Source organism: Leucoraja erinacea, chromosome 26 (genome assembly GCF_028641065.1).
Source record: "Leucoraja erinacea ecotype New England chromosome 26, Leri_hhj_1, whole genome shotgun sequence".
Classification (NCBI taxonomy): Eukaryota; Metazoa; Chordata; class Chondrichthyes; order Rajiformes; family Rajidae; genus Leucoraja; species Leucoraja erinaceus.
The window spans coordinates 29,345,531-29,416,353 of record NC_073402.1 but is presented as its reverse complement, the minus strand read 5'-3'; the positions used below and the strand labels follow the sequence as shown (position 1 = coordinate 29,416,353).

General features: G+C 43.9%; 4 protein-coding genes and 3 non-coding genes across 9 annotated transcripts in view; 5 read left to right on the top strand and 2 right to left on the bottom strand.

Moving 5' to 3' along the window:
- The window catches only part of dnajc8 (DnaJ (Hsp40) homolog, subfamily C, member 8), a 30,444-nt gene extending 7,741 nt beyond the window's left edge, over positions 1 to 22,703 (bottom strand). Inside the window, exons 1-6 of the mRNA XM_055656602.1 lie at positions 22,562 to 22,703; positions 15,403 to 15,504; positions 12,774 to 12,830; positions 9,435 to 9,501; positions 8,363 to 8,457; positions 3,276 to 3,347 (exon numbers count right to left, since the gene is read on the bottom strand). Coding sequence (XP_055512577.1) covers positions 3,276 to 3,347; positions 8,363 to 8,457; positions 9,435 to 9,501; positions 12,774 to 12,830; positions 15,403 to 15,504; positions 22,562 to 22,651 — 483 coding nt within the window. The 5' untranslated portion in view covers positions 22,652 to 22,703. The remainder of the gene's footprint in view (positions 1 to 3,275; positions 3,348 to 8,362; positions 8,458 to 9,434; positions 9,502 to 12,773; positions 12,831 to 15,402; positions 15,505 to 22,561) is intronic.
- A 3,339-nt stretch (positions 22,704 to 26,042) lies between these two features.
- LOC129709914 (ATPase inhibitor A, mitochondrial-like) lies at positions 26,043 to 28,989 on the top strand. Its single transcript, XM_055656601.1, has 3 exons — positions 26,043 to 26,202; positions 26,927 to 27,040; positions 28,033 to 28,989. The coding sequence occupies exons 1-3, from the start codon at positions 26,125 to 26,127 to the stop codon at positions 28,183 to 28,185; spliced, it is 345 nt and encodes a 114-aa protein (XP_055512576.1). The 5' UTR covers positions 26,043 to 26,124; the 3' UTR covers positions 28,186 to 28,989.
- Positions 28,990 to 34,708: 5,719 nt separating this feature from the next.
- On the bottom strand, positions 34,709 to 34,780 carry trnaw-cca (transfer RNA tryptophan (anticodon CCA)). Its single transcript has one exon. It is a non-coding gene; the product is annotated as a tRNA-Trp (tRNA).
- Positions 34,781 to 34,992: 212 nt separating this feature from the next.
- Positions 34,993 to 41,160, top strand: rpl13a (ribosomal protein L13a). 3 transcript variants are annotated; one of them, XM_055656598.1, is made up of 8 exons: positions 34,993 to 35,074; positions 38,042 to 38,114; positions 38,287 to 38,352; positions 38,675 to 38,776; positions 39,458 to 39,543; positions 39,726 to 39,785; positions 40,452 to 40,574; positions 41,009 to 41,160. In XM_055656598.1, the coding sequence occupies exons 1-8, from the start codon at positions 35,054 to 35,056 to the stop codon at positions 41,093 to 41,095; spliced, it is 618 nt and encodes a 205-aa protein (XP_055512573.1). In that variant the 5' UTR covers positions 34,993 to 35,053; the 3' UTR covers positions 41,096 to 41,160. The 3 variants fall into 3 exon arrangements, with proteins under 3 accessions (XP_055512573.1, XP_055512575.1, XP_055512574.1); XM_055656600.1 differs by lacking the exon at positions 34,993 to 35,074 and adding an exon at positions 35,185 to 35,252; XM_055656599.1 differs by lacking the exon at positions 34,993 to 35,074 and adding an exon at positions 35,445 to 35,470.
- LOC129709990 (small nucleolar RNA Z195/SNORD33/SNORD32 family) lies at positions 38,440 to 38,514 on the top strand. The gene has a single exon (XR_008725618.1). It is a non-coding gene; the product is annotated as a small nucleolar RNA Z195/SNORD33/SNORD32 family (small nucleolar RNA).
- On the top strand, positions 39,586 to 39,659 carry LOC129709991 (small nucleolar RNA SNORD34). Its single transcript, XR_008725619.1, has one exon. It is a non-coding gene; the product is annotated as a small nucleolar RNA SNORD34 (small nucleolar RNA).
- Positions 41,161 to 45,723: 4,563 nt separating the features above from the next.
- On the top strand, positions 45,724 to 65,984 carry LOC129709911 (heterogeneous nuclear ribonucleoprotein R-like). The gene is given in 12 exon segments (XM_055656597.1): positions 45,724 to 45,880; positions 49,567 to 49,738; positions 54,189 to 54,307; positions 55,370 to 55,477; positions 58,339 to 58,452; positions 58,817 to 58,876; positions 58,878 to 58,994; positions 59,182 to 59,317; positions 61,330 to 61,535; positions 62,609 to 62,758; positions 64,501 to 64,622; positions 64,707 to 65,984. Coding segments are annotated over 11 exon segments (1,902 nt in total). The 5' UTR covers positions 45,724 to 45,880; positions 49,567 to 49,578; the 3' UTR covers positions 65,317 to 65,984.
- Positions 65,985 to 70,823: the final 4,839 nt, after the last annotated feature.

The window sequence follows — 70,823 nt, the reverse complement described above, 5'->3', positions numbered from 1 at the left end:
GTATATTTCAGTCGAGACCCTTCCTGAAACGTCACCCATTCCTTCTCTCCAGAGATACTGCCTGTCCCGCTGAGTTACACCAACATTTCGAGTTCGACGCTGGTCGACGTGGACTGGGTGGGCCGCAGGGACTGTTTCCGCGCTGTGTCTCGAAACTAAACTAAAAACGGAACTCTTTGATGCATGGAGTTTTTTTGCACAAATCTTACAGCTCCATGATAACGTTGACCAGTCTCCCCATGTTCACTTTAGCCTGATGGACATTGAAGGGCCAGGCGTGGTGGAGACACCCCTCAAACGAGGGGAGGATATCACCCCAGGGGACCACGAGTCGCAAAGGTGCCGGGTATATGATAGTACGCTGAACACTACCAAAGACACAGCACAGTGGCGCAGTGATACAGCTACTCCTTCACAGCGCCAGAGACCCAGGTTCGATCCTGACTATGGGTGCTGTCTGTACGGAGTTTGTACGTTCTCCCCGTGACCTGTGTGGGGTTTTGCTGAGATCTGAGGTTTTCCTCCTATACTACAAAGACGTACAGGTTTGTAGTTTCATTTACTTAGGCAAAATTGTAAATTGTCCCTAGTGTGTGGCATAGTGTTAGTGTGCCTAGAACCTGGAGACCAGGGCAATGATCCCCAAAAAAGACACAAAGTGCTGGGGTAACTCAAACAGGTCAGGCAGCATCTCTGGTGAACATGGACAGCTGACGTTTCGGGTCAGGATTCTGCTGTTTGTTCTACCTCTATTGTTGACTCCTCAATTTTTACAAAGAGCTTCACTTTCTTTGAAAGAAAGGACACAAAAAGTTGGAATAACTCAGCGGGTCAGGCAGTTTCAAGAGAGAGTTAGATTTAGCTCTTAGGGCTAAAGGAATTAAGGGATATGGGGGAAAAGCAGGAACAGGGTACTGATTTTAGATGATCAGCCAAGATCATATTGAATGGTGGCGCTGGCTTGAAGGGCCGAATGGCCTACTCCTGCACCTGTTTTTCTATGTTTCTATCACTGGAGAAAATGTAAGCTACCCATTTTCTCCAGAGATGCTGCCTGACCAGCTGAGTTCCTCTAGCATTTTGTGTCTATCTTTGGTATAAAACAGCATCTACTGTTCCTTTTTTTAATTATATTTCATTTTCTTCTACCATACCAACCATTAACAATTATAAAAGCATTACCCACTGTCTGTGTTCTAATGCAAATTGGCTCATTTAATTTCTCTAAAGGGCCTGTCCCATTTAGGCGATTTTTTGGGTACCTGCCGGCGACTGCCTTAGTCGTAGCAGGTCGCCAAAAAAGCGGCGACTGGACCTCCCCCCCCCCACGACAATGTCTAGACAATGTCTACGACAAGCTACAACAACCTACAACCTAGTCGAGGTCAAGCTACGGCAAGCGACCCATTAGGAAGTCCACCTGCGACCACACCTATGACAACCCACGACCACACAGGCAACAACCCACGACAACCAAAATCAACCTACGTCCACCTGCGACAAGCTACGACGAGGAACGACCATGTCGGCGACAACGGAAGACAATTGAACACAATTCAGTTGCCGATTCCAGTCGCCAGTTGACGTAGGTAGTTGCCAATGGGAATTTGCCGAAGTCAACACCGGCAACAACCTACACCTATGTCAGGAGCAGTCAAGCTACGCTCATTGGCATCAAGCCCACTGTTGCCGAAAATCGTTGAACATGCTGAAAATCCAGCGGCGACCAGAAAGACTCTTTGGGCGACTGAGGAGACTACTCACGACCATACAGGCGACACACCGGCAGCCATATGGCGGCAGCCTAGTCGCGTGTAGTCGCCTAAAAAATAGTCTAAGTGGGACAGGCCCTTAACTACCTAGCTCCCCTCCACCAAGTATTCCTGAACAACCCGCTCTGGTAGACCCTCCAATTGTTAATTAAAGCATCGTGCTGAGACTATTATCTAAATGGTGGCCGACTAGGAAAAGGGGAGATGCAGCGAGACCTGGGTGTCATGGTACACCAGTCATTGAAAGTAGGCATGCAGGTGCAGCAGGCAGTGAAGAAAGCGAATGGTATGTTAGCTTTCATAGCAAAAGGATTTGAGTATAGGAGCAGGGAGGTTCTACTGCAGTTGTACAGGGTCTTGGTGAGACCACACCTGGAGTATTACGTACAGTTTTGGTCTCCAAATCTGAGGAAGGACATTATTGCCATAGAGGGAGTGCAGAGAAGGTTCACCACTGATTCCTAGGATGTCAGGACTGTCTTATGAAGAAAGACTGGATAGACTTGGTTTATACTCTCTAGAATTTAGGAGATTGAGAGGGGATCTTATAGAAATTTACAAAATTCTTAAGGGGTTGGACAGGCTAGATGCAGGAAGATTGCTCCCGATGTTGGGGCAGTCCAGGACAAGGGGTCACAGCTTAAGGATAAGGGGGAAATCCTTTAAAACCGAGATGAGAAGAACTTTTTTCACACAGAGAGTGGTGAATCTCTGGAACTCTCTGCCACAGAGGGTAGTTGAGGCCAGTTCATTGGCTATATTTAAGAGGGAGTTAGATGTGGCCCTTGTGGCTAAGGGGATCAGAGGGTATGGAGAGAAGGCAGGTACGGGATACTGAGTTGGATGATCAGCCATGATCATATTGAATGGCGGTGCAGGCTCGAAGGGCCGAATGGCCTACTCCTGCACCTAATTTCTATGTTTCTATGAGAGGTTTTAGTTTATTTTGAGGGGATAAGAGACCAATTTACACTTCTGTTCCCGAATTAAACACCCTCATTTTTAAAATAAACTAAAGAAAAACAATTTCTGGACAAGATGTATGAACATTGTCTTGCAGAAATAATTTGCAATATTTTATCCATGGGTCTTCATAACATTTTACTGCAATGCGTTTGATAGAATCGTATTGCATTTAATGTATTAAAGCTAAAATTAGTTTTAGATAAAGCACCCGATGAACGATTCCACAAAAAATAGATTTCTCACATACGAGGCTAGAAAATGGTTCTGTTTGAAGATAAATGGTTAGAAATAAGCAGTTGTAACCCTGGTATTGCTCACTTTGGCTAGCAGTGAAGCAGGCGATTACAGTGCAGCCTCTGCATACAGCTGCTAAATGTTCAATCTTTTTAAGTACCTAATTTCACACTTTATACGCCAGCAGGGCTAAAAGTATTCACTCCATCACCCAAACCCCCAATTTAAATGCAAGGCGCATAATAACAATCTATAAAACTCAATCCTAATAATACTATTGATTGCCATAATTGATGTTTTTACCATTTCAGCATCATCTTCTTCCACAATAGGTTGCTTGCCTTCTTTCTTTAACGCCTTCCTTTTCTCTTTCATCTAAAATAAAAATAAATGCAAGGTAAAGGAAGATACGACAACAGGTCATTGACTCTGCACGACTTTCAATTCTAATTTCCTGAACGTTTTAGCACATATGCTAATTCGCAATCCAGTCAAAATAAAACTGGATTTGGATCAGGAAGGTCACAAACTATTCCTCAGGTGCTTGGGATAACCGAGAAATGAAGCTGAAGGATTAGTTAATGGTGTTGGACGGAATCACAGATGCTGGTTTCAGACACAAAAACCTTGAGCAGCTCATTCTGTGAGTGCAGGGGAGCTATCTAGTGGCAAAACAAGGAACTGCTGACTCTAAATTTAAAGTGGAAAAGGTACAGAAATAACTGGTCAGAGGTATTGAATTTATTTGTCATTCAGACCTTGTTGCCATGTCATACATATAATAAAAAAAGACAGAAACGCACAATAAACACAAATTTAACATCCACCACAGTGAGTTCACCAGGCACCTCCTCACTGTGATGGAAGGCAAAAGTCCTTAAGTCTTTGTCTCTTCCCTCCTTGTTCTCCCTCTGCGCTGAGGCGATCCAGTTGTTGATCCATCAGATGTTGTGACCCCGCCGGGCGATGGCAAGTAATGTCAGTCCCGCGGCTGAATCCAAGCTCCGCGAACGGGCCTGTTCAAACTCCGAGGCCCGGGGTGGTCGAAGCTGCAGCCCTCCAGTCCAGCGGACGCAGCTGTTGTTGCTGTTTTCATTCGTTCTCTGATCTCACCAATAACTATACTTGCCCCCACCCGGGTTTTATGACCACTAACACCTCGTTAGCAAGCTACGGGAAGTTGGCAGGGTAGATTCTCAATGGTAGGGTCATCTGGCAGGAGAATCTAGAAACTGCGCAATCTCAGGACAAGAGGTCAGCCGTTTTAGGACCACGTTGAGGAGACATTTCGCGAATCGGAAGGGTTGTAGACCTTGTACTACATCGGATCCGAGGGCTGAAGATATTCATTACTGTAGGTAGACAAAAATGCTGGAGAAACTCAGCGGGTGAGGCAGCATCTATGGAGCGAAGGAATAGGTGACGTTTCAGGTCTCGACCCGAAACGTCACCTATTCCTTCGCTCCATAGATGCTGCCTCACCCGCTGAGTTGCTCCAGCATTTTTGTCTACCTTCGATTTTCCAGCATCTGCAGTTCTTTCTTAAACATATTCATTACTGTGATCAGTCGGTATTGGACCCACGCATGGAATTACGGAAATATGGATATCACACAGAAAAAGTGACCTTCAGATTATAACTTGGGTGGGTATATAGAACCAGATTATAACTTACAGGTGTCTATCTTCAAATCATGACTGAGCTGGTATTGCACTGTATTGCTGCATAGGTTCAAGGCAACTTGTGGCTTAATCCTCCTTATAATTTTATGGACAAACCAGACTATGGCTAACTTAGTGTTACATAGAAACATAGAAAATAGGTGCAGGAGTAGACCACTTGGCCCTTCGAGCCAGCGCCGACAGTCAATATGATCATGGCTGATCATCCAAAATCAGTGTTGGTTTATAGTTGGAAGAACCACCACTCTATTAACAGTCTGAACACCAGACTGATTCCTGGGATGTCAGGCCTTTCATATGAAGAAAGACTGGATAGACTTGGCTTGTACTCGCTAGAATTTAGAAGATTGAGGGGGGATCTTATAGAAACTTATTAAATTCTTAAGGGGTTGGACAGGCTAGATGCAGGAAGATTGTTCTCGATGTTGGGGAAGTCCAGAACAAGGGGCCACACACACAGTTTAAGGATAAGGGGGAAATCTTTTAGGGCCGAGATAAGAAAAACATTTTTCACACAGAGAGTGGTGAATCTGTGGAATTCTCTGCAACAGAATGTAGTTGAGGCCAGTTCATTGGCTATATTTAAGAGGGAGTTAGATGTGGCCCTTGTGGCTAAAGGGATCAGGGGGTAGGGAGAGAAGGAAGTTAAGGATACTGAGTTGGATGATCAGCCATGATCATATTGAATGGCGGTGCAGGCTCGAAGGGCCGAATGGCCCACTCCTGCACCTATTTTCTATGTTTCTATGAAGAAGGGTCTCAGCCCAAAACGACACCCATTCCTTCTCACCAGAGATGCTGCCTGTCCCGCTGAGTTACTCCAGCTTTTTATGTCTATCTTCACTCTAACATATCCCATACTCTCCCGATATCCACTTACAGGTCTTACATGAAAAATAGGACTTCTTCTTAACCTTAAATGATACGCCATTTCTCTTATCTGTTGTATTAACCAACTTTGATTAGAAAATGGAGTGCTAGTTTGACCCTGATGAAGTTTGCTGCTTTAGATTATAAAAAAAGATCGAGTCACAAAATTGATTAAATGGGAGGAGATAGTGTTTGTTTTTACTTCTCAAATATAAAGGTATAGAACTGCTACATCATAAAAGTCAACTCCAGTTAAACCTTTAATGAGATTAAACAGCAGAAGAACAAATAGCAGGCATGAAAGTTACATTCAAATAACTTTAAAAATAATATTTGTAGAAAAGCTTCAAGTTGAAATGGTTATACATGACAGTAATAAGTTAATGGTTTGCATAGTCATCACGTTCATTCTAATGTGTAGGAAGGAACTGCAGCTGCTGCTTTAAACCGAAGATAGCCACAAAAAGCTGGAGAAATTCAGCAGGACAGGCAGCATCTCTGGAGAGAAGGAATGGGTGATGTTACGGGTTTGAACAGACAATAATAGACAATAGGTGCAGGAGTAGGCCATTCGGCCCTTCGAGCCAGCGCCGCCATTCACTGATCCTTCTTGATCATCCACATCAAGAAGGATCTCAACCCGAAATGTTACCCATTCCTTCTCTCCAGAGATGCTGCCTGTCCCGCTGAGTTACTCCAGCTTTCTATGTTCATTCTAATTATCCCTGCAGTGTACTCCGATTCTTTAAAAAAAATTGAATTTGCACAAAGGGTGGTGGGTATATAGAACGAGCTGCCACAGGAGGTAGTTGAGGCAGGGACTATCGTAACGTTGAAGAAACCACAGATGATTGTGGTGTCTAGGACAGGAACATTTTCCTATACGATATTAGAATTAAGGCACTATTTTGAAATATCAAACTTAATAAATCCAACAAATGCTTGAAACAGTATTGATCCATCTTACACACAATAGGGACAATTTACATTTATACCAAGCATATCAACCTACAAACCTGTACGTCTTTGGAGTGTGGGAGGAAACCGAAGATCTCGGAGAAAACCCATGTGGGTCACGGGGAGAACGTGCAAACTCCGTACAGACAGCACCCTTCGTGGGGATTGAACCCAGGTCTCCGGCATTGCAAGCAGTGTAAGGCAGCAACTTTACCTCTGCACCACCTACACAATGTCTATACAAGTACTTTACAGTTGCCAGCTTGACCTATATTATGCCACATGGTCTACTAGGGGGGGGGGGGGGGGGGGGGGGGGGGGGGGGGGGGGGGGGGGGGGGGCAAAGAACCATTTTGTCTGTGCTAAATAAGCCCCAATGAGATAATGCCCCAATGAGTGAATGTTCCTGCCTTCACCTTAAAGACTTAAATTGAGCTTAATGTACATTCCAAGCAGTAACATCTAGCTTTTTCTTCCCATATCACAGGGCTTGGGTGTTTTATCAAATGCTACTGACCATACATTTCAAACCTTAGCATGTGCATTATAAACCTGGGGTTTATATCAGCATTATAGTGCTACAACAAAAGCAAATGGGGACACGAGACATTTATGTTTCGGGGGCACAATGGCAAAGAGTGCATAAAGAACAAATCCTTTTATTGGGGGTTCAGTATTGATGTGGATAGAGAACTGGCTGGCAAACAGGAAGCAAAGAGTAGGAGTAAACGGGTCCTTTTCACAATGACAGGAAGTGACTAGTGGGATACATAAGGCTCAGTGCTGGGACCCCAGCTATTTACAATATATATTAATGATCTGGATGAGGGAATTGAAGGCAATATCTCCAAGTTTGCGGATGACACTAAGCTGGGGGGCAGTGTTAGCTGTGAGGAGGATGCTAGGAGACTGCAAGGTGACTTGGATAGGCTGGGTGAGTGGGCAAATGTTTGGCAGATGCAGTATAATGTGGATAAATGTGAGGTCATCCATTTTGGTGGCAAAAACAGGAAAGCAGGCTATTATCTAAATGGTGGCCGACTAGGAAAAGGGGAGATGCAGCGAGACCTGGGTGTCATGGTACACCAGTCATTGAAAGTAGGCATGCAGGTGCAGCAGACAGTGAAGAAAGCGAATGGTATGTTAGCTTTCATAGCAAAAGGATTTGAGTATAGGAGCAGGGAGGTTTTACTGCAGTTGTACAGGGTCTTGGTGAGACCACACCTGGAGTATTGCATACAGTTTTGGTCACCAAATCTGAGGAAGGGCATTATTGCCATAGAGGGAGTGCAGAGAAGGTTCACCAGACTGATTCCTGGGATGTCAGGACTGTCTTTTGAAGAAAGGCTGGATAGACTTGGTTTATACTCTCTAGAATTTAGGAGATTGAGAGGGGATCTTATAGAAACTTACAAAATTCTTAAGGGGTTGGACAGGCTAGATGCAGGAAGATTGCTCCCGATGTTGGAGAAGTCCAGGACAAGGGGTCATAGCTTAAGGATAAGGGGGAAATCCTTTAAAACCGAGATGAGAAGAACATTTTTCACACAGAGAGTGGTGAATCTCTGGAACTCTCTGCCACAGAGGGTAGTCGAGGCCAGTTCATTGGGTATATTTAAGAGGGAGTTAGGTGTGGCCCTTGTGGCTAAGGGGATCAGAGGGTATGGAGAGAAGGCAGGTACGGGATACTGAGTTGGATGATCAGCCATGATCATATTGAATGGCGGTGCAGGCCTACTCCTGCACCTAATTTCTATGTTTCTATGTCTATGTTTATCGTTAAATAAACTTTCAAAATCAAGAGGAACCTGCGACATCAACAAAAGTACCAATGGTATTCTCCATTCAGGGTTAAGCCGGCAGGGTCGATGCAAGCTTACATTGTGTTCTATCGTTTCCCTTGCTGCCTGTATCACATCAATGGCACGTTTCTTCTGTTCTGGCTCCATTAGCATCTTATGAGCTTTGTCCACAGCTATGGAATGACAAAAGAGTCAGGATTTAATTTAAGAGTGTATACACCATGTTTGTGATCTGCACCTTGTGCTCAAAACACAAGACAGTTCTGGGTCTCCTTGAGAAAAGGCAAAATACGTGGATAGGGTGAAAAACAAGGACACAAAGTGCTGGAGTAACTCAGCGGGTCAGGCAGCATCTCTTCAGAACATGGATAGATGGCGTAGACACAAAATGCTGAGACAGACAGCATCTCTGGAGAAAAGGAACGGGTGACGTTTCGGGTCGAGATGCTGCCTGTCCTGGCTGAGTTGCTCCAGCATTTTGTATCTACCTTCAATTTAAACCAGCATGCGCAGTTCGTCAGGCAATCTTCAGGCACCTAGGTTACTTTTTCCAACTTCTAGCTGAGGGGCAAGAAGGACAATTGTGCCCTGACTAGAACAGAGCGTTATCTTTGAAGTCTTGAACAATTGAGTACTGCTCAAATCAAGATCACTCGAATATGCATAAACATGGAATCTTTCTGGTCATTTAACTGCAGGCCATCTTATCCAAGTTAGCTGTGACTCTGGCCTAACACCCGTCTGTGTTGGTTGCATGAGGGTTATTGGACGGTCTGACCTATAAATATTCCGCACTAGAATCCTGAATTTAACCAAAATATTTTGATTCAACTGATCTACAAACCAAAAAGAATCCTTCGTCAAAACACATTAAAAAAAACGTTACATCATCTTAATATGTAACTCCTCAAATAAATGCAATGATATTCCACAAAGAAACTGCACTATTGTTGTCAATCTTCTTCCGTTCGTGAATGGACACAAAAAGCGGGAGTAACTCAGCGGGTCAGACAGCATCTCTGGAGAAAAGGAATAGGTAACTCCTCTGGCCCGCTGAGTAACTCCGGCATTTTGTGTCTATCTTCGGTTTAAAACAGCATCTGCAGTTCCTTCCGACGTATTTCTGCCCATCGTGATTGTGTTTCCTTACCTTCAAAAGCCTTCTGTGCTCGTTCTGGGTCATCTTGATTTTTGTCTGGATGGACCAGGATTGAGAGCTGGAATGATGAAGAAGATTCCTTGTGACATGTGCATTATTAAAAATATTGCAACTATAGAGACACGCAAAAACAAAAATCACCAGAACTGCACACACGGCCAGAGAATACACAATTCAATTTGTGAAATACTTTATTCTTTTTTTTTTAAATAAATGCTTGTACTTTTTTCCCCTTTCTATTCTTCACCTTTCAAGTCTTTCAATTTTCCAATTCCCCAAGCAATTTTGATTTGCTTATCAAAAACTTAAATATGTTAAAAATAAACCTCCTCATGCTTCTTTCTCCCCAAGATGAAAACACAAGATTTGTTTTCCTTTCCCCGCTCCAACCATTGTAAAACTGAGAGGATTCCAAATCACTTCCCGCATCAATTATATGAAGGATGCCAAATAAACCTTGGCTCAGGTCTGCTTAGAAACGTGGCAGAACTGGTTGTAGGAAACATGGACACTGTGAGCCAGGGTTTTGCCAATGACCCGAAGATAAGACACAAAAAGCTGGAGTAACTCCGCGGGCCAGGCAGCATCTCTGGAGAGAAGGAATGGGTGATGTTTCGGGTAGAGACCCTTCTTCTCTCATTCCTTCCCTCCAGAGATGCTGCCTGTCCCCGCTGAGTTACCCCAGGATCTTGTGTCCAACTTTGGTTTAAACCCAGCATCCGCAGTTCCTTCCAACACATCTTGCCATGACCCTATATGCCAAGCTTTATTTAAACAATACACTTATTTGTATGCCAATTATTTCTTGTCATTCAAATAAATGCCAATATTCAGGTATTTGAATACAATGGCATTAAAAAGCAACAATTCCCAATTGATGAAGCCAAAAACAAAAGCAAGAAAGCTAGTGTTAAATACCATCGAGATACCCATTAGACATCAGGAGTACTACAAGCAGGCTGGGAGGCACAACTTGAGAAAGATACATGGATAGCTGGACTTCAAGAATTAAATTATAGAATTACATAAATTTCTGATTGAACTCCCCTAAATTTACATAAGCACGTTGGGATTTGACAGCACTGAGCGAAAAATTGAAGGAAGCTATTAAAGGTAAATGGGCCAATTTTAGGTTGGAACAGATGGGTGTGGGGTCTAAGACAGGAACATTTTAAAGCCTACAACTTTTGGGAATGAAGCCAGGAAACGCTTCCGTGTGAATAAAGTGGTAGACATTTGTTGAAAAGTAGCGAAAACCTAATTAATACTTCTAAATCTACCTGAATTCAAGAGATCTAAAGAAAAATGGGGAAATGGAATCCAGTCACTAATCAATCATGATCTCATTCATTGGCAGATCTAGTTCAAGGGCTAACATTCTTGCACCTGTTCCTAAATATGCAACAATTCTATCTTCACTGTGACAAGAGCCTAAAGCATTGCACATAAATGCTAACCTATAACCTATAACACAGACCAGGAGGTGAATTGTTAACCCACGGACAGATCCTGACAGATAGACAGCATCGAATGGCAAGACCAGAAAGCCCCACACAAGGTGTACGGTTTTGTACCGAAGTCCCTGAATTTTTTAGTATGGTGCTACTCATAAGTGTGTTCAGACTTAGAAGGCTTAAGATATAGATCATCATGGATTATAAGTGATAGGAGCAGAATTAGGCCATTCGGCCCATCAAGACTACTCCGCCATTCAATCATGGCTGATCTATTTCTCCCTCCTATCCCCATTCTACTGCCTTCTCCCTGTAATCTCTGACACCCGTACTAATCAAGTACTGGCTGAGAGGAAAATCAGCCCGAGTGCTTGCTACTGATTGCTGGATATACACATGGATGCTGGGTGAAGGTAGCCTGACGATACTCACTGTCTAGGCTCACAGCTGAAGAATGGCCACTTGGGTCAGATGCCGGAAACAGAGTACAGACAACCATACCCCAGCATGAGTCAGCACCTTGAGGAGGGGAGAAAATTTGGGAGAAAAAGGTGTAGATTTTCATAGGCTGGTAAAGGAAATGCTCTGTCTCGTGCATGATATGGCCCCAGTGAATTAAAATAAAAAGCATTGCCAACTGTTTTAACATGAGTAAAATTAATAAAAATTGTAGAAAATGTCAAAGTAGTATTGTTTCTTACAACTAAGAGCAACAATCAACATTAGTAATGTCAATTCCTGTTAAGTGAATAACTGGTTTTCCCACAGGTGAAACAATAGTAATGCCCTGTCTTGGAACAGAACTTCTGTACATTTTCACTGTTGGATCCTTGTCTGACCAATTTGCTCCTCAAGGTGTTGACTCATACTGGTTCCAGAGGCAGCGGCAGTCCTCATGTACCATACCCATTGAAGCTGGTCTTCATCTGCAAGCCTTGACACCAGTAGAGGTAGACACAGAGTGCTGGAGTAACTCAGCGGGTCGGGCAGCATCACTGAAGATAAAGGATAGGTGACGTTTCAGGCCAGGATGCTTCTTCAGACTGAGGGGGTGAAGAGCTGGAGGCGAGAGAAGACCAGGACTACGCAAGGCTAGCCACAAATGGCCGCAGGCAGGCAGGCAGGGTAGTGCCTTGTGGGCCCATTGTCGGCTTGGGAAGGCCAGCCTCTATACGTCCTGGTCTTCTCTCACCTGCAGGTCTTCACCCCCCCCCCCCCCCCCCCCCGCCCACCCCCCAGGTCTCATCACCCCCTACTTTCAGTCAGAAGAAGGGTCCCAAACCAAAATGTCACCCATCCTTTTTCTCCAGAGATATTGCCTGACCCGCTGAGTTACTCCAGTACTTTGTGTCTATCTTTGGTATAAGCCAGCATCTGCAGTTCTTTGTTTCTACATCCTGGCATCCACAGGCTGTTCTACCTGGTAATCATTCGAGTTAAATCTTGAATACAGTTCATATCCCAAACATGCCCTTTCTGGATGGCGTGCTGAAACCCCAGTTGCCGCCTACACCCATGGGTCTGCTTTTGCCAAAAGGGCCCCAGGGCTCGGAGGTGGTGCAGGGAAAAGCTTTTCATGTAATTTCCTTTAAATTGCCACAACCTGGTTTGGTACGAAATGTTGAAATAAATGTCATGCAACATATTATATCTGGGCTCTAACCATGGTAAAATGCCATCGCATTTCATCAGAAAAAGTATTCACTTAACAAGAATTTTCAACCAAAACAGAATTTAGTTAATAAAACATTATGGATGTAAATAAGAAAATGTTTTGGAATTTTCAGTTTTTTGTTCACTCACTTAAATGGAGTCGACTGTACCTAAGATCAGTTGCTATCTTAGCCTGTAGCATGGCAAACAGAGATGTTTCTACCTGTCTGAACCTCTTTTTCAGCTCTTCATCTGTTGCTTCGGGATCTACCTGCAATACCTGTGGGAACAAAAAATGTGTTAATTAAACTCTATACTGCATTAAACATTCAGAGATTAAACTTTAGAAATACAGCGCAGAAACATGCACTTCGTCCCACCGTGTCCATGCCAACCAGCGATGCTCTCGCTATCCTAAACACGAGGGACAATTTACAATTTTACCAAAGTAAATTAACCTCCAAACCCGCACGTCTTTGGAGTGTGGGAGGAAACCGGAGCACCCGGAGAAAACCCAAGCGGGGAGCACGTACAACTTCTGTACAGACAGCACCCATAGTCAGGATCAAACTCGGGTCTCTGGCGCTGTAGGGCATCTGGTCTACAGCTGCACCACTGTGCCACTCCTATAAACAGTTATAGCTTTAAAGTGACTCACGATGCCTCAGGAAGGCCATCAACATCCATAAAGACTCATCACACCCCTGTAACGGACTGTTTGAACTACTTCCCTCCGGCAGACGTTACAAGGCCTTCTACGCCCGAACCTCCAGACTCAGAAACAGCTTTATTCCAAGAGCTAGAGCGGCTCTGAACCGGCCCTGCTGAGTGCCCCCCCCCCCCCCCCCCCCCCCCCCCCCCCCCCCCCCCCGGACTCTCCCTCGGATGGTCACGACACACACAGCTTATTTATTTATTTTACTTTTCTTTTTCATCGGTTGGAGCTGCATACTAAATCTCGTTGTACTGACGTGCAATGACAATAAAAGATATTATTATTATTAGAGGGGAACATTTTAAGGAGATGTGCGGAGGCCAGGTATTTTTATTTTACATGCACGCAAAGTGTGATGGATGCCTGAATGTTGAAAGGATGCGAGGGGGCTGCAAAGGGACATCAGACAAATAAATAACGGGGCAAGATAGTGAGCGATTTTCATAATACTGGGAAGTTGTACAGAGCCCTAGTGAGACCACACCTGGAGTATTGTGTGCAGTTTTGGTCCCCTAACTTGAGGAAGGACATTCTTGCTATTGAGGGAGTGCAGCATAAGTTTACAAGGTTAATTCCCGGGATGGCGGGACTGTCATATGCTGAGAGAATGGAGCGGCTGGGCTTGTACACTCTGGAGTTTAGAAGGATGAGAGGGTATCTCATTGAAACATATAAGATTGTTAAGGGCTTGGACACGCTAGAGGCAGGAAACATGTTCGCGATGTTGGGAGAGGCCAGAACCAGGGGCCACAGTTTACGAATAAGGAGTAAGCCATTTAGAACAGAGACGAGAAAACACTTTTTCTCAGAGAGTTGTGAGTCTGTGGAATTCTATCTCTCAGAGGGCGGTGGGGGCAGGTTCTCTGGATGTTTTCAAGAGATAGCTAGATAGGGCTCTTAAAAATAGCGGAGTCAGGGGATACGGGGAGAAGACAGGGGTACTGATTGGGGATGATCACCCATGATCACATTGAATGGCGATGCTGGCTCGAAGGGCCGAATGGCCTACTCCAGCACCTATTGTCTATTGTGATACATTATTTAATTTAGAGAAGGCAGGATATTTTTCCAATTATCGCGTGTTTAATATATTAATTATATTAATATAATTGGAAGGACAAATGGAGGATCAGCTTTTACTGCGAGGGGAGAGAGTGCAAGTAGCTTTGTTGCAATTATAAAGGACATTGATGTGCCATGTGTTTTACTGCGCAGCATTTTCATTTCCAACTCTTAACGAAGAATTTGGTTGACTTGGTGTGGGTGCACAACTTTTCATCAGACTGATGAGAAGGGTATTTCTGCGAAAACCATGTCATCTTGAGGGATGATTACAGACATGTCTAAAATTCCTAAAGAACTAGACAGGGTAGATGTTTCTCATCTGAGAAGCTAGAACCTGGGTTAACGTTTACATGTCCCAGATGTGGAAATTCAAAACAAAGATCAATGGGTTTTTGAACATTACATAATCAAGAGATATGATAAATAGAATTGAAGTAAAGGATAAGATATGGTCATGGTTAACAATAGAGCATGCCCAACTGCTTAAATAGCAAGGATCAGATGATACCAAGTATTAAGGGAGAATGCATGTCAGAAATTGCAAAACAAAACTTGGAACAACTTCTATAGAAAACTTTGGAGTAGGTGAATGGTAGTTGATTGGAGATTCTGGTTCAGGTGGGTAGGGCCTGACATGATGGGTCATTGCAAGAAAGTAAACTGGAGGGTGCTGGGGAACGGGGGGCTGTAAAGAGTTATTCAGTCAGAGGATGAGCAGAGGCTGGCTTAACATGAGACAGAGCCCAAAAGGCAGGAAAGGGATCTTAGGCAAATGAGCATAGAACTAAGAGATCGCAGGACCAAAGGTTTGTTTCCCTCTCCCCTGACTCTAGTGTGAAGAAGGGTCTCAACCCAAAATGTCACCCATTCATTCCCTCCAGAGATGCTGCCTGTCCCGCTGAGTTACTCCAACATTTTGCGTCTATCTCCAGTTTAAACCAGCATCTGCAGTTCCTTCCTACACCATAGGCTTGATTGTGGGCAACTTGAGAAGAACGAGGATCGATTTTCCTTTCAGGATGTCAGTACTCAGGTATTTGTCAAATGTCTAAACACATCTACAATGACTTACTTCAAATGGGTTTAGGTTGATGTACGTGGATCCAGGTCTTGTAAGCCTTTCAATTTGTTGTTTTGGTGTGAGAACGGAGTCCCTCTTTTCAATTTGCTTCACCTGCAAAAACAAAACCCTGTTTATACCAAGGCTGTTTCAGTGAATTATTTAATTAAAATGTTTAAAATACAGCATAAAACGAATTGAGAAAAGAAACAACTCAGGCCATTTTGAAAGAAGGAATACATACATACTGAACTGAAGTGATGTCGACAAAATATAAATTTGATTAAAACATTGTGATGTTTGGTAGATGCAGTACATTTTTGCAAGGTAAACTAAAACATATGAAAGTAAGAAGTGTAAAAGATTCTGCATACCACAAAACAAAATAAAGTGTAATTAGCCAGAATATCACAGCACTAAAGCAACAATTTTCTTGTAACAGAGTAACATTCACAGGAGAAAACGATTACATTCATTGTTAGACCTGGCTTCCAGATTTGGGACACCAAGAACCATAAGGTTTAAAAATAAATTGTTTCCTTTCTCATTATTCGGAAAACCAGTTATTAACTAAGGCTTTGAACTATAGACAACCTTCACATTACAACCAATTCGGTAACTGAAATTCACCCTTTTTCCCAAGTTCGCAAATCTGAACACCATGTGCTGAAGTATCTGACTAAACTTACATTAAACCCTGAATTTTTTTTAAACCCTGAATAATAACCATTATTCAGAATAATTAAAATATATAAACAAGACAAGAAACGTGCAAAAACTGAGAATATCATCCTCAGTATTTATATATTCATTATTATATTCAGTCGTGTTCACCACATCTATCCTCATACCAACCACTCATGTGCCCCCCCCCCCGCCCCCCCCTCGGTTGATACCCCTTCTCTTGTTTGAAGTCTCCAACAGACCCTGACCCCCAAAGCCCTGAATGCATCTAGAGTTTGGAAATATACAGGCTAGCCTCTGTAAAGATAGCAAGGAATAATCAACAATAAATCTACTCACCTATGAACCACACATTTCCCCATCACTTGATTCAATTTGCCTTTCCCCTAATGGTTCCCATGAGAGTCTTACTAAATTATCAGAATCCAACAATAACGGCCTTTGTGTCACCATTTACCACCCTCCAACTTCTGTCTCCACTTTCACACCAACTGGCTCCATCTACCATTTCCCCCCCCCCCCCCCTTTCTTTGTCTGCTTGCTTCCACCTATCACCCAGCTGCCCATCTCCCAATTCCAGCCCTGCCCCCCTACCTGGCACCAGCCTCCTGTCACCGCTCACCCTTACCATCACCTACTGCCCACAGTGTGCGGCTCAGTAGCAGAGTTGTTCTCTTATAGTGCCAGATACCTGGGGTCAATCCTGACTACGGGTGCTGTCTCTACGGAGTTTGTACGTTCTCCCTGTGACTGCGTGCTCCGGTTTCCTCCCACACTCCAAAGACGTACAGGTTCTAAAGTTAATTGGCTCCGGTAAAGTTGTAAAACTGTACCTGGGGTGTGGGATAGCGTCAGTGATCGGTGCGGACTCAGCGGGACGAAGGGCCTGTTTCTGTGCTGCAACTCTAAAGTTTAAAGTAAAGTCTCACCCCTCGCCCTCTCCTCAAGAGTCAAGAGAGAGTCATGAGTGTTTTATTGTCATATGTCCCAGAGAGGACAATGAAGTTCTTACTTCTATATGCTGACAATCTTTCCTTTCCATTCTCAGTCCTGATGTAGGGTCTCAACCCAAAATGTTGACAATTCCCCCCCCCCCCACACCAGACAGATGCAGCTCAATCCACTGAATTCCTCCAGTACATCTTTTGTTGCCAGCATCAGCATCATTCCAGCATCAGCAGTCTCTTGTGTCTCCAACCATTAACTACTGATGGATCACATATCAATTTTAGTCGATTCCCATTAATCCGACACAATCTATTATGCCTTGCGCATGTCAGATTATCAAATTTACTGCATAGATCATCAGCAATGTCTAGTGGTACTGTTTTATGGATGCAAAAGTGGGATAGCATAGAACCAGTGTGAACAGGTAACCGATGAACGGCATGAACATGGTGGGCAGAAAGGCCTGTTTGCACACTGGTAGACAAAAGTGCTGGAGAAACTCAGCGGGTGCAGCAGCATCTATGGAGCCAAGGAAATAGGCAATGTTTCGGCCCGAAACATTGCCTATTTCCTTAAGGGGTTCGGCCCGAAATGTTGCCTATTTCCATCGCTCCATGGATGCTGTTGCACCCGCTGAGTTTCTCCAGCACTTTTGTCTACCTTCAATTTTCCAGCATCTGCTGTTCCTTCTTAAACAAACTGTATCTCTAAACTAAACTAGCCCGCACAAATAGCAATCCAGTCTGCTGAGATCAGAGCAGATACTTATTGACAGGTGGAGCTCTCGGATAACCTCTGGAGTCGCCCACGAGTTGAGATCATGATACATTACTTGATTTCATTTGGCAAAACAAAATGCTTGGCATCTTTTGAGGCCAACATTATGGATTCAAATCCAAATTACACAATCTCACAGCAAGGCTGTCAAAGGCCCTTTTCTAAATCAACTTGATAAATAAATTTAATTCAATGGGAAATGCATTAAACAGCGTAATATTTTGTTTTAAGGTAAGCATTCAATATTATCCATCATCCTACTGCGCTGCCAGCTGAAGTCTTCAATAAATCCTTTGCTGCATCGGTTTCATGTTATGCCATTTAACAAGCCTGTACTTTGCTTAAATAATTATCCCCCTGGATGCATGAACAAGATCTGATGCCTTCCCCATATTTCATCAACCATGTCTCCCACACAATGTCAGTAATGGCTTTAATGGACTTTTACACTGCTACACTTAAGTATGGGTTGCAGTTGCTGATATATAAGCTCTTGTTGCATCAATGTAAATCTGAAATAGGATGACTGCGTTACACTCATATAACACACTCCACAACTTTAAGATATCCAAGTGAAATTCTTGGCCAAAGAGGAATGCAATAATCAATGCTAATGAGTTCTGATGTAGAGTCTTTGACCCAAAATGTTAAATGACTATTTTGCTGATGCTGCCTCCCTCACTGAGTGCTTCCAACATTTTGTTTGCTTCTATAATCATTGCTGAAACGTAGGAAAGTAACCTTATCCCACGTAGCAAGCCCTCATAAAAAGCAACGTTATTCAGAGCTAAATAACCTGCGCTGGTGATATTGATAGTGGAACAAATATTAGTCAGACCATGAGTGATGACTCCCCAACATAACTCTATACACTGCTGCAACAAGTCCACACCAGATGGCATCTCTCAGGCCCTACACACATCACTGGAAAGCAAGTATACCTGTGGCAGGGTACTGTTCATTGACTTCATCTCAGTCCCCTACTCAGTACACTCATGAATTGTGGCCTAATTCTGCTCCAACTCTGCTTACAAGTTCCACACCAACAGGTTCGGGGCAGCGACTATCCTTCAACTATCGTGATCTTGAACAAAACCAAACAACCCTAATCCCAACCTTGACACAGGAACAATTTGGAACCCACTGTGCTCTAATGTGGACTTGGTCTTGTTCTAATTGTCTTTTCCACCAATGTCATATTTGCAGTTATTTTTTACCACTAGCAGAATTTTATGCGATTTATATTTAATTTATGTTTTTTTAAAGCTGAGTCTATGAGTCTACGATGCTGCAGCAAAATTTTGATTATATCTGTACCTCAGTGCACTTGTGCATACGGCAATAAACCTGACATGAGGTTTGCATAGGACGCCACTGAAGTAGGCCAGATTTTGAAGAAAGGTGAGATGGAGTGCAGGATAGTGCTTAGTAACACGGTGTCAGGATAATGCCACCTGTCCCTCAATGTCAGCAAAACAAAGAAGCTCGTCATCGACATCAGGAAGCAGGATGAAGTACATGCCCCAGACAGTATCAATGTGGAAGATAAGACACAAAATGCTGGAGTAACTCAGCTGGGTAGGCAGCATCTCTGGAGAGAAGGAACGGGTGACGTTTCGGGTCGAGACCCTTCTTCAGAAGAAGGGTCTCGAATCGAAACATCATCGATTCCTTCCCTCCAGAGATGCTTCCTGTCCAGCTGAGTTACTCCAGCTTTTTGTGTCTATCTTCAGTTTAAACCAGTATCTACAGTTCCTTCCTGCACTGTATACAATGTGGAAATGGTCGGGGGCTTCAGAAGCCTAGGTGTAGGGATCACCTACATTTAGTCTTGGTCCATCCCCGTTGATGCTGTGGCCAAGAAAGCACAACAACGCCTCTCATTCCTCAGAAGACAAAGGAAATTTGGCACATCTCCAATTGCTCTTAGCAATTTCTACAGATGCACCACAGAAACCTAATCAGGATGCATGAGGATAGACACAAAATGCTGGAGTAACTCAGCAGGTGAGGCAGCATCTATGGAGAGGAATGGGCGACGTTTCTGGTCGAGACCCTTCTTCAGACGTTTCGGCCTGAAACATCATCTATTTCTTCTCTCCAGAGATGCTGCCTCACTCGCTGAGTTACTCCAGCATTTTGTGTCTACCTTCAATTTTACCAGCATCTGCAGTCCTTTCTTGTACATAATCAGGATGCATCACAGCTTGGTTTAGCAGCTGCTTTGTCCAAGATTGCAAGAAATTGCAGAGTTGTGTATGAGGCTGACTACCCAATACAAACGAGTCTACTCCCATCATCAACTCTATCTACATTTCACACAGAAAGTAGCCAGCCTAATCAAGGATCACTCACATTAAGGTCATTCCCTTTTCTCCCCTCTCACGCTTAGCAGAAATTACAAAAGCACATACCACCAGGGCATTTTTCCTGCTGTTATCAGACTGTTGAACGGACCTCTAATGATAACATGCATAAGGTATGTCATCACAATTCCCCCAGCTTCCTCTCTCACTCCCCTCCAATTTACCTTGTTGCAGACCTGGAGCTTTTTCTTACTGCACTCTCTCTGTAGCTGTAGCTGTATATACTTCACTCTGTTGTCCCCATGTATGGTTTTCATTGTGCTCATGTATGGATGGGTTTTTTAAGACAATGAACTTCAGATATTGGTTTACAAAAAGAGACAGAAAGTGCTGGAGTAGCTCAGCAGGTCAGGCAGCATCTCTGGAGAATATGGATAGGTGATGTTTCAAGTCAGTCTGAAGCAAGGTCCAACTGGAAATGTCACATATTCATGTTCTCCAGAGATGTTGCCTGACCCGCTGACTTACTCTAGCACTTTGTCTATGAATGTTTTTTATAAAATAATGTTTTATAGAGTACCAATATCATTGCATCGACTCTTTTACATCTACCCTAGAGGTAATTTGTGACTTTACATATCTCCCAAAGTCACTTTTCCCTTCTATAATATTTCATCAGAACTGCACAAAAAAACAAAACCTAAAATACATTTATCCACCATTTATTTTCTCTACGGGTGTATCTGGACAAACATCCAGAGGAGTCATTGAGTTATACAGCATTGAATCAGGCCAAAGATAGACACACTGTGCTGGGGTAACTCAGCATGTCAGTCAGGCAGAAAAAAAGATGTGTGACATTTCGGGTCGGGACCCTTCTTCAGACTTAAGATGCTGGAATTTGTATCCCATTTAGTGGCCAAGTCATCAGATGGCGGGGAGCGGGGTGTTGCTGCTCTAAACTGACCAGACATGGATCGGGGAGGGGGGGTGCCCCCCCCCCCCAACCAATCACAAGTTGGGGTCCACTGCCGCTGACCAATAAAGGATCGGGGAGCTACTTTTACCCACCAACCAAAGGCAGGTTGTTGTCGTATCTGCCCACCAATCAGGTGTTGGGGTGCAGCTCTCACCCACCAATGAGATATCGAGGAGTGCCGCCTTCGCTGACCAACCGGGGATTTGGGGGGGCAGCTCCTTTCCAGCAATGAGACATGGGGGGGGGTCACTTCCCACATCCCTATCAGGTATCAGAGTGTAGCCCCCGGCAACCAATGAAGGATCGGGCTGCCCAATAAGATACGATCAGCCATGATCATATTGAAAGGCGGTGCTGGCTTGAAGGGCCGAATGGCCTCCTCCTGCACCTATCTTCTATGTTTATATGTTTCTAATGTATGGGGGGGGGGGGGGGGGGGGGGGGGGTTCAATGTCTGGTGGGGCAGACTCACACACTGACTAATGAAGGATCGGGGGGGGGGGGGGGGGGCAGCTCCTACCTACCAATCGGGGAGGGGAGGGGAGGGGAGGGGAGGGTGCCCACGGGGACCGGGTATGGGCCGAGCGCTCCCACGCGTCTTCCCACCGCAGGACCTGGCCAAACAAAACCCAACCCAACCCAGGCACGGCACAGCCTACCCGAGCCCAGCCCGGCCCAGCCCGGCTAAACCTAACCAACCCAAACCAAGCCTCTCTAGAATCTCTCTAGAATTTAGAAGATTGAGGGGGGATCTTATAGAAACTTACAAAATTCTTAAGGGGTTGGACAGGCTAGATGCAGGAAGATTGTTCCCGATGTTGGGGAAGTCCAGGACAAGGGGTCACAGCTTAAAGATAAGGGGGAAATCCTTTAAAACCGAGATGAGAAGAACTTTTTTCACACAGAGAGTGGTGAATCTCTGGAACTCTCTGCCACAGCGGGTAGTTGAGGCCACAGTTCATTGGCTATATTTAAGAGGGAGTTAGATGTGGCCCTTGTGGCTAAGGGGATCAGGGGGTATGGAGAGAAGGCAGGTACGGGATACTGAGTTGGATGATCAGCCATGATCATATTGAATGGCGGTGCAGGCTCGAAGGGCTGAATGGCCTACTCCTGCACCTAATTTCTATGTTTCTACCTACCAATCGGGGAGGGGAGGGTGCCCAAGGGGACCGGGTATGGGCCGAGCGTTCCCACGCGTCTTCCCACCGCAGGACCCGGCCAAACAAAACCCAACCCAGCCCAGCCCGGCCCGGCCCGGCTAAACCTAACCAACCCAAACCAAGCCCCCCCCCGCCTGACCCCCAACCCGGCCTATCCGAACCCAACCCCGCCCCGCCCCGCCGGGCCCAGTACTAGCTCAGCCCGGCCCGACCAAACCCGCGCCCAGCAATAGCCCAGCCCAGCTCGGTTCAGCTCAGCCGCTGCCGTCCTGTCCCGTCCTGTCCCGTCCCGTCCCGCCGGGCGCTGCATTCACCTCAGTGAGGAAGACCTTGAAGGCCTCCTCGCCAATGCGGTCCGTGCCGGGCGAGGAGCCGCCCGTCGCCGCGCCGCTTTGCGCCGCCATCTTGCCTCCCTGCACCACGTGACCCGCCGACCCCTGACCCCGCGGCGGCTGACGTAGTGATGCGGGGGGGGAGGGGGTGTGGCTCAGACCCTTCGGCCCACACGGTCGCTGCCAGCTCTCAATTCAAGTCAAGTCAAGTTTATTTGTCACATACACATACGAGATGTGCAGTGAAATGAAAGTGGCAATGCTCGCGGAACAACAAAACAACCAAACAAATTATAAACACAATCATAACACACATATTATATTACATAATATTCAGAATCAGATTCAGATTCAATTTTAATTGTCATTGTCAGTGTACAGTACAGAGACAACGAAATGCATTTAGCATCTCCCTGGAAGAGCGACATAGCAAACGATTTGAATAAATAATAATAAGTGTCCGTGGGGGGGGGGGTGATTGGCAGTCACCGAGGTACGTTGTTGAGTAGAGTGACAGTCGCCGGGAAGAAGCTGTTCCTCGACCTGCTGGTTCGGCAACGGAGAGACCTGTAGCGCCTCCCGGATGGTAAGATGGTAAACAGTCCATGGTTGGGGTGAGAGCAGTCCTTGGCGATGCTGAGCGCCCTCCGCAGACAGCGCTTGCTTTGGACAGACTCAATGGAGGGGAGCGAGGAACCGGTGATGCGTTGGGCAATTTTCACCACCCTCTGCACTCAAGAGTCAAGTCAAGTGTTCTATTGTCATGTGTCCCAGATACAACAGTGACATTCTTACTTGCTGCAACACAACAGGATATGTGATCACAATAAATAATATAACAAAATGTAATCATAATCATTAATATAATAAAATCTCAGAAAGAAAAGAACAAACACTAACAGTGCAATAATAATAATAATAATAATAATAGTCTATTGTAGTTCATAGCTTATGAGATTGTAGTGTTTAATAGCCTGATGGCTGTAGGGAAGAAGCTGTTCCTGAACCTGAACGTTACAGTTCTCAGGCTCCTGTGCCTTCTTCCCGATGGCAATGGTGAAATGAGTGTGTGGCCAGGATGGTGTGGGTCTTTGATGATGTTGGCTGCCTTTTTGAGGTCGCATATCTGGAGAAAATGAATGGGTGACTTTTTGGGTCCAGACTCTTATTCAAACTGGGAGTCAGGGGAGAGGGAGACTGGTATTGCTACATACTGTTTAAGAAGGAACTGCAGATGGTGGAAAATACTGATCTTTCACCTAAGATAGACGCAAAAAGCTGGAGTTACTCAGCGGGTCAGTCAGCATCTCTGGAGAGAAGGAATGGGTGACGTTTCAGGTCAAGACCCTTCTACAGACAAAAATGTAGCAATGAAGAAGGGTCTCACCCGAAACATCACCCATTTCGTCTCTCCACTGATGCTGCCTTTCCCGATGAGTTACTCCAGCATTTTGTGTCTATCTAATGTGTAAACCAGCATCTGCAGTTCCTTCCTACACATTTTGTCTGCAGTTTCTTCATACACACACTACATTTACATATTGTGTTGTGCTGCTTCAAGTAAGAATTTCATTGTTCTATCTATATGTAGGCGAGAAAGCAGGAATGGAGAACTGATTGTAGATGATCAGCCATGATCATATTGAAGGTAGACAAAAGTGCTGGAGAAACTCAGCGGGTGCAGCAGCATCTATGGAGCGAAGGAAATAGGCAACGTTTCGGGCCGAAACCCTTCTTCAGATATGATCATATTAAATGGCGGTGCTGGCTCGAAGGGCAGAATGGCCCTTCTGCACCTATTTTTCCTGCACCTATTTTTCTACGTTTCTATCTGGGACAGATGACAATTTTGTGCCCACCTTCGATTGAAACCAGCATCTGCAGTTCTTACCTGCATGCTTGACTCTGGACAGGTGCAAAGATCCTATAACGGGGCTTTCCTTCGCTCCATAGATGCTGCTGCACCCGCTGAGTTTCTCCAGCATTTTTGTGTACCTTGCTGTAGGATCTTATAGAAACTTACAACATTTTTAAGGTGTTGGACAGGCTAGATGCAGGAAGATTGTTCCCGATGTTGGGGAAGTCCAGGATAAGATACAAGATACATTTAATTGTCAATAAGGGGTCACAGCTTAAGGATAAGGAGGAAATCCTTTAAGACCGAGATGAGAAGAACATTTTTCACACAGAGAGTGGTGAATCTCTGGAACTCTCTGCCACAGAGGATAGTTGAGGCCAGTTCATTGGCTATATTTAAGAGGGAGTTAGATGTGGCCCTTGTGGCTAAAGGGATCAGGGGGTATGGAGAGAAGGCAGGTACGGGATACTGAGTGGGATGATCAGCCATGATCATATTGAATGGCGGTGCAGGCTCGAAGGGCCGAATGGCCTACTCCTGCACCTATTTTCTATATTTCATACACCCTCCACCCTTTGTGTGAAAAAGTTACCCCCCAGATTCCTATTAAATCTTTCCCCTTTCACCTTGAACCTATGTCCTCTGGTCCTCGATTCTCCTAGACTCTGTGCATCTACCCAATCTTTTCCTTTCATGATTTTGTACACCTCTGTAAGATCACCCCTTTATCCTTCCAGCATCTGCAGTTCCTTCTTGAACACCTATTTTCTATGTTTCTATGGGGATCCTGTGGATAAGGTGAACTGTTTTAAATATCTGGGAGTCCACATCTCTGAGGATATGACATGGTCATCACACGCCTCAGCACTGGTGAGTAAGGCAAGGCAGCGCCTTTACCACCTCAGGCAATTGAGGAAATTCAGAGTGTCTCCGAGGATCCTCCAGTGCTTCTACGCAGCGGCGGTGGAAAGCATCTTGTCCGGGAACATTACCATCTGGTTCGGGAATTGCTCTGCCAAGGACAAGAAGGCTCTGCAGAGAGTAGTGCGTTCAGCCGAAAGCACTATGGGAACTTCACTCACCCCCCTGCAGGAACTATACAACAGGAGGTGCAACTCCAGAGCAAACAAAATCATGAGAGACCTCTTCCACCCCTGCAACGGACTGTTCCAGCCACTATGGTCAGGCAAACGCCTCCATTGCCATGCAGTGAGAACGGAGAGGTTGAGAAGGACGATGGGGCGGGGCCTGTGTGGGGCAGGCGAGGCAATTCGGACTGTAAACGCCTTTCTCACCAGGGGGCTAACTGTGTGGGAACGTTTTTGTGGAGGGGGCGGGGCATTATGTAAAATAATATGTGTGTTATGATTGTGTTTATAATTTGTTTGGCTGTTTTGTTCCGCGAGCATTGCCACTTTGTGGATTTCACTGCACATCTGGAGGGGGTGTATGTGACAAATAAACTTGACTTGGCGGGGCACTATGTATCTTTGGACCTGTGGTGGAGGTGGAGGTGGGGGAGGCGGGGCCTGTGGAGGGGGCGGGGCACGATGGGGCGGGGCACGGGGAGGAGCCGGGGCCGAGCTAAGCGCTCCCAGCACCACCCGCGCCCCACCACCACCTCCCCCCCGTCACGTGCCGGGTTGTCGTTATCCGGTCGCGGCAAGGGCACGGAGCGGCCATTGCTATGACCATGGCGCGGGCGGTGCGCTCAGTGCGGGCGGTCCTTGCACCACATATCCGCAGCTACGGAGACAGCAGCCAGGTCACGTCACCCGCGGCCGGCGAGGGGGAGGGGAGGTGGAGGGGGGAGGGGGAGGGGGAGATGGAGGGGAGGGGGTCACATAGGGGGAGGGGGAGGGGAGGAAAGAGGGGGGAGGGTCAGAGTCAGGCCTGCCTGGCAATGGAGGGGGAGTTGGGGGTGGAGGGGGAGGCTGAGGGAGGTGGAGGAGGGAGGGGAGGAAGAGGGAGGTGTGGAGGGAGGGGAGGAGGAGGGGAGGGAGGGAGGGGAGGGAGGGAGGGCAGGGAGGGGGAGGCACGTGAGGGAGGGAAGGGGAGACAGAGACAGAGGCGGGGAGGTGAGTGGGAGAGGATTTGGGATACTTCTTCTTCTTCTTGGTTTCTTGGTCCTCCAAAATATTCCAAATGGAATTTAAACTGGAGGTGGTGGAGGGAGGGCTTAAGCCAGAAAGGGTTATTGGGAAGAAAGAGCTACTTTAAATGTAGTTGCAAAAGATACAGTGGATGGGTGGGGGAGAGGTGAATGGAGGTGAAGGGGGGTTTGGGGGTGAATAGGGGAAGGAGTGGGTTGAATGGGTGAGAATCAGAGTGGAGGGAAGGGGCCTGGAATAAAATAAAATAGGGGAAGGGTTCTGATGGCATGGGATGGTGGGAGACAGTTTGACAGATTAACGAGAACATTTGACAGGGGTGACGGGATCCTTTGCCCATGTTGTGTGCATGTCTCTAATACAGCCATTTTGTTACAGCTGGGAGAGCTGGGAAAGGGAGCTGGGAAGGGCGGCGGTGGTGGTGGATCGATCAGAGAGGCAGGCGGTGCGTTTGGCAAGAGGGAAGCTGCTTTGGAAGAAAGATACTTCAGGTAAGTCTGAATCGTGTCTGAGTGCTGCCATCTATCAATGTCCCCTCTGACCTGCCATTAATAATCTGGGTAGTTGAGTATTTTATATTTAAAGCTTTTAATTCACCCAACTAAATCAGGAATTCTGGAATAGGGAGAGGAAATTCCCTGATACGTATAACTTATTTATAACTACTTAAGAGCTACTGCTCGTGGAGGAAAAAAAAGCTGTTTTTATAGAAACATAGAAAATAGGTGCAGGAGTAGGCCATTCGGCCCTTCGAGCCTGCACCGCCATTCGATATGATCATGGTGGATCATCCAACTCGGTATCCTGTACAGAGACAACAAAATGCAGTTAGCATCTCCCTGGAAGAGCGACATAGAATATGATTTCAATAAATAAATCTATTTACATGCATGCAGTCATAGTGTTTTTCCTGTGTGAGGAGTGTCCGGGGGGTGGGGGGGGGGGTGATTGGCAGTCACCGAGGTACATTGTTGTACATTCCACAGGTGCCATTCGTGTTCTGCCCCAGCCCTGCATATTCATATCCCTAATAGCCTCTTGAATGTCTCTGTTGTATCTGCCTCTATAGCCAATCTATGACACTCTTAGCAGCACCCACCATCCCATTTAAACTTTGCCCCTCTTAACTAAACGCTAGGCCCTCCAGTCTTTGACAATTCCTCGCAAGGAAAAGATGGCAACGCTGTTTTATCCAATCTTCAGGCTTTATTAAATAAGTCCATTATTTAAATATAGCTAGTTCATTGGCTATATTTAAGAGGGAGTTAGATGTGGCCCTTGTTGCTAATGGAATTAGGGGGTATGGAGAGAAGGCAGGTACAGGATACTGAGTTGGATGATCAGCCATGATCATATTGAATGGCGGTGCAGGCTCGAAGAGCCGAATGGCCTACTCCTGCACCTATTTTCTATGTTTCTAAGTGTTGAGGGCATTGGCCAATGAACGAAGCTGACTTTGTGTGATTATAATTTGCAGGGAGAAGGAGAAGGAAAGGGATCAGATTGAAAACCTGCAGAAGCATCACCAGGAGGAGATTCATCACCACGAGAAGGAGATCCAGCGCTTACAGGATGAGGTCAAACGCCACAAGGGCAAGATCAAGAAACTGAGGCGCAGCGATGACTCGGACGACTAGGCTTCTCATTGTGTCATGTGGCAACAGAAACTCAATCATGGCGTCAAGTAATGCACTGTCTATAATCATGTTCGGAGGTACTGTATGCATATCAATAAAGATTCTATGACACCTTTTGCTTTGGGGGCTTGCCAGCTCTACAAACACCCAGGTTTATTGGTTTTGGTGCTATAAACATCAAGAGCAGTAATCACTGCAAATTAGATCATCTACTGGGTTGGACACTAACTGATATCTTGTATTTTTGATTTTTGCTTGACCACGATTTCAACGATAACCAATGTAATTTTCCTGTGATCTAAGGTGTTTGTATATGTGCCTGTACAACAAGTAGACACGAGGAACTGCAGATGCTGGTTTACAAATAAAGACACAAAGTGCTGATGTAACTCTGCGGGTCAGGTAGCATCGCTGGAGAACATGGTTGGGTGATGTTTGGGGTTGGAACCCTTCTTCAGACTGATTGTTGGGGATGGTAGTGTCTGCCTATCACTCACCTGGCTTTCCAGATCTATTCCACATTCTTCCATCCACCTCCCACTACAATCAGTCTGAAGAAGGGTCTCAACCCAAAACGTCATCTGCTTTTCCAGTGATGCTGCCTAGCGTGCTGAGTTACTCCAGCACTTTGTGTCTTTTTTGATGAACCAGCAAATACAGTTCCTGTGTCTCCACTGCACCAAAGGTAAACTAGTGTGTGATCTTCTACATCATGAAACACTGTTGAATGGCTGTATAGCTTGCTCTTTAATGAAATGGGCCTTTGCTTAATTAACATTTAAATAAAGTGGTGTTCTGGAGGAATGTGTATCAGACTGGCTTTCCTGCCCTCTCTGACTGAAAGCACCTGATTTCATGGAAAATGCACAGCTGGTACAGGGAGCGTGTTTAGTTTATTGTTACGTGTACCGAGGTACAGTGAAAAGCTACTGTGTGCTGTCCAGTCAGTGGAATGACTACATGATTACAGTCAAGCCTTCCAGAGTGTACAGATGCATGACAAAAGGAATAACGTATAGTGCAAGTTAAAGCCCAATTAAAGATAGCCTGCGGATGCCACTGCCACCAGTTCAAGGTACACGTGCCATGATTTCAGCAAAGGTCAGCAGTTTTAACCAATGATGGTACATTTCCGAGCTGCAAAGGGTAAAGATTAGATTTGCGAGGATGTTGCCAGGACTAGAGGATCTGAGCTATCGGGAGAGGTTGAGCAGGCTGGGACTTCGAATGCAGAAGGATGATGGTGATCTTACGGAGGTGTATAAAATCATGAGAAGAATAGATCAGGTAGATGCAGAGAGTCTCTTGCTCAGAGTAGGGGATCGGGACCTGAGGACATAGGTTTAAGGTGAAGGGGAAAGGATTTACTAGGAATCTGAGGGGTAACCTTTTCACACAAAAGGTGATAGTGGGTGTATAGAACGTTCAGAAAAATCTAAATAAAGTCTGCTCCAGTATAAATTCCATCATTTCCTAATGGGGAGAAGGCAGGAGAATGGGGTTGAGAGGGAAAGATAGATCAGCCATGATTGAATGGTGGAGTGGATTACCGATGGGCCAAGAGGATATTGGTATGGTATTAGTTGACTACATTGCGTGGAGAGGGTCAACAGCTTCAAGTTCCTGGGCGTTGTTAAATAAAACTTTAAAACACACCACAAGGATCGGGTAAGACGATCAAACTTTATTCAAGATTGCCAAATGCAGTGAATACTGGGAGCAACCTAGGGGATTGCTCAATGAACAAAGATTCATCTGCACCCTATATACAGAAATGCAATTTGATGTGAAGTTCACTGTAGCAAGCACTTTGGGAATTTTCCTCCTTCCCAAATGGTTTTACAACACTCACAGACCATTCACCTCTGGAAAACACAGAAGAGTAAACATAACCACATGGCACCCCATTACAGATAAGCAAGTGTCCTGGTACCCTTTCGGCCTTATTTTATTGTTTCACGATTGTCATTTGTCCTTTGGCAACAGAGGACAGAATCTGACTAAAGTAGCCTGCAGTGAGTGGCAGTTAACAGGCTCAGTTTCAATCTTCTTTAAAGCTCAGAATTATTATACATGAATAGGACGCCAGCAGATTTTGATGCTTGCTGACTACTATGGAGCAGGAGCCCAAGAATGTGGAGACTATTCGCAGCATATGTCCTCCACAACCTGATCCGTATCAGAGGTGCAGCATCAGCAACAGCCAAGGAGGACCTGGTGGACAACCAAACAGGAAACATAGCACCAGGTGCAATGAGGACTGGAGTACAAGCTGCACCTATGCTGTCACTACAGCGATTGCCAGGTAACACTGGGAGAAAGAGTGCCAAAGAGCAGAGAAACCATCTCTTGCTAAAGGTTCAATGGTTCATTTATAGTCACATACCCCAATTGGTGTAGTGAAGTTCGAGTTGCCATTGCAGCACATTAATAAGAATACAACACAACATTATAAAGGAATTTAACATCAAACATAAAAACATCCCCCCACAATGGTTCCCACTGTGAGGGAAGGTACAAAGTCTAGTCCCCATCCCTTTGTTCACCCATAGTTGGGCTTATTGAGGCCTCCGCAGTCGCTGCTCTGGTGGGCCGATGTTTCAGGTCCTTCTCGCCGGGACCAGGTATCCCCTCTCAGCAGCTTGGGATACCTGGAACGGCCACTTCCTTACCGGAGACCGCGGCTTCCGAAGCCAACAGGCCGCGCTGGACGGAGCTCCACCGCTGGCGATCTCGGCGAGAGATCCCAGGCTCCACGATGTCAAAGTCAGCGCCGCCGCCCGCTCCACAGACCCGCAGCTTCGCGATGTTCTATCGGTGGACTCAGCATTCCAGAGATGCAGCGCGGCGACCCGGGCAAGGCATCGCCCGCTCCGCGATGGAGCTCCACCGCTGTGCCGCCGCCGAAGCCGTGGTTCTGGCCGGTCCCCTCAGGAAAAGACGTTCCAGACCCGATGGTAGGCCGCGAGGACGGGTCGAAGATGCTGCTCGGAGGAAAGCCGCCTCTCCAACCAGGTAGGGACTAGGAAAAGCAGTTTCCCCCCCCCACATAAAAAGACTCAACCTCCAAAACAAAACACTAACACACTAAAAATTATAAAAAGATGTGAAAAGACAGACAGCTGCAGGCAGGGCAGCCATACCCAATTGGACGGCTCCCCCTACAACTCAATACTGGGCAGTGTGCCATGGCAGAACTAAATTATTTGAGGAACAGCAGCGAACATCACACAGCACAAAGCAAAGTCCACCACTCCAGGAGGAGAGCCCACTGCAGACAAGAACATGTATTTTTCAGGACAATTGAAATCCTGCAGATTTTGTTTAATTCCAGGTGAAGTGAACTTATTGAATTTCTCTTTGCCTTTAAGTTAAAATGACATTTTTGCAGATGTCTGTTCTAAAAGCAGTGCTTGTCCTGCCTCTGTTTGGTTGATTAATGTAGATAAATCTAAAAAATATATCCTTTTGTAAGCATTACATGGTTTGTTTTATTGTTTTAATCTTTGCTAGCGTTTTATAGCTCAGATTAATCTGAAGTTTTACAGTTCCTTGTGTTTTCTTTGTATTTTTAGATTAATTGAAACGTATGAGAAATCCCATTACAATTCACTGTTTTGCTTGCTGTGTGTAGTGTTCCATTTATCAAGATGTGTTAAAATGTTCTTTTAAATTCAGTGTATTTCTTGTTTCAGTGACATTTGGGGGGGGTGAGAGGGAAACTCGTGGGGGATCCGGGGGAAGAAGAAGCCACCACTGCCGGCCCGCGGCCAACTTCTACCGGCATGGACTTACCATCACCCCTGGAGGGGAGCTTCGACCACCGGCCCTGCGGTGCTTCTGGCGGCGGCGTGGCGGGAACCTTAAATCTTCAACCTACACCAACCTGCGGCCTACACCAGCCTGAAGCCGCAGTCTCCGGTGGGGAAGAGCCGATCCTGGACTTACCTCGCCTTTGACTTTGTCCTTTACCATCTGGACGCCCGCAGCAACGGCTGCGGAGGGTGGAGGTCCCGACCACGGGGGAAAATGGAGGAGGTCTGGCCAAGTTCTGTGCCTTCCACCACAGTGATGAATGCTGTGGTGGGTGTTTGTGTTATATTTTTATTTTGGTTGCGTGTTCCTTATTATTGTACCGCTGCTGACAACCCAAAATTCCACCGGCCCTGGTTGTGTGGCAAATAAATTCTATCAATCAATCAAATTTATCGAGATGTATAAACACTGTTTTACATTCAGTGTGCTGCTTGTTTTATTTTTAGATTTATCGAGAGGTACAATAAATATTCCTTTAAAATGCAGAGCATTTGAAGCGCTTGTGTCTGTTTTCACTCATAAAAATAATTGTGAGAAGTTAAAATGGGAATACATTTCATTCCTTTCCTTATTTGGTGTGCGTTTCAATTATCTAAATATATGATAAATGAAATATGAGCTTTAAGTGATGTCATGTTGGACTAATATAAAAATAATGGTTTTCAGACATCAATTTGAGTTTGAAAAATAAGAACTTCCTTTATTATGCATTAAAGGTAACAAATTGCGATAAGCAAATACATTTTGAAAAAGTCTTTAACAAGAAATTTTAATTTAACTTAAAAAAAAACGTGAGAACTTCAAACAAAACCCAAAGTGCAAACTATTAACTTTAACAAACACTACACATGAACAGAAATGTCTACATCAGAGAGAACATCAGTTATGCCCCAGGTCCCTGCTGTAATAGAAACATAGAAATTAGGTGCAGGAGTAGGCCATTCGGCCCTTCGAGCCTGCACCGCCATTCAATATGATCATGGCTGATCATCCAACTCAGTATCCCGTACCTGCCTTCTCTCCATACCCTCTGATCCCCTTAGCCACAAGGGCCACATCTAACTCCCTCTTAAATATAGCCAATGAACTGGCCTCGATTACCCTCTGTGGCAGAGAGTTCCAGAGATTCACCACTCTCTGTGTGGAAAAAAGTTATTCTCATCTCAGTTTTAAAGGATTTCCCCCTTATCCTTAAGCTGTGACCCCTTGTCCTGGACTTCCCCAACACCAGGAACAATCTTCCTGCATCTAGCCTGTCCAACCCCTTAAGAATTTTGTAAGTTTCTATAAGATCCCATCTCAATCTCCTAAATTCTAGAGAGTAAAAACCAAGTCTATCCAGTCTTTCTTCATAAGACAGTCCTGACATCCCAGGAATCAGTCTGGTGAACCTTCTCTGCACTCTCTCTATGGCAATGTCCTTCCTCTTGCTACAGGTGCCAGTGTGACTCTTGGAGGAAGACTGTAAACAGCATAATCTGAAGCTAATAAACATAACACTGAAGCAGCAGGATTGAGGCCTGTGTAAGTGATTGTTGATGTCATTGACTGTCTCTGAAAAAAACCCCAAGATGGATTTAAATGCAAAAGCAATGCAGACCCTCAAAAGCTGCAATTGACATATTTTCTGATTTAAAACTAAACTGGCTAAATGTTTTATGTCTTTGAGGTCAGATCATGGACTATTTTTGAAACACATAAATATTACGAATGGAAGGAGGATGAATTTCATAATCTTATAAGGGTGTGAATGACAAATAATTAAAGTCAAATCTAAGCTCACAATTTTCTTTTTTTAATTGTACACCCGTCCAGCCTACAGATGTGGCTGTGCCTCCATTCACATCTGCGGTGGAAGTGGCCTCAATGACTGCTTTTGTCTGCAAGAGAATGGAAAAGGTGCTGCAGAATATCATTAACAACTTGATTGCCTGCAACCCTGCTAGAAAGTTATAGATCTGAAGGGTTATTGCAGGAAATACTTTGATTACCTATGATAGCATTACGACTTACGACGACCTACCTCGACTAAACCTACGAGTAAAAAACTATTGATTTTTTCCATGGCGACCTATTTTTACTCGCGGTGTATTTTTTAACATGTTCTAGCCGAGGCCTTGAGTACGTGCGGACCACTCTCGAGCATGAAAGAGAGTTACAAAGACCTCCTAGGACCTCGTGTCGAGTATGCCGCGACTATGAGTGGAGGGCAAACTCGCCAGAACTTGCGGATTAGGTCGCCCAAGTGGGACAGGCCCTTTAAGCAAAAAAGGATTCTTGAAGAAGAAGGGCTTCCTTAAATTTAGTTGGGTCTGGTTGAGTAACTACGGTAGGGTGAAGACTATTCCATGCTTTAATTGTGCGGGGAAGAATGAATTGCTGTACAAATAGAAACATAGAAAATAGATGCAGGAGACCATTTGGCCCTTCGAGCCAGCACCGCCATTCAATGTCCCCAATCAATAACCCGTGCCTGCCTTCTCCCCATACCCCTTGACTCCACTAGCCCCTAGAGCTCTATCTAACTCTCTCTTAAATCCATCCAGTGACTTGGCCTCCACTGCCCACTGTGGCAGGGATTTCCATAAATTCACAACTGTCTTGGTCGCTGGTAGCTCAAATGCAAAATACTCTCTGCTGCTAACAATGCAATGATTATATTTCTAATTTAGGAATGTATTTTAAAAACGTGTTTCAAAAAAAAGTTTGACCCCGACGTGATTTGAACACGCAACCTTCTGATCTGGAGTCAGACGCGCTACCGTTGCGCCACGAGGTCCTGGCGGTGAGCGGCCCGGCCGCGCTAATCAGCCGTGTGGCGCAGTGTTGCAATGGTGGATGTGACTGCGACTGCGGCTGCGCGGGGAATGGAGGGGGAGGAAAGAAGGTCGACAAACGCGATGACGACTGACGCAGGGCCGTACGTCATCCGTCAGTCAGGGGCGGGTGGCCAATGGCGGGGTGGTGACGTCAACGAAGGGGGGCGGGGGCACGATGTCCCTGTGTTTTAGGCGGGCAGACCCCGCGGCCTCTTCCTTTCGGCGCCGCGGCCATGGCGGACGGATTCAATAAGGTGATGGCGCCGCGCCCGGTCCCCCCGGTCCCCCCGCCCCCCGCAACCCCTCACACCCCGGTCCCGTCCCCTCACACCCCGTCCCCCGTCCCCTCACACCCCGGCCCCGTCCCCTCACACCCCGGCCCCGCGGCCTCTTCCTTTCGGCGCCGCGGCCATGGCGGACGGGTTCAATAAGGTGATGGCGCCGCGCCCGGTCCCCCCGGTCCCCCCGGCCCCCCCCGGCCCCCCCGTCCCCCCCCTCACCCCGGCCCGCCCCTCACACCCCGGCCCCGTCCCCTCACACCCCGGCCCCCCCAACCCCTCACACCCCGGGCCCCGTCCCCTCACACCCCGCACCCCTCAGCGCCTCTCCCCTTTCGGCCCGTCCCCTCCATGGCGGACGGCTTCAATAAGGTGATGGCGCCGCCCCCGGTCCCCCCCCCCACCCCGGCCCCCCCCAGACCCCTCACACCCCGGCCCCGTCCCCTCACACCCCGGCCCCGTCCCCTCACACCCCCCCCCCCCCCCAACCCCTCACACCCCCCGCCCCCGTCCCCTCCCCACCCCGGCCCCCGTCCCCGTCCCCTCACACCCCGGCCCCCGTCCCCCTCACACCCCGGCCCCCCCCGTCACCCCCTCACACCCCGGCCCCCCAACCCCTCACACCCCGGCCCCCCCCCTCACACCCCTCCCCACCCCTCAGCCCCCGGCTCCCAGCCCCTCACACCCCGGCCCCGTCCCCTCACACCACCCCCGGCCCGTCCCCGTCACACCCCCGTCCCCTCACCCCCCGTCCCCTCACCTCACACCCCGGCCCCGCCCCGTCCCCTCACACCCCGGCCCCGTCCCCTCACACCCCCGGCCCCGTCCCCTCCCCGCACCCCGTCCCCCAAACCCCTCACACCCCGGCCCCCCCGTCCCCTCACACCCCCCGTCCCGTCCCCTCACACCCCGGACCAGCGCCTCTCCCCTTTCGTCAAGGTGTTGGCGCGCCGGGCCGCTTCTCCATCGGACTCCTCGCCCAGCCGCAGCCTCAGCGCCTCGACCCCGGCCCACCCCGCGCCTCTTCCTTCTCGCGGCTTCAACGAGTTGCTGGCGCCGACCCCGGCCCCCCCCCCCCCCCCCCCCCCCCCCCCCTCACCCCGGCCCCGTAAACCCACACAGTCGGCCCCGCCGCGGCACCCCGTCCCCGTTTCTTGGTCCTCCAAAATATTCCAAGCCTGAGGCCTACTGATGGGCCTCCCTCCCCGCTCGGGGCCCCACGGTCCGTCGAGCCACGTCCTCGTGTAGGGGACCCACCGGCCGTGGGGCAGCAGCAGTGCAAGGGGCTGTGTGTGTGTGTACTGACCAGGCCCCTCCCGCGTGCTCTGCTCCCTAGTGGGCCGGCAACACGCGGGGTGCGGGCGGGCACACACACACACACACACACACACACGTGGCCCCTAGGTGGTACAGACTAGGGAGGAACTGCAGGTGTTGGATTACACCGAGGATAGAAACATAGAAATTAGGTGCAGGAGTAAGCCAATCGGCCCTTCGAGCCTGCACCGCCATTCAATATGATCATGGTTGATCATCCAACTCAGTATCCCGTACCTGCCTTCTCTCCATACCCCCTGATCCCCTTAGCCACAAGGGCCACATCTAACTCCCCCTTAAATATAGCCAATGAACTGGCCTCAACTACCCTCTGTGGCAGAGAGTTCCAGAGATTCACCACTCTCTGTGTGAAAAAAGTTCTTCTCATCTCGGTTTTAAAGGATTTCCTCTTTATCCTTAAGCTGTGACCCCTTGTCCTGGACTTCCCTAACATCGGGAACAATATTCCTGCATCTAGCCTGTCCAACCCCTTAAGAATTTTGTAAGTTTCAAATTCAATAGGCACCAAATGCTGGGGTATCTCAGCGGGTCAGGCAGCATCTTTGCAGAAAATGGAATAGTCGGTGCTTTGGATCTGAACCCTTCTTCTGACTGAAAGAACAAATCGTGGCCCTCCATAAAGGTGGACCTTTTAATGTTCAAGAAGGAACTGCAGATGCTGGAAAATCGAAGGTAGACAAAAAAAAGTCTTCTTCCTGCCCCCACCCTGCATCAGCCTTTAGAAGGGGTTTGGCCCGAAACGTTGCCTATTTCCTTCGCTCCACAGATGCTGCCGCACCTGCTGAGTTTCTCCAGCATCTTTGTCTACCTTGGACCTTTTGATGGCCCATTGTTGGCTGTGGAAGGTGTGATAAGATGGAATATGAGGATGTGAACAGTGGAACTAAGATGCCTTAGGAGTGGGGGGGGGGGGGGAAAACATAGATATACAGTGAGATAGGAAAGATCGAATAGGTACCCGAGGGGCAACAGGGTGGTGAATGAGTTGCCCGAGGAGGTAGTTGAGATACGATAACATTTAAGACATGGACTAGACGTTTAGTGAAAATGCAGGTAAGGATATGTAGTGCTGGGGTAACTTGGTGGGTCTGGGAAGGGAATGGATAGGTGGCATGTGGGGGTCAACGTGCTTCTTTAGACTATACCATGGATAGGCAATGTTATGTCTGAAGAAACAGACCAACCTAAAATGTCGCCTATCCACTATCCATGCTGTCGAGTTTTTCCAGCACCAGTTTATAATAGGGATCATGGAGAGTGGTTCACACACAGAGTGATGGGGATATGGGAGAAACTGCCAGAGGAGGAACTTTTTAAAAGATATTTGGACAGTTATATGGATGTGAAATGTTTAGAGGAATATGGGTCAAACGCAGGCAAATGGGACAAGTTGGGATGGGGATCATCTTGGTTGGCATGGATGTTGGGACAAAGGGCTTGTTCATTGCTCTGTCAACTTTATTTGTCCCATGCGCGTACAAGATGTGCAGTGAAATGTCTGTCCCTCTGAGGCGTTTGTCCTCCAAGTTTCTGGCTTTGCCATGACTCTTGGTGTCACGTTGTTTGGTGTGTTTGTCTAACTGGTCTTCTTTCTGTCACTTGCAGGTCCTGCTCCTGGATGGCCGGGGCCATCTCCTTGGTCGCCTGGCTGCGATCGTGGCCAAACAGGTCTTACTAGGTACTCAAACGTGACAACTTTGCAAGGCATTTCATATTTGTCTGTGAGGAATGATTCTACTTTGAAGGTTTTATTGAGAATATTTTCATGCACTACCATCTGAGATGCTTTTTACGTTGTAATCCTCGTTATTTAATCCAGGAAATGCTTACATGTATTTTTCTCTCAAAAGGCCATAAAGTGGTAGTGGTGAGGTGCGAAGGGATCAACATTTCTGGGAATTTTTACCGGAACAAGCGTAAGTTTACTTGCCTTCCCAAAGGTTGTGGAGCTAATTTGAGAAAAGCTTCTTTATTGTTATGGCTCGATTATTCTTAAAGCTGTTTCTGTCTGTGATGAACAAGTGGATCGAGTTTTCCAACAATGAGAATACTTCACATGCACTACCATCTGAGACATGCAGTCTAAGTTTGAGATGAACAAAGTCTGTGATTAAATTTAATGTGTAAAAATCAGTAACTATATCTACTGAAACACTTGGAACTGTTAAGCTATATAATTTTATGAATAGCATTGGATTTCTTCTGTGCAGTTAATCAGCTAATTCTCTTTTTATGTAGTGAAGTATCTTTCTTTTTTGCGGAAGAGAATGAATACTAATCCTTCTCGTGGCCCATATCACTTCAGAGCACCAAGCCGGATCTTCTGGAGGACAGTAAGAGGTAATAGGCTGTAAAGGGTCATCATTCATTCACAATTCCTAACTGCTATTGATGTTACACCACCATCTTAAACTGCAGCAGTCTTCCGCAGGCCATTTTACACCGAATCATAATGCCCCTGTCCCACTTAGGAAACTTGAACGGAAACCACTGCAGACTTTGCGCCCACCCAAGGTTTCCATGCGGTTCCCGGAGGTTTTTGTCAGTCTCCCTACCTGCTTCCACTACCCGCAACCTCCGGGAACCGCACGGAAACCTTGGGTGGGGCACAAAGTCTCCAGAGGTTTCCATTCAGGGTTCCTAAGTGGGACAGGGGCATAAGCAATCGGAATGGGAGAGTTGTGTTCTGAGGACTTTTAATAATAATAATGTGCATCAGCTTGAGCTTGCATTAATGTAATTAAAGATCCAAATTCTCATTGATAAATGCAACATTCACTGCCAATCCCCACGCAAGAAATGATCAGGGACAGTTGATAGGATCAAGTTAAAACTTAAGGCTGCATTGTTTTAAGGAGCATCTTAATGAGTAAAGGGAGCCTTGGATTGGTGCAATGTTTTACTTATATTGATAACCTAAACCCACTACCCTTCAAACCATTGTGTATCAGTTATTAATCCATAAACATGGAACCTGTGTTGGTATGGAACAATAAAGCAGCATTTTCTCACTGATTTAAGGTATGTTGCCACACAAGACCAAGAGAGGTCAAGCTGCCTTGGACAGACTGAAGGTCTTTGATGGGATTCCTCCTCCCTATGACAAGGTAACTGGAAAACCAATATTGTACAATAATTTGTGTGTATCCTCTGTCACTGATGAATGATTATACCTACATTGTTTGATCTTCGAAATGAGAGAAAACACTAAACTGAGACTCGATGGGTGATCTTCAGATTTGGTTTTGTTTCCTTGCCTGGTGCTAATGTGTGGCGTTTGCATTTCCAGAGGAAACGCATGGTTGTACCAGCAGCCCTGAAGATTGTACGTTTGAAGCCAACTCGCAAGGTGAGAGGGAACATTTACTTTGTGGGGTGGTGGTTCATTTTAAGTGTTTGATGCAAGGCTGAGTCTCAGATTTTGCATTTATTCCCAGATCTCTGCTGAAAGTTGCTGTTGTACTCCAGCTGAAATCTTGCTGTTGGTTTCTGGGTTAAGGGGATGTCACAGCATGTGGTTTTGCTAGTTTGCTGCTATGAAACCATTGCCTCAACTTGCTGAAGTAGATAGCATAGGAACATGTCCCATTAGAGATCTATTTGGGGATTTTCCCAGTTTGAATGGGCTTTCTCTTCATCCTTGCCTTGTCTATGACACTGCCAAGGCTGATACCCAGTGTGTTTAATGGTGATGTGCAGTCTTAACGGATGACTGCTTGTGCAATGTATAGCTTTGATCCTGTGAGATTCAAATTTGCAGTGTTTTGAAATCTGTCATAAACTGAAATTGGGTATATGGGAATATTGGATTCATTGCTCTTGCCTTACTCACCGAGTAATGTTAATTTTGAAAGTTGATTACCATTAACCTCCATAATGTACACTAAAAGTGCTGGCCTCTCAATATTCTTCTGTGGATGGTTTTGGGGCAGTTGACCTGCAGAAGACATTTTAATCGTGTCTAAGATGTATTGTTAACAGTCTGTTTTGTTATTAACTGATTATCTTCTTGCAGTTTGCTCTTCTGGGTCGCCTTGCGCATGAAGTTGGTTGGAAATACCAGGCAATCACAGCCACTCTTGAAGAGAAACGCAAAGAAAAGGCCAAGATTTACTATTCGAAAAAGAAGAAAACTTTAGTAAGTGGTTATCTAATATTCCACATAATCCCATTTTGAAGTGGTTTGCCAACTTCTATCCATCCAGCTGGCCTTGATTTCCCCCTCCTGCCTGTGCACAAACAGGAAATCTGAATTGATACCTTGTGTATGGGTTTATACTTTTACGACTTTCAAAGGGAAACTCGGGTATAGCTGTTGGAGCTGCTTTCAAATTCTTCATACATTCATAAATGATGGGAGCTGAATAAGGCCATTTGACCCATCGGGTTACTCTGCCATTCAATCTAGGCTGATCTATCTTTCCCTCTCAACCCCATTCTCTTGCCTTTGCCCTGTATCCTCTGACCTGTTTACTAATCTGCTGTCTTGTCCTACTAAATGTTAAATTGTTAATTGTGATGTTTGTGTACTGACTTGTTTTACTAATGGCTGCTTATCCATTTTGTTTGCAGAAACTGAAGAGATTGGCTGAGAAGAATGTTGAAAGCAAAATTGCCAAGTACACCGAAGTCCTAAAACTACATGGTGTCCTTGTTTGATGTTCACTAAGAGACTTTGGCAGTAAAAGCAATATTTAAAAAAAGCTGTGTCCTTGATTCATTTAGCATCTTGCAATCAAAGCAAGTTAATGGTAATGTGGAATACATAGAACAGTGCAGCAGAGGAATAAGCCATTCAGTCCAAGTCTGTCATTGCTGCATTCTGCCTGCTTGTTTAAAAGCCTCAGATGCCAATATCGTATCTGTTTCCACCACACCACCGGCAGTACATTCCAGGTTGCTACAAAAACATTTGTGCCTCAAATCTTCAAACTTTCCCCCTCTGACCATTGTAGCCATGCCCTGTCTACGGAGCCTCTTGTAGCTAGTAACCTCTCAGGTGGCACTCTGGTAAACTGATACCCACTTCAAAATGCACAGCTTTGTTCCTATATTAGGGTGACCAGAACTGCAGATGCCGCCTAACTAGAGCACTCAATGTGGGCACACAATACACCTCTATCTACTTGTGTTAATCCCTCTGCATGCTGTTAACTATTTTCTATGCCTATGATCTCCCTTGGAGCAACATCTCCCATGTGCCTGGATTATGACCTACTGCACAAATTTAGACTTCTCAATTCTTGTGTAGCTTACACAATGTAGGATTTGTGCAACCTTGTGAACCTAACCAACCCATCTGCAATTTTGTCCTAGTGTGTGTGTGTATGTGTATATATATACACACACACACATACATAACCAAACTCCCAGCACTGATCTTAGCAGAACTCCACTGATTACAGACCTCCAGCTATAATTACCCTTTCACCATTGTCTGTGTCTACTGTGGGTAAGCCAGTTGTGAATCCAAGCTACCATGTCACTAGATCCCATGCATGTTCATCTGCATAAGGCTATCCTGAAGGAACTAGTTAAATGGCTTACTAAAGTCACTAGAAAACATCCACTGTCCTGCCCTCATCCACCACCTTTTTGTCCTGGTAGAGTACATAAATAAATCAACGGTGAAAAAGCTTCCAAGTTCCTTGGTGTAAATATTTGGCCTGTCTTCTATGACTTACTAATTACCAAAGATGCACCATGGAAAGCATACTATCAGGTTGCATCACAGCATGGTTATTATCAGCTCTGCACAAGATTTGTCCCACCCTGGTCATTCCTTCACTTGAAACATCTTCCCCTCTGTTGTCAGACTTCTGAACCCTTTTATGGGCCAGGGATTGTTTCTAAAACTGGTGAGCTACATTGCTCAGAAACGATATTCTGCATTTCCCCTTGCTTTGGTATTTATGAAGGGTATAGAAACATAGAAATTAGGTGCACGAGTAGGCCCTTCGGCCCTTCGAGCCTGCACCGCCATTCAATATGATCATCCAACTCAGTATCCCGTACCTGCCTTCTCTCCATACCCCCTGATCCCCTTAGCCACAAGGGCCACATCTAACTCCCTCTTAAATATAGCCAATGAACTGGCCTCAACTACCCTCTGTGGCAGAGAGTTCCAGAGATTCACCACTCTGTGTGAAAAAAGTTCCTCATCTCGGTTTTAAAGGATTTCCCCCTTATCCTTAAGCTGTGACCCCTTGTCCTGGACTTCCCTAATTGATTGGATAGCATATGAAACAAATGTTTTCACCGTACTTTGGTACATGCAAAGTAAACCTAAACCTACACTGTCTCCGCATCCAAATAATCCAGTTTGTGATCATTTAAAGACCCCAGTAGTTATCAGTGACACTTGCACGCAGCAAACCCACACCTCCAGACTGTACCACCAGTACACCAGTGGACTTAATTGCAACCAGTCTAGTATTTCCCCTGTGCTTTTTTAACAACAGGTGGTACTTCAACTTGCAAAATTGCAATTATATGACCTCATTAAGGCTATCAAATCTAAACTGATCGAAACATTGGTTTCACACCGTTTGCATGCAAAACCCAATCCACAAGTACCATAAACACACAGATTGAACTTTATTCAATTATTTAATGGTTCTGCAAATATATTTTGCATTACTTGTAAGGAAGCAGGCAAATCATTGTGTGATTTATTTGTCTCTACATCTCATGAGATTAAAAACACCAGGGAGTTTATTTCATGAGCACAGCTGTTTTGTTTTTGCTTGAGAATAGCAGTAAGGTTCAACTCAAAAATATATTAAAAATAATAGGTTTGTGATGGCGAGATTGTCAGATTTACTAAATAATGTAAATGTGCTGGTTGAACTTTGGCTTTTCTAAAGCAAACAACATTTTATGGCTGTGCTAGAAATATTTTAAGAGGCACGCCATTATTTTTTCATCTTTGATGGGTTCAGTATTGGGCCTTCATATGTCTGTTTTCGTCCGTAACATTTTATTTCTCCCAAAAGGATATGATTACACTTCTCAACAGCTGCAAAGCCGCTCAGTATAATACATTTAATATTCCTATTGTGCACAACTCGAGACATAAATTGGCAGCTTAAATCAAAAAGACTAGGTAAAGCTCGGGAGGGAAACAGTCTGGAGGATTGAATAGTGATTGTTCTGGTATCAAAGCATTGTCCCTCATCTAGGAGCATCTGCTAGTGATTATATTGGGAAAAAATTGCACATACGTCTATTTGCCTGGATCCCAGTATGTCAGTTAGCTCAACTTGTTAGTTTTTAAATCATGAGCAATAATTTAAAATCACTTAAAAGATTTTAGTCTTCATCTGCACACTGAATAATTTTAATGCCATTTTATCTTCACTTTCCCAGAGGCACAGTTCAATAATGCTCCATGTTTTCTGCAGGTCTCCAGTTGCATGACAGTCCATCACGTGAACTTACACTTGTACTCAACCATGAAGGATATCACAAACTCAACCATAATTCACAATTACAGAACTAGATTAGAAAATAAATTACAGCAAAACTGAGTGAAAACAAGCAGGACATGTGTAATTGTCACAATAGCATTTTCTTTGAATTATCATTTTTTCCCAACACATCGAGCTGCTGCTTCACAGCGCCAGAGACATGTTTGATCCTGACCTAGGGTGCTGTCTGTGTGGAGTTTGCATGTTCTCCCTGTGACCGCTGGAGTTTCCTCTGGGTGCTCTGATTTTCTTCCTCGTCCCAAAGACATGTGGGTTTATGGGTTAATTAGTGTGTGGGGAGTGGATGCGAAAGTGGGAAAACAGAACTTGAGTCATCTGATCAACGATTCTAGGGTTGTTTCCCTGCTGTAAAACTAAAACCTTAGGATTGTGTAGAATATGAGAAATGCTTAAGAATCCTTGTGTCAGACAATATTGTGATTTTACAAGGCAGTTTAGTTTATTGTCACACTAGGCCAATTTGCCTACAATTATTTTTGTTTATTTTTGTCATGTGTACCGAGGTACAATGAAAAGACAGCAGAAAGACAATATATGATTACAATAGAGCAATTTACTGTGATAACTACAGATGTAGTTATTTTTGTACCTCCAAAATTAAAACGTGCCAAAAATAAACCATACATTACCCAAACCCTAAACCAATCAATCAAATCCTATTCACATTTGCATCAGCAAGTAGTGCTGAAGTAATGTATGTGGTTAGGAATACTGGTTTACATATTCTGGCATGCTGCAAGTAAGAATTTCATTGTTCTATCAGGGGCAAATGACAATAAAACACTCTTGATGGCGGGATATGAAATGTTTTACATTCTATACAATTGGAGATGCAGTCTGACCCGCCGAGTTACTCCAGTTTTTGTGTGTTTATCTTCGGAAATGGTACTGTATGAAGAGAATTACTTTGAATGAACAGTGGGCAATAAACGGTGGACCTGCCAACCCGTCTACAATCCCCCGAATAGACATGTGGAGTAAGGAACTGCAGACGCACCGAAGATAAGACACAAAATGCTGGAGTAACTCAGCGGGTCAGGCAGCATCTCTGGAGAGGATGAGGAAGGGTCTCGGCCAGAAACGTCACCCATTCCTTCTCGATCCCGAATAGACATCTCCTGAGCTAATTCCTTGCCATCCTTCATGTGCTCTGGTGTAGTTTGCAACGAAGATGGACACAAAAAGCTGGAGTAACTCTGCGGGTTAGATAGCATCTCTAGAGAAAGGGAATAGGTGACGTTTCGGGTCGAGACACTGCTTCGGACTCCACCAGTTTCGTTTGCACGGTGTAGTTTGTACCAGCCATTGCTTCTGAGGTAATTTCTTGCCATCCTTCGTGCGCTCTGGTGTGGTTTGCACCGTGCAGTTTGTACAGTGTAGTTCACGCCAGCTTAGTTTGCACCGTGTAGTGTGGTTTGCACCGTACAGTCTGCAGAGTGTAGTTTGCGCAGCGACTTTTGCACAGTGTAGTTTGCACCAGCCATTGCTTTTGAGGTAATTTCTTGCCATCCCTCGTGCGCTCTGGTGTAGTTGGCACCGTGCAGTTTGTACAGTGTAGTTCACGCCAGCTTAGTTTGCACCGTGGATTGTGCAGTGTGGTTTGCACCGTGCAGTCTGCAGAGTGTAGTTTGCACAGTGTAGTTTGCAGCAACCATTGCTTCCTTCCCTCTCTCACCTCCTCCGTCGTTGATAGCCGGCGCCATTGTTGTCCGTCGACGCCATCTCCCGCCCAAAGACGACATTGGCTGTGCGGGTGGCGTTGCCGTGGCGACGGCGGCCCGTGCTGGGGGCTGGGGGCGGGCGGGAGACCCCGCGCACGCCGGCAGCGCTGACGGGATCCATGAGGCAGCGGCGGCGGCCACGGCGGCCATTTTACCACCAGCTCTCTCCACTCCATCAACCGCGGGCTGAGCCCGCCCGCCGCTGCGCCCTGCTAACGCCGCTTGCGGACACGGTAAGAACGCCAGGCGGATCACGGCACGGCCAGTTACCGAGGCCGGAACGGGTTGGAGACGATCTGTAGAGCGTTAAGCCTTTCCCGCGCCGCCTGCAAGCACTGCGGCAGGGTAGGGCTGGCGCTCCACTAGGCCGCGGCGCCTCCTCACTTTGTCCTTCCTTCGCTCTCTCCTGGGGGGGCTGGAGAAACCGCCTCTAATGGGAGAAATTCCGTTTGCAAATTTTTATTTACCTACAATTGCAACCGCATAAGCGCGTGTCCGACGTTTTGCACTGCAGGGAGAGGCATAAAATAAGTAAACTATGCGGTCTCGGGCCACACGCCTGCCGACTGGCGGGAGAGAGACTGGCGCTCTCCCTTTATTCAGAGCACCCTTTAAAAGCTAGATTTTACAATGAGCATCCAAATATGAATTTAACGTTCGTTGGTGAACCTAGCTTTGTTCGTTTTTCACTCCAGGGTTTTGTATTTAACTCCCCCGGGGGGGTTGGGATTTTTTAACCCACCCCTAACCAGCATTTCCCTTGCAAATTAAATTATAGCTCACACCATGGACGAGAAAACTGGCGCGCTTTTTAGGGTTCGTTGTTTTCTTGGAAATGCAGCATGCATTCAGTGCTGTTCATTTTGTTGCAAATCCAGGAACGTTGCATTATCATTTCACTCGGTATCTATCAGTGGATATCTTTGTGAAATGCAAAAGCTAAAAACACATTTTCCCGCCCCCGCTCAAGAATAGGCAGCTGAATCCTTCTATGCATTCAATGTATATATTTTGAAAACAAGCGTGCACTGAAATTTGAACCATTATAGCCGTTTCTTATGTTTTATTGAAGATGAATAGAATATTTTTTAAATGTTCGACCATTGATACAACATGTGCCTTGTCTTCATTGTTGTGCACAGTTGACGCATGGGCATATCGGACATTTTAGTACACGTGTATTAAATAGCATAATGGTTAATTTGATTACTTTGAGGGACTTTTTAGCCAGGAGTACTACAAATTCTACACAAGAGGTAGAATTGTATTTCTCGCCGCATTCCCTGCAATTTATAGGTTTAAATTATGATTATGAATGTGCTACAAAACTTTGGTGTTAAATCAACGGCTTTTATACTGGGCATAAGTGGGCTGCAAAATATTTTTGTAATGTTAACCAGAAGTTTTGAAAGAGATGATAGTAAAATAGCTTACAAAGTTCATTTTTTATAAAACTGCAATTTTGATTTTAATTTTTGTTGCTGGGGCTTGTGTTTTGTGGACTCAATTGATTTATGCACAAGCCTAAAAATAATTGATTACATGACACTATTTATTTTAGTGTGAAACATAAATACAGAAATATTGTTCATTGTTTTGTGGAAATATATGATTTGAAACTGACCGTCATTTTTGTTAAATGACAGCAATATGAGTCTATTGGAATGACTTGCTCTGTACAGAAGGTTTCTGTCATGAGTTCAAAGTAGAGGACCAAGTTCTGCTTGATCAATAGATAATTCAGAAACATACCAAACATGTAAATGCCAAGTTGTGTACATGGAACTCACTTCCTTTGGATGCACTTTGCAAAAGTTTTTCAAACTGTCTCAAATGCCACCTGACTTACTGAGGGATTCGAGCATTTTCTGATTTTATTTCAACTTCCCAACCTCTGCAGTGTTTTGGTCATCTTCCTTCCCAATTTTCTTTCTCTTTATACCTCTTTCTGTATGACTACCAAAATAGGCAGATTTGTTCAACATTATTCTTTTTTATACTTAATATCATTTCTATACACACAACGGCGGTTCTATTCCTGTTATCATTCTTGTAAGGTGGAACTATCCAAGGCCGAACATTCTCCACGTATTATTACAGAAATAGCTGGAGATTAAGCATTAAGTTGTACATGTATAGAATCATCAAAATAAACTGCTACAATACTCAAGTTTGATGTGCTTGCTTACTTCAGGGATGTGTGTGTGAAGTTTCAAGTTTCTCTGCTGCTTTCCTTTCATTGTGTAAATTGGGAGTTAGTGGTTCGCAAAACAGCACCTGAATTAAATGTAGTCTTCCATGTGTTTCACCAATCTATCACCTACTGAAATAAACTTGGTTTATCCAAATTACCACCTTTAGAGTTGTGCACCTATCTCCTGTTTGGCATGTTAATATATATTTCTAATAGCCAACATTTTAATACTTGCATTTTAAACTTCCCTCCAATCTGAAGAACAGCCTCTAACTGCTTATGTTTGGTCAAAGTCAATTTCTCATCTTTACTACCATTGGTCTTGCATTGCATTGGCAATTTTCTAAAATGTTATTTGAAGTATAAGATTGTGATTCTTGGAAGCTAATGTTTGCGAACAGCAACTATCACTTTCATTGATTCTCGGTTAAGGGGTTAGCCAGACTCTACAGCCTTTAACAATAAATTGGCTGTCATACGGTAAATCTTTTTCTAAATAAAAAAATGTTTATTCCAATGTAGTTCTCCAGTGATATCATATGACTTGGAATAACAGGTTTGCAGAATCTGAGCTTAATCTCTCCTTATTGGATATAATTGTAATACCTGTAATTCTTTGGTCCTAATGGAACGTTAGTGTATAAAACAAGGATTGAGAGATTGCTGCTGCCATGACCGTTGATTTATCTTGGTTGAGGCAACGTACTATTAAACACATCAAATACTTTATTTTAATTTTACTGAATGTCTAAAGTATTTTCATTTACTGTCACATTGGCCTAATCTGTTCAAGAGAAATTCATTCTACAGTTGAATTTAAATTTAGTGTATTGTCACATATACCAAGGTACAGTGTGAAGCTTTTGTTGCGTGCCAACAGGTGTAGAAGCACTGCTTACATAAAATGATTTTTCCTTTGCCCTTTCAATGGCCCTAGACATTCCTTCTTTGCCATTGAGAATTAATTGTCAGTAGATATTCTTCTTTGATATGTGCACCGTGCAAAACATAAGTTGTACCTGAATGATTTTTTTTCATTCATTCAGGAATATCAATCTGATCTGGAATTATACATCATTTAAAAGATCCAGAAATGTTATTTTTTCTCCTGTTCCAATGGTTTAGGTATTTAGTGAATTTGCTTGAATAATTGTATGCTGGTCAATTATGAAAGGTAACTGAACGGAGAGGGGGTTGTGTCTTATCAAACTTAAAATACTAGAAGGTAAAATTACTGTTCTAGATAAATCTTTGCTGAGATAATTCAATACCAGAAGATTTTCCTTTTTACCAAGTACCGGCATCAAGCACCATCAGATCAACTTATTTCACCTGGGTAACATCACGCCCACTCTTTGCAGATTTACTACGGTTACTGATCTTCAAGCGCAGAGCATCCCCACAGAACCAGCGTGACATTTCTATTTCCGACACTAGCCATCTCTATTTTGGAGTGGTGAATAGTGGAGAGTTTTTGTGTTGTGGTCTACAGTCAATTGAGAAATGCCCAGATTTATCTTTGGGATCTTTAAAATGCTCTTTGAACAGAAGGATCTTTTTCATCTCATCTAGGCTGCAGCTAAACTCTGTTTCCATAGTGTAGGGACAGACTTCTCGCCACTGGACAGCCTAAACCCTACTGTTTACGTAGCATTTGAAATAAAGCCTTGTGACCATTTGATATACGGAAGGAAAAAAATGTCTAAATATCTTTTTTCATTCCAGCTATAATTAGAAATGGCTACTGAGGTAAATGGAAATGCAGCGCAGGTGAAGGAGGATGAAGAACCCATGGATACCTCATCTGCTGTCACCCATTCAGAACACTACCAGGTGCTACTAGATGCTGGCTTGCCACAGAAAGTAGCAGAAAGGCTAGATGATATATTTCAAACAGGTACATATCAAGGTACCTGTGATTTTAATTGTCCAACTCACGCTTTAACCTGAATGTAATGTGTCACTGGAAAATATTTGACTTTCTCCTGACAACAAATTTGATACTTAAGTGTTTTTTAATTCAAAAGAGATTGCTGTGTATAATTTCTGCCAGCATTTGTAGTGGTATTGGTAGTGCATTATTTTGTGGATCATTCATTTATGTAGGGCTCATAATTAAATTAGTCCAGACAGCACCCAACAATGGCCATTGCTACTGAACTGAATAAAAAAAAACAAAAACTTCCTGGATTTTCATAATTAAAGTTCGAAAAGCAGTGAACTTTATTAAAATTCTTTGCAAAAACTGCAAAACATGAATACATTTTGTGCCTAATTATTTTGAGGCATTTCAATAAATTAGCCTAATTGCTAAATGCATTGATTTTAATTTATAACCTTTCATAATTTTGAGCCCTACCTAAACTGCTAATGTTTATTAAACTGCATCGATAACCACAAATGCAGTTATGCAATATGTTTTTAGCATATGCTGAAGATGAGCAATGGTTTTGAACTGCTTCCGATAACGGAGTACTACTTTAACTTAAAATATTGTGGCATTTCATCAACTATCCAAAGGGGGTTCATTGATTACCCTAATTTGCACTGTGGCAATGGAGCTAAGGCATTTAATGGACTATACATATACAGTTAGTTTTGATTTAAAATGCACAATGATGCATATGCCAAACAAATCATTCAGTTACGGAAAAGGAAATAATTTAAATCGCACGCAGTGTGAGAACATAGAGTGGCTGTCATCCCTGTAACATATAGAAACATAGATGCAGGAGTAGGCCATTCGGCCCTTCGAGCCTGCACCGTCATTCAATGTGATCATGGCTGATCATCCAACTCAGTATCCCATACCTGCCTTCTCTCCATAACCCCTGATCCCTTTAGCCCCAAGGGCCACATCTAACTCCCTCGTAAATATAGCCAATTAACTGGCCTCAACTACCTTCTGCGGCAGAGAATTTCACAGATTCACCACTCTCTGTGTAAAAACTGATTTTCTCATCTCGGTCCTAAAAGACTTCCCTCTTATCCTTAAACTGTGACCCCTTGTTCTGGACTTCCCCAACATCGGGAACAACCTTCTTGCTTCTAGCCTGTCTAACCCCTTAAGAATTTTGTACGTTTCTATAAGATTCCCCCCTCAATCTTCTAAATTCTAGCGAGTACAAGCCGGTCTATCCAGTCTTTCTTCATATGAAAGTCCTGCCATCCCAGGAATCAGTCTGATGAACCTTCTCTGTACTCCCTCTATCGCAAGAATGCCTTTCCTCAGATTAGGAGACCAAAACTGTACGCAATACTCCAGGTGTGTTCTCACCTAGACCCTGTACAAGTGCAGTAGAACCTCCCTGCTCTTATACTCAAATCCTTTTGCTATGAATGCTAACATACCATTTGCTTTCTTCACTGCCTGCTGCACCTACATGCCTACTTTCAATGACTGGTGTACCATGACACCCAGGTCTCGTTGCATCTCCCCTTTTCCTAATCGGCCACCATTCAGATAATAGTCTACTTCCCTGATTTTGCCACCAATGTGGATAACCTCACATTTATCCACATTATATTGCATCTGCCATGCATTTACCCACTCACCAAACCTATCCAAGTCACCTTGCAGCCTCCTAGCATCCTCACAGCTAACACTGCCCCCCAGCTTTGTGTCATCCGCAAACTTGGAGATGTTGCATTCAATTTCCTCACCCAGATCATTAATATATATTGTAAATAGCTGGGGTCCCAGCACTGAGCCTTGCGGTACCCCACTGGTCACTGCCTGCCATTCTGAAAAGGACCCGTTTACTCCTACTCTTTCCTTCCTGTCTGCCAGCCAGTTCTCTATCCACATCAATAATGAACCCCCAATACCGTGTGCTTTAAGTTTGCATACTAATCCCTTATGTGGGACCTTGTCGAAAGCCTTCTGAAAGTCCAGATATAACACATCCACTGGTTCTCCCTTATCCATTCTACCAGTTACATCCTCGAAAAATTCTATAAAATTCGTCAGGCATGATTTACCTTTCATAAATCCATGCTGACTTTGTCCAATGAATTAATCACTTTCCAAATGTGCTGCTATCCCATCTTTAATAACTGACTCCAGCATTTTTCCCACTACCCATGTTAGACTAACTGGTCTGTAATTCCACGTTTTCTCTCCCTTTTTTAAAAAGCGAGGTTACATTAGCTACCCTCCAATCCTCAGGAACTACTCCAGAATCTAAAGAGTTTTGAAAAATTATCATCCACTATTTCTGGGGCTACTTCCTTAAGTACTCTGGGATGCAATTTATCTGGCCCTGGGGATTTATCGGCCTTTAATCCATTCAATTTACCTAACACCACTTCCCGACTAACCTGGATTTCACTCAGTTCCTCCATCTCATTTGACCCCCGGTCCCTTGCTATTTCCGGCAGATTATTTATGTCTTCCTTAGTGAAGATAGAACCAAAGTAGTTATTCAATTGGTCTGCCACGTCCTTGTTCCCCATGATCAATTCGCCTGTTTCTGACTGCAAGGGACCTACATTTGATTTAACTAATCTTTTCCTCTTCAAATATCTATAAAAAATGATGCAGTCAGTCTTTATGTTCCATGCCAGTTTTCTTTCATAATCTATTTTCCCTTTCATAATTAAGCCCTTTGTCCTCCTCTGCTGGACTCTGAATTTCTCCCAGTTCCCTGGTAGGCTGCTTTTTCTGGCAAATTTATATGCTTCATCTTTTGTTACTTCATCTGATGCACTACCTTCCCTGATTTATTCTTTTGCCAAACTGGGATGAACAATTGTTGTAGTTCATCCATGCAGTCTTTAAATGCCTTCCATTGCATATCCACCGCCAACCCTTTAAGAATCAATTACCAGTCTATCTTAGACAATTCACGTCACATACCCTCAAAGTTACCTTTCTTTAAATTCAAAACCCTTGTTTCTGAATTATGTCACTCTCCATCCTAATGAAGAACTCAACCATATTATGGTCACTCTTGCCCAAGGGGCCACACACAACAAGACTGCTAACTAACCCTTCCTCATTACTCAATACCAAGTCTAGAATAGCCTGCTCTCTCATTGGTTCCTCTACATGTTGGTTTAGAAAACTATCCCGCATACATTCCAAGAAATCCTCTTCCTTAGCACCCCTGCCAATTTGATTCACCCAATCTATATGTAGATTGAAGTCACCCATTATAACTGTTTTACCTTTGTTGCACGCATTTCTAATTTCCTGTTTGATGCCAACCCCAACTCCACTACTACTGTTAGGTGGCCTGTACACAACTCCCACTAGCGTTTTCTGCCCCTTAGTGTTTCGCAGCTCTACCCATATCGATTCCACATCCTCCAAGCTAATGTCCTTCCTTTCTATTGCGTTAATCTCCTCTCTAACCAGCAACGCTACCCCACCTACTTTTCCTTTCTGACTATCGCTCCTGAATACTGAATATCCCTGGATGTTCAGCTCCCTGCCTTGGTCACCCTGGAGCCATGTCTCCGTGATCCCGACTATATCATATTTATTAATAACTATCTGCACATTCAACTCATCCACCTTATTACGAATGCTCCTTGCATTGAGGCACAAAGCCTTCAGGCTTGTTTTTACAACACTCTTACCCCTTATACAATTATGTTGAAAAGTGGCCCTTTTTGATTTTTCCCCTGGACTTGTCTGCCTGCCACTTTTACTTTTCACCTTGCTACCTATTGCTCCTACCCTCATTTTACACCCCTTTGTCTCTCTGCTCTTGCACCCATCCCCCTACCATATTTCTTATGTTGAGGTTGCTATTGCTAAAAATAAAAAAAAACCTATGCTATTTCCTGCATTTCTAGTATTTGGTGCTTACAATCTAAATTAACTGAAATGGTGAAAATTGATTCATTAGGCACTGTATTTTTAACTGGATGATAGAGAGTATGTAGATAAGTTAAATGGAGTGGTTCAAATTCCAATTTAAAAAAAGTATGTACATTATCCCTTTATGGATCTGAATTTTTATTCATTGTACACGAGGTGCAATTTTTCCTGTGTTTTTCAAATATATTTGCATACTTTGATATAACATACAAATACATAATGAAGACGTGATCGCTCTTAGTACTTTCAACACTTTTAGCCAAGCAACTTATATTTCGCTTTAAGCTTAATCAGAACTATTAAAATGGACAGTAAATTATAGTCCAAAGGATTTAAAGAAAAAATAGACACGCTAAAAACTCAATTAACGTTGCACGTTCCCTATCTCTTTTCCTTGACTCCTATCATTAAAAGTACAAATTTTAGGCAGTGGTGATATTGGTACACTCTGTGCATGAATACGCTAGAAAATGGAACCACCGTTGGTTATCTAATAGTTTTGTATTGAATATTGTTTCAGGGTTGGTATCTTATGCTGATCTTGATGAAAGAGCCATTGATGCTCTTAGAGAGTTCAATGAAGAAGGTGCAATGGCTGTCTTGCAACAGTTTAAAGAAAGTGACCTATCACACGTGCAGGTAAAATAAAATACATGTCTGCACTGCTGGTATGCGATGGTCATGAAACAATATACGGTTTGAAATTTGATAATGCAATATGATTGACTTTAGTTTACATTTAGTCTCATAGAAAAGATAATTTAAGTCAGATGTCAAAAAATTACATCAAACGATGATTATAGATTAGACAAAAATGCTGGAGAAACTCTGGTTGAGGCAGCATCTATGGAGCGAAGGAAATAGGCAAAGTTTCGGGGGGAAGAAGAAAGGAAGAGGTGGAGCCAGAGGGAGAGCTGAGAAGGGGAGGAAAAAGTAAGAACTACCTGAAATTAGAGAAGTCAATGTTCATACCGCTGGGGTGCAAACGGCCCAAGCGAAATATGAGGTGCTACTCCTCCAAGGTTGGATTCGGAATGGGAGGGGGAGTTGAAGTGCTGAGCCACCGGGAGATCAGGTTGGTTATTGCAAACCGAGCGGAGGTGTTTGGTGAAGCGATTGCCAAGCCTTCGCCGAACACCTCCGCTCGGTTTGCAATAGCCAACCTGATCTCCCGGTGGCTCAGCACTTCAATCCCTCTCCCATTCCGAATCCGACCTTTCTGTCCTCGGCCTCCTCCATGGCCAGAGTGAGGACCACCGTAAATTGGAGGAGCAGCACCTCATATTTCGCTTGGGCAGTTTGCACTCCAGCGGTATGAACATTGACTTCTCTAATTTTAGGTAATCCTTACTTTCTCCTCCCCTTCTCAGCTCTCCCTCTGCCCACTAGATCCACCCCTTCCTTTCTTTCCGCCCCCACCCTCGCATCAGTCTGAAAAAGGGTTTCGGACCGAGACGTTGCCTATTTCCTTCGCTCCATAGATGCTGCCTTACCCGCTGAGTTTCTCCAGCATTTTTGTCTACCTTCGATTTTCCAGCATCTGCAGTTCCTTCTTAAACATGATTGTAGATTAAATGGTTTAAAGGTTTCTAGCATTAGACATTATAAAACAATTTCATATACTTTACTTAATTTCTTGACTAATGTTTTTATCCATTATTATGGATTCAAATTATTGGTACTAACTTCTTTAATTTCTAGAATAAAAGTGCCTTTCTGTGTGGAGTAATGAAAACCTACAGACAACGGGAGAAGCAAGGTAACAAAGTGCAGGATGCTACAAAGGGTCCTGATGAGTCAAAAATCAAGGTAAGATATATTGGAAGATAAGTTGGTTAAACTAGTGGACATGGAGTTAATATGTCAGAGTTGACCAGTCACCCCACTGGGGCAATTTAGAGTAGAGGTTAACCTGCCAACCCACACATTCTATGGGATCATGAGAGGAAATTTGCACAGTAACTCCAACAATGTGAAATTGAATAGTGAAAGGCTTGGATAGAGTGAATGTGGAGAGGGTGTTTTCTAGTGGGAGAGTCCAGGACTAGAGGTCATAGCCTCAGAAGTAAAGGATGTTCCTTTAGGAAGGAGATGAGGAGGATTTTTTTTTTAACAGGGTGGTGAAACTGTGGAATTCTTTGTCACAGAAGGTTGTGGAGCCTACGTCAGTGGATAACTTTAAGGCAGAGATAGATAGATTCATGATTAGTATGGGTGTCAGAGGTCATGGGGAGAAAGCATTGGGGTTATGAGGGAGAGATAGATCAGCCATGATTGAATGGTGGAGTAGATTTATGGGCTGAATAGCTTAATTCTATTCCTATCTCTTATGATGTGCAAACTCCATTCATGCAACACAATAGAACAGGATTGAATCCTGGACCCTGGGATTGAGGCAGTAGCTCCAAATATCGTCAACTAATACAGTTATTCTAAGGGCATTGGCTTGAGATGAGAGGAGAAAGATTTAAAAGGGACCTGAAGGGAATCTAATTCAGAGTGTAGTGAACAGTCCTCATTTAATAAAAAAAAAAAATTTGGACAGGTACATGAATAAGCAAGTTCGGTATTCTGACTGCGCATGCACTGGTCATGGGGCGCTCGGAATAAACACTGCTCCCGGGCCGGATGGGAGCAGCGGAGCGCCGGTTCCAGCTCGGCTCTGTCCTAGATGTTCATTTAAACTAGTCTTATTTGCCTACATCTCTAAACCTTTTTTATACGCGAGTTTGGCATTCAGAAAAACGCTAGGAATCATGGGATTTTTCAAAGGTCATTCGAGAATAAAAAAAGCGTGGGAGAGCGGGTGTAACAGCGAGAGAGGGAGCTGATACGAGTGGGAGACGGGGAGGGACTGGACTGGCGGAGAGATGGGGAGAGGTGGGGGATGAAAGACTTGCGTGGGGAGACAGGAGAGAGAAGTTCCTGTTTGACAGACAACCACTGGTAAAGCCATGGTTCGTTGCTTCTAGGAGAGTCGAGAGAATGCAACTTCACAGCCCCCTCGTTTCTACCGCGCTGGTGGGGGCAAGGAACAAATGACCCAAAGTTTGCGTTGCGTGAACTGACTGTCCTCGCGTTTTGTGAGAGTGTTTGGATCTCATCTTCAGCTCAGCCAAATGTTGTTGCATATCCTTTGCATGCAATGACTGTTTGAATTCTGCCATTCATAGACATCACCAGTTGCTGGGTATCTTCTCTGGTGATGCTTTACCAGCCCTGTATTGCAGTCATCTTTAGCTCATGCTTGTTTTGGTGGCTAGCCCCCTTCAGTTTTCTCTTCAGCATATAAAAGTCATGCTCAATTGGGTTCAGATCGGGTGATTGACTTGGCCACTCAAGAATTGACCATTTTCTACCTTTGATAAACTTTGTTGCTTTAGCAGTATGTTTGGGATCATTGTCTTGCTGTAGAATGAACCGCCGCCAATGAGTTTTGAGGCATTTGTTTGTACTTGAGCAGATAGGATGTGATTATACACTTCAGAATTCATTATGCTACTACCATCAGCAGTTGTATCATCAATGAAGATAAGTGAGCCAGTGCCTTCAGCAGCCATACATGCCCAGGCCCTAACGCCCCCACCACTGTGTTTTACAGATGAGGGTGGTATGCTTTGGATCTTGGGCAGTTCCGTACTCTTCTCCATACTTTGCTCTTGCCATCACTCTGATATAAGTTAATCTTCATCTCATCTGTCCGTCCACAAGACCTTTTACCAGAACAGTGGGTGCTCTTTTAATTACTTCTTGGCAAACTAACCTGGCCATCCTATTTTTGCGGCTAACCAGTGGTTTACATCTTGTAGTGTAGCCTCTGTACTTCTGTTCATGAAGTCTCCTGCGGACAGTGGTCATTGACAAATCCACACCTGAAGAGTGTTTCTGATCTGTCGGACAGGTGTTTGGGGATTTTTCTTTATTATAGTGAGAATTTTTCTGTCATCAGCTGTGGAGGTTTTCCTTGGCCCTTTGCAATTAATTAGTAAGCTCACCAGTGCTCTCTTTCTTTTTAATGGTGTTCCAAACAGTTGATTTTGGTAAGCCTAAGGTTTGGCTGATGTCTCTAACAGTTTTATTCGTGTTTATCAGTCTCATAATGGCTTCTTTGACTTTCATTGGCATAACTTTGGTCCTCATGTTGATAAACAGCAATAAAAGTTTCCGAAAGGTGATGGAAAGACTGGTGGAAAGACTAGGTGCTGAGAGCACTCTTATACCTGCATTAAGGAGGCATTTAAACACACCTGAGCAATTACAAACACCTGTGAAGCCATGTGTCCCAAACATTATGGTGCCCTGGTATGGGGGAACTATGTATAAACACAACTGTAATTTATACATGGTGAAGCCAAAATGTATAAAAATACCCTTTAATAAAATCTGGCAATGTGCACTTTAACCACATGTGATTTTGTTTCTATTACAAATCTCAAATTGTGGCGTACAGAGGCAAATAAATAAATGATGGGTCTTTGTCCTAAGCATTATGGAAGGCACTATATATTAAATTAAGTTAATTCGATTGCTCAACTGATTTATTTGTAACCAAAAGTTTGACCATGTTCTGTTTGCATTTCCACTTGTTATATAGTTATTTAAGGTAATTGTTTCATAAAATACTGTATGATGCTAAGGATTTTGCGCTAAATTCTTAATACATTGTTTAGGCACTGCTAGAAAGGACAGGGTACACTTTGGATGTAACCACAGGGCAAAGGAAGTATGGTGGCCCTCCTCCTGATGGCGTGCATGCAGGGCCACAACCTGGAATTGGAACAGAGGTTAGTGATTTATTACAATGTGATCTGTGGTCCACACTATTCAATCATAGATAGGATGTATTACAATTTACACCGTACTCATGTGGATTTTCCATCGGGTGGGTCAATCGACTTCCGTTGTGGAGCGGGAATAGAAATCAAAGGAATTCGGTTGAAAATGTTAATATAATGATTGCTTTTATCTTGAAAAAGAAAGTACATATACCGAGTAATTTCCCGCTCCTCAAATTATTCAACTGTATATCCAATTACCTGTTATCTGTCTTTTAATCCATATTTTAAAATATCTTTTGATTGTAATTTGCATTGTGTTAATTACATGTAGCATGGCAAATTTTTCAGACTTAATTGCTTGGATACTTAGGTATTTGTTGGGAAGATACCCAGGGATTTGTATGAAGATGAACTTGTCCCATTGTTTGAAAAAAGCGGGTGCCATTTGGGACTTAAGACTTATGATGGACCCCTTGTCAGGCCAAAACCGTGGCTACGCATTTGTGACATTCTGCAACAAAGATGCAGCCCAAGAGGCTGTCAAACTGGTAAGAATTAAAAAAAAAAAAATTAATGCATACTACAAAACTTCATGATTGAAGCGCTTTGAACGTTGGGCTCAACAGCAGATTCTTTTGAATTTTACTGGTATATTAAAGTCAGTTTCAGCTGAAAAGTCACTGGGACGCTGCAATAATATCGACATGCTAAATCTCTGCTTCTTTTATTTTGTAGTGTGATAATTGTGAAATCCGTCCTGGTAAACACATTGGAGTTTGCATTTCTGTGGCCAACAATAGGCTGTTTGTTGGTTCTATTCCAAAGAACAAGACCAAGGAAAACATAATGGAAGAATTCAGCAAAGTCACAGGTTAGGTCAGGGGATTCTTGGATGCCAAAAAGAACAACTATTTAAACAAAAAAGTTTAGGTTTAAAGATCTGATTTAAAGAAAAAAGATATTTAATTGAATTGGGGGGGGGGGGGGGGGGGGGGGGGGGGGGGGGGGGGGGGGGGGGGGGGGAGAGACCCGTATTAATAAGCGAGCTCGGTATTCTGAAAAACGCAAGGAATCATGGGATTTGTCAAAGGTCACTCATAAAGAAAAAGTGAACGAAATGCTGGCTGCATAAACTGTAAATTCTTACATTTCATGATTGATGTGTAAAATTATTTAATCTGAGGAACGGGGATGCCAGGTAGCGGGAGAGCAGTTGTAACCGCGAGAGGGTGTAGTTGCCAGTGGGAGACGGGAGAGCGCACACAGACCACCGTCTCATCTGCAGCCCACGTCCCCGGCGCTGGATTTCCCCCCCCCCCCCCCCCGGAGCGGCGGCCCACGGGGGAAGGGTCTGCTCCGGCCCAGCTCCTACTCCTGAGGAACCCATTCCTTTTCTCCGTGGATGCTGCCCGTCCAGCCGAGCCGCCGCAGTAACCCGCGCGCACTTGCTGACGGCGAGGAAGTTGGCCGGCCGTCTGTAGGGGTACTTGCAAGGTGCTGTGGCGCCTCGTCTGGACGGGCAGCATCCCCGGAGAAAAGGAATGGGCGATTTGGGTCGAGATCCTTCTCCGGAGATGTTGCCTGGCCCGCCGCAGCGGCCCGTGTGTCCCTGTCAGTGGCGGCGCCTGGCCCCCGCCGCCACCAAACCTCTCCATCTGCGTCACAACACCCTCCACCAACAGGGCCTTTGATGCCGGAAGACAACAAGCAGCTCCAGTGGAACTGATTGCTTATCCCAGCTTCGACTGACTCACTGTTTGTAATGACATGCCCTCCACCGAGGGGGCAAACCAGCGGCCACTGGACAGGGAGACAGGCGCAGCCTGCAGTCCCTGGCCCGAGCCCCCCCGTGCTGGCTGCGAGCCTGGTCCGATATCTCCGGCGGCCTCTGGGTGGGGGGGGTGGGGGGTAACGGACCAGCGGCGCCGCCGGAGACCCCGACCCCGCGGAGCAGCACGGAGCATAACGCACTCACTGAAACGAAGGTCAGATAACCAAAGATAACACACAGCAGTTCCGCACCCTCCAATGTTTATCTCCACTGACCTATGACCTGGGCATGCGCAGTCGGAATACCGAACACGCTTATTCTAATGTGATTGACTCTTCTGTTTATTAATTTTAAGTAATTGGTTTGGTTGTTCTCACGTGGGTATTTTGTAAATATGCTCATGGTTCTTCATTTGCAAAACTAATGTGCTAGACGAACATGGCGGGTCAGCTGCAGTGAAGTGATTTAAATAAAACAATAGTTATTTTGCATAGTACTTTTGTTTTCTGCCTTTTTATTTGGTAATTGAGCTAATGTATTGGGCCATGTGGATATTGGGAACAAATAAGCCTGACATTTTAGCTACGGTTTGTTTCATAATACAGTATAATCTACTTCAGTTGAGCATGTTTATGATGGCATTCTTGTGTCATAAGCCTCCCTTTGCCTCTCTACATCCTATCCCATTCCTGAAAAACGTTGCCCAACAAAAACATACTTTTGGTTTTGAAAGCTGCCATTGATACCCTGTGTCAGGAGCATTTTAGGTAAATTTCTTGTTTATATAAAACAATTATATTGAAATGTCGTTCCTGAATACGTGGACTTGAACCTTTGTGTTCTGCTGTGTTCTGGATTCACCCACTGGGGAAAAAATAGGTTCTCTTAGCTGCCCTATTAATTTTTATCAACTTTCAAGCAAGAAAATACTCTTCTTGTGAGTCAACTCTTTTTGCCCTATATTTGATAAAATATCAATGACCGTGTTGACTACCATGTAATTTTTATAGATGTGTATATCTCAGACCAAGTAGAACCTATTTCAATGTCCAGCATTTTGGTTGGCTTAGAAAGATTATTTTAATACAATTAATTTTCCTTCTCTTCTGCAGAGGGTCTCACTGATGTTATTCTATATCATCAGCCTGATGATAAGAAGAAAAACAGAGGCTTCTGTTTTCTAGAATTTGAGGATCACAAGTCTGCTGCACAGGCAAGGCGAAGATTAATGAGTGGAAAAGTCAAGGTTTGGGGAAATGTCGTTACCGTGGAATGGGCAGACCCAGTAGAGGAACCAGATCCGGAGGTGATGGCAAAGGTAACACGACTAAAGAAAAATAAACCATTCAGTCCATTGGCTCCCAGCAGGACATTATCTTCCCTCACTTCGTCCAGCAGCTCATTGTTTTTCATACTCTAAAGTTATCTTCCCCCACCCACCCCCAGCCCCCCCCCCCCCCCCCCCCCCCCCCCCCCCCCCCCCCCCCCCCCCCCCCCTCCAGATCTCAAACTACCAAGCTATTCCAGCCAATTCATTTGATAACCAGTATGTCTAGCATGTGGCAAGAAACCCATACGGTCAAGGGGAGAAAGTGAAATCTTCACGCAAACAGCACTGGACGTCAGGATCGAACTGGGCTTTGGAGCTGTGAAGCAGCAACCTATTGGAACAAAGGGATTTTTATGTGCAACAAACATTCTTGTATATAAATGGGCAATACGCTGCCAATCTCCATCAGATTTAGGGTAGACAAAAATGCTGGAAAAACTCAGCGGGTGAGGCAGCATCTATGGAGCGAAGGAAATAGGCAACGTTTTGGGCCCGAAATGTTGCCTATTTCCTTCACTCCATGGATGCTGCTGCACCCGCTGAGTTTCTCCAGCACTTTTGTCTACCTTCGATTTTCCAGCATCTGCAGTTCCTTCTTAAACACATCCATCAGATTTAGGTTTATTATAAACTAAATTTTGAACTAAAGCAGCTTATGGTAGCTTGAAATGCAAAACGATATAATTGAAGTCTCATTCCCCTTTGTAAGCATTATTTGGATGTCATTTGTAAAACCACTTGTGTGAACAATTTAGTGTTTTTAAAGTTCTGTATTTCTGCTTTTGTGCAAATGTCAGTTTTGTTTTTTTAAGGAATTGGTAGGTCCATGTTGTAGTTTTATTGATTCTATGAATTTCATTCTGCGTCAGTTAAAGCTCCTCCTAAATCCCTATGATTAATGTCACAATTATTTGAATGTTTGCCAGTGATCTGTTGACTCAGCTATGTGGCATTTTGTTCTAGTACTGTATGATATGTAAATGTCTGGGTTAGAAAGTGTAATGCTGTTAACTGAATTTGTTATTTTTTGATTCTTTATTGTTCGTTGTTGTCTTGTACAGGTCAAAGTTCTGTTTGTAAGAAACCTGGCCAGCTCTGTTACAGAAGACATCCTTGAAAAGACTTTTAGTCAGTTTGGGAAACTGGAACGTGTGAAAAAATTGAAAGACTATGCATTTGTTCATTTTGAGGACCGAGATTCAGCAGTAAAGGTTATTATTATTGCACTATATTTGTTATTTATTGAGTATGTGTGCATGTGTATACACTCACGGAACTTTTTTTCTTCTCCCGTTATGTACTATGTTTACATATTCTGTTGTGCTGCAGCAAGTAAGAATGTCATTGTCCTATCTGGGACGTGACAATAAAACTCTCTTGACTCTACATATTGAAGTGGATAACCTATTTCAGTTATATCAGTACATCAAGATTTGACATTGGCAGAGTGCCAGTTTTGTAAGACCATTGATTAAGTTTCTTGATGGTTTATTTGATGATTTATGGGGTTCACAGAGCTGCCAAGTAGTATGGATTTTCCGTATTTTGTACGGAAATGCGATTAGAATACAGATGTACGGTTTTGTGTTAAATACGGAATTCAGTTCAGTCTGAAGAAGGGTCTCGACCAGAAACGTCACCCATTCCTTCTCTCCAGGCTGCCTGTCCTGCTCCAGATTTAAACAGAGCACTCAGTTTAACGCGTGGGAATTTAAACAAGGAGCTGTCGGCCACAGGGCTATGGGTCACAGACTGTTCAGTTCTAGTTATAACAATGAGTCTTTGCAATTCTTTCTCAGTGTCCTGTTGAGCTTTGATTATTTTTCAGGCAATGGTAGAAAAAGCTAGTGACTCTGGGATTGCAGTACATTGGAATTGGCTCGAACGGTGGGGGGCTTAAGGGGGAGAGGGATGGGGAGGGCAGGAGAGAGGGAGGGAATAAGAAGGAGGGGAGAGAAAAAAAGGAAGGGAGAGGGGCGGGGGGGGGGGGGGGGGGAGGGCGGGGTGTGAGGGGGAGGGAGAGAGAGAGGGGGGGGGGGGAGAGGGCGGGAGGAGAGGCTTCCAAAATGGCTTCTACATCATCTGGTGCTAAAAGCAGGCAGCAGCCGTTCAAACAGAAGTATACAAAGAGATGGCAATGAATGAACTGTCAAGTAAGGTGCGTAGAAGACATGTCAATTGGTAGCAAAGTTATGCATTCTTGTACTCTTAGCAAAATGGCACCGTGTAAAAATACAGATTTCCTCAGCAAAATACTAATTTTTAGGTACTAGAATACTGAAATGCTCTGACAAAACTTGGCAGCTCTGGGTTCATCTTATTCAACCTAGTGGTTATTTATGATACTTTGACACATGGTTCAAAATTGACCATGGCCATTTCTTGGCCTTTCGGCATATGTCTGAAATCTCTAACTAATCCTGTAACATGTTTCATTTAATTTCACTCATTCCATACCAAAGTGATTTAAAGCATGACTTACTTGAACAGATGATGGGCACGAGCAATTCCATGCATGATTCAGATATCATTGTATCCCTGTTGACTAAAGTATATTTGTGAATTAAGCTTAGTAATATCCCGTGATGAAATTCAATTATAATATCCTGTGATGAAATTCAATTATAAGGTGAAATGTTTCAGATTTTCATGGGTTAATCAGATTTAATTTTGTATGTGTCGAATGTATCGCTTTAATGCCAACAGATTATCATTGTATACTAAGTTTAATCTTTACCATTGGTTTTCCATGCAGTTAGTGCATGTTATGATCCATGTATTGGGACGGGGGAAGGAGCTGAAGAATCATGCGCCCAAAGATTCAAAATATAGCTATTTACAGTAAATTCTCCAGACTCTTATCCAGTAAAAGGATATGTTGATGACAGAGTGAAGTTGAGGGTCTCATGAATGGCATGACCTCCTTATCTAACTCGTGTTCTTTCCTTCACAGGCGATGAGTCAAATGAATGGAAGAGAAGTTGAAGGCGAAGATATTGAAATAGTTCTTGCAAAGCCCCCAGACAAGAAGAAGAAAGAACGACAAGCTCAAAGACAGGCCACAAGGACACAAGTGTAAGTTGTTTTTGTTGGAGAAAAGGTAATCCGATGTGTTCTTGTATTTTCTTTTTATCTGTCTAACAAAACTTTCTTTTATAGGTATGAAGACTACTACTACTACCCCCCACCTCGTATGCCACCTCCTATTAGGGGCAGAGTCCGTGGAAGTAGAGGAGGTAGTTATGGCTATCCCCCAGATTATTATGGCTATGAAGATTACTATGATGATTACTATGGCTATGATTATCATGATTACCGTGGTGGATATGAAGATCCATATTATGGTTACGATGATGCATATCCAGTCCAGAGAGGAAGAGGTGGAAGGGGTGGTAGAAGTGCAATCCCACCTCCCAGAGGTCGCGGTGTACCCCCACCCAGAGGAAGGGCAGGATACCCTCAACGTGGAGCGCCAATGGGACCTCCAAGAGGTGCCAGGAGTGGCAGAGGGGGGCCACAGCCACCACAAAGAGGACGTGGTGCCCGTGGTGGTAGAGGCAACCGTGGCGGCAACGTAGGAGGAAAGCGAAAAGCCGATGGGTATAACCAGCCAGATTCCAAACGACGCCAGACCAACCAACAGAATTGGGGCTCGCAACCCATCGCTCAGCAGCCTCTTCAGCAAGGTGGTGATTATTCTGGTAACTATGGTTACAATAATGACAACCAGGAGTTTTATCAGGATACTTATGGGCAGCAATGGAAGTAAAGAAATGGGGGTTTCGGTGAAATTGGCTAAACTCTGCAACCTTCAAATCTGATTGGCATAACTCTACATCCTTCAGTACAGATTGGCTGCCACTTGCATTTTGCTGACATCAAGAATCACTATTGTATATACCAGATTTTTTTTTTTCCATAAATGCACTTGGACATTTCTGGCTTATTTTCCCTTAACCAATTTAGGGGAAAGATGCTTTTTATTTTGTTTTTAAGCTACTTTTTAGCAGTTTGAAAGGAACCTTTGGACTTTGCTTTCAGATGTTGGGCACAATTTTCAATCATGGTTTTGGAGAATTGACTGATATTGAACAGTTTCACTAGTTTGTAGTTTTGGGATTAGACTGCCATTGGAGTATGCTGTATATACAGTAAATGCTAGTGTTTTGTCTTAGTAGTTTTAAGATGAGCTTGCAGTTTAACCATTTTTAAGTTTTCTTGTACTGAAAGTAACATTTAACTGTGTTTTGCATTTGTAGAGTAGGTAAATTGTGTTTTTTAAAAATTGTTGGCTTCACACCTTTAAGAATCTGCCCTACAAAATTTGGTTTGGCTTAATCGTACAACCCGTGGCGTTTTGTTCATTGATGTGATTGTATTTACAATTTATTGTTCATGTCAAATTTCAATAAAACTTAAAACTATATTATCCAAAAATTCATGATTCAAATTCAATTGTGTCCTGAAAATTTGATTGATTAGAAATGTGATTACCTTCAAACCAACAGCTTCCCCCAAAAAACTGCTTATGTGAGTGATCAAATTTAAGTTTGCCTTTGGTCTAGCCTTGTTTTTCCACAAGACAAAGAATTTAAAGTAGATTTTGTAACAGATGAAGTCTTTTCAGTAGTTGTGCAGTTTTGAATGTCCGTTCAATCGTTTTCATCACTATTTAACGCGTGATACGTTCGAATACCTAATTGCAGTGACGCCTTTGTATTCTTTCCAGTTTACAGGATTTAAAATGTAATCAAAACGCTTGACGTTAGATGGTTATCTTGCCATCCTCGTAACCATTTTACAAAAAAGTTAATACATTTTTTCTTGTTAAGAGCTGCTACCAGCAGGGATTATTGTTTGAGTTATTGTGCTCAGTTGAATTGGAAGAGCTTAATTTGTGTGAAATTGAAACAATCACTGCCTTGTTTTCAACTTCAAGTCATAGATTTCACCACTTTTCACTGTTGGCTGAGGGTAGCCAGGAAACAATAGAGGAGTAACAATGGGCCTTGACCCCCGTGGGTTGGAGTGAGGGGTCAGGGAGCCCACTGTTGGCTATAACGCAAGGACCTTAAGCATGTCTACATGCATAATTGAGGACTGGATCAGAACTTATTGTCGTGTTTCTATTAAATGACTTGCCAGCTAGCCACTCATAGGACCATCCATTGTTTGATCCCTTCAGGAAAAATCTTGTCTTGGGTGTGGTAGATGAGGTGTAGTTAGAAACTGTCAGTAGAAATCAGTGATTTGAAAGTGACTACATAATTATTTCAACCAAATTATACAATTTACTAGGTGTGTGAATTTCTGTGTCTCACAGCTTGTAAATTAAAATAAATTTAATAAATCTTTGAAAGTTCAGCTCTTTCAAATATAACGCTACAATTCGGCAAATGACCCACATTTATTTGGGTTCTCAAGATTCCAATGTACAATGTTGCAGCCTTTGTCAGTGTTAAGTTTAAGTGAGAAATGGAAAATTATCTCATACAAAATGGGATAGAGAATTTGTGTTGCGTACGTACATCCAGTGACAGTAAGGCACTTTGCCTGTCAGGTTTTTTGGAACAAGTCTCAATTGTGTTTGCTCTGAAAACGGATTGTTTTATGTTGGAAAGTAGAATGCGGAGGATGAGATACTTTGAATTGTTGTAATTAAAACTCTTGGAAAATGTATCCTGGTAGATGTTTTGGCATGTGCATTGTGGACCGAAGGGTCTGTTCCTGGTGCTATTCTATGTTGTGCTGCTGTCGGATTGTTGTGAAAATGTTTTTTAAGAAATTTGCCCCATGTGAGTAGTTGAGAACATTTCCTTAAATGCACTGTTTATAAACAAATTGAGTTTATTGTGCATAATCCTGTCTATGGTTCAAAATTTAATGAAATGGGTCAAATAAGGTAAAAGGGCATCTTTTACAGAAGGGAAGCGTTGTGGTATTAACCATTGCCATTTAATGGTAAATGTCTTGGGGCTTCCTGTTTGATAAAGATCTCTGTTTAATTAAATGAACCCAGTGAATTATTTTTGATTGGAGAAATAATGTTAATTGTGAAGTCTATCTGAATATGAGGTTAAGAAACAAAGAGTGCCTGTGGTATCAGAGCACACCTATGCCAGGTATTTGACACGAGTCGCCACACCTATTGTTGATTTGAGTTTTGAGTATTTCATGATGGTGGGTGTGCAAAGATAATTTTAGAATTGCTTGAGTAATAATTTTGGAGAGTGTATTTGAGTGTATTGGGGAATGTATTGAGACTTCAATAGTTTAGTTTAAAACTGCCACGGTTTTTTTTTAGACGAACATAAATGTTTTTGTTTGATGCCAATTTGACAGATAAAAGATTAGTATCCAATCGCAAGTAATTAGGAAAGCAGATTTTAGAAACAAGGAACTGCAGGTGCTGGAAAAATAGATTGTTGAGATTGGGACGGCTAGTTGGGACTTTACAGAGCTTTGGCAACATTTAACAAATGTAGTATACCCCTCAACATTGAACATGCTGATCGCTGTATGTGACAAGAGTGTTTAGTTTATTATTGCCACGTGTACCGAGGTTCAGTGCAAAGCTTTTTGTTGCGTGCTCTCCAGTCAGCAAAAAAACCCAACATGATTACAATATATTAGTGTTAATAAACTTTTTTAATTAAAAAAAATACTATAATATTTGCAATGGCATTGAATCAGTAGAATTATAGCTACTCTTGGTAACAGTGAATGTTGAAGAAGAATGCATTAGATTGAGGTTTATCAGGTGTGTTTTTGGATGATTATGTCCCTGTTGCTGGACTCCTTCCAGCTTTGCTACTGTTGGAGTTCCATGTAGAAAGCACCATGTTATTGAACACTTACTTCAGATCTATCTTTGGATTGTATTGACTTGACTGGATGTTTTTGGTTTATAGTTAGATTGTAACTTGAAAGTTGGGGTCAGACTATTTTAAACATCGTATGGAGTTTCTTGTTACTAACCTATGCTAATGATCACTTCAATATGTTATTTGTGGTTCAGAAAAGTAGATTACATATTCCTGATAGCTTTTCAGCTTTGTTATGCTTGAATTGAAAAAAGGTTATTCCTATCTGAATTTCGGTACAAATCAGAAATTCTATTTGCTTGTGCTTTGTGCTAAGTTAATCTAGCTTTGTACAGTCACACCTTCTTAAGAATATTGGAGGCATAGTTGCCATTGTAAAATTATATTTGGCATCTACAATTGAGTTTCAAGATATTGGGTAAGTCTGCAGAGATGCAAATACAACTCGCTTTAGCCTCTAAAGCACGGAAATTAATTTATTTACTTTTGAATATCAAGTGTGAGAAGATCTCAGTGGAAATTAAAATAGAATGTTGAATGGAACGTTAACTAAAGATGGAATAAGGAAGCAGGGGAAGAGTGCTTAATGTTGTGATATAGGGCAAAGCTGAAGTTGATTCAATTTAAGAACAAGTGTGAATTTAATTTGCTAAAACTATTTTTAGAATAAGCAAAATGCTACGTCCTGAAGTTTGGAGCCTGCATTGTCTCTACTGTGTCTTCAAAGTAGCTTTAGGAGAGCTTTTAATATTGATTCTCCCTAAGAATTTTTATGTTAGGCTTCTGTGTTTCATCATAATTTAATGTAAAACTAAAATACTGCTTTGTAAATATCCGAAAGGTGACTGAGCTGAGTTCAACAAACTCCCACTTAGTTAAGCACTTAGTGCAAGATATTTATGTAAAATACATTGACATTTGTTCCGTTTCTGGAATAATTTCTGCTTAGTTGCTTTGAATACACAATATTGAAGGACAAATATTTTTTGTTGTTTTTCCGCAAAAGCAAACTACTAAAGTTGGTATTTTTGTCTACAGCATTGTTTTATTTTTAAATTTTCCACTCAAATTTGTGGTGAATGTGATGTAATATGCATTGGCACAGCCATAATCTCTGGATTTGAATAAAAAGAACAATACTATTACATATCTATTTGGAGAATAATTCTCCTGCTTGCTGCCATGCAGTACAGAATGAGTTCACTGATGGTGTCATCAATTCACTTCATTGTTATGTGACCTGAACCCAGTGACATCACAGATGTTTTGCACAGTAATTCATGCATACAAAATTCCTGTGAATTGAAGATTGAAGATAGCTACTTCCAAACTAATTTGTTGTCAGTATACATTTACAGTTATCAAATGACAAAGCAGCACGCAAAAAATGTCAGAATACTTATCAATCGAATTAATAGTTGGAAAAGTAATTATTAAATGCGTCTTACTGAATTTGTTTAACAATTTTGTAGAATTATTGATCAATTAATTCATATCCAGTTTTCATTGACCATTCTTCAATACCCTCGTAAATATTTTGGCTTTCATGTTGACATTTATTATTAAACATTTGAACGTATTAATTCACATTTTTTTTTAAAGAGTGCTTCCAAAATTATTTCTGACAGGACTGTTTATTAGATAGTAAATAAAGTGCAAGTTTGTCTGAGAGTAAGAAAGTCGCATGAAAGCAGGTCCTTCAACCCACTAGTCCTTCAATCCACTGTGACCATTAATAACTCGTTTGCAACTATGAATCCCAATTTTATAATTATCTCCATAATTCTTAAGTCCCCCAAATTCTATCACTTGCCTCTACATACACCAGAGACCCTAGTGGCCAATTAACCTTTAACCTGTCTTTGGTATGTTGGAGGAAACTGGAGTGTCTGTTCAGTTATTTAGTTACTTGGATAATGGAAGACAGTTTGCTTTCTAATATTCTTTGCAATGATTCCAGTTGAACAATGGTATTTCAGGAATCATTTATCTTTGATAGCTAGCTGGCTCGTTAAAAGTTAACCTAAGGGTGGAACGGTGGAGCAGCGGTAGAGTTGCTGCCTTGCAGCGCCAGAGACCCGGGTTTGATCCTGACTATGGGTGGTGTCTGAACGGAATTTGTACGTTCTGCCCGTGACCAAATGGGGTTTCTGTGGGTGCTCCGGTTTCCTCCCACGCTTCAAAGATGTACAGGTTTGTAGGTTAATTGCCTTCGGTAAAGATTGTAAATTGTCCCTAATATGTAGGATAGTGCCAGTGTACAGGATGATCACTGATTGGCATGGACTATGGGCTGAAGGGCCTGTTTGGAGCTGTATATAAACTAAACTAAACTAAACAAAACAACTTTCATGATTTTGGTAAGGATATGAGTTAGGTTGCCATTTTTTGTTTAAACTACTGGTGGTTATGGTGTTGCAGCCTGGTGACATTCGCAAAGCAATTGAACAAA

Bases quoted from the DNA above. Each gene is read 5' to 3' on its own strand.
- LOC129709914 (XM_055656601.1), top strand. From the start codon at position 26,125: ATGACCATGGCGCGGGCGGTGCGCTCAGTGCGGGCGGTCCTTGCACCA. The intron at 26,203-26,926 runs GTCACGTCACCC...ATTTTGTTACAG, and splicing joins GCTACGGAGACAGCAGCCAG to CTGGGAGAGCTGGGAAAGGG. The intron at 27,041-28,032 runs TAAGTCTGAATC...TGCAGGGAGAAG, and splicing joins TGGAAGAAAGATACTTCAGG to GAGAAGGAAAGGGATCAGAT.
- rpl13a (XM_055656598.1), top strand. From the start codon at position 35,054: ATGGCGGACGGATTCAATAAG. The intron at 39,544-39,725 runs GTAACTGGAAAA...TTGCATTTCCAG, and splicing joins TTCCTCCTCCCTATGACAAG to AGGAAACGCATGGTTGTACC. The intron at 39,786-40,451 runs GTGAGAGGGAAC...ATCTTCTTGCAG, and splicing joins GTTTGAAGCCAACTCGCAAG to TTTGCTCTTCTGGGTCGCCT.